At 49.9% G+C, this 65548-nt stretch overlaps 1 protein-coding gene and 1 long non-coding RNA gene across 2 annotated transcripts; one reads left to right on the top strand and one right to left on the bottom strand.

The window, feature by feature from the left end:
- Nucleotides 1-15611: 15611 nt before the first annotated feature.
- Nucleotides 15612-16347, bottom strand: LOC122372362. Its single transcript, XR_006254860.1, has 2 exons — nucleotides 16096-16347; nucleotides 15612-15841 (listed from the first exon to the last, which is right to left on the bottom strand). It is a non-coding gene; the product is annotated as an uncharacterized LOC122372362 (long non-coding RNA).
- A 39302-nt stretch (nucleotides 16348-55649) lies between these two features.
- Nucleotides 55650-57419, top strand: LOC122372368. Its single transcript, XM_043349488.1, has one exon. It carries the CDS (start codon nucleotides 55650-55652, stop codon nucleotides 57417-57419), a length of 1770 nt encoding a protein of 589 aa, XP_043205423.1.
- The last annotated feature ends 8129 nt before the right edge of the window (nucleotides 57420-65548 follow it).

The following is a 65548-nucleotide window of genomic DNA, read 5'->3' as shown; positions in this document are numbered from 1 at the left end:
GGGAGGGGGCATTTAGGGCCATGCCCCCTTCCCAGAGGCCTAAAGTGGCCCGTTTGCCTCCTCCCCCAAACGATAATGAAACATAGTTCAATCAGTGCGTGGCCCAGGAGCCGAGTTAGACAGGGGGTGTTTTACCACCTCCCGGCCCGCAAAGGGACCCAAGCACTGACTCGAAGCGGGTTAATAACTCGTCGACAAAAGCAATGGTAAGTGTTTACAAAGTTATATAAAGGTTATATAAAGGCATGGGTCGGGTGGGCTACCATTTAAATATTTTTCTTTTTAGTTACAAAAAAATATTCATAGTGTCAGGGCTGTGACGAAAAATAAGTGGCCTAAATCCGACGAGAAAACAGGATTTGGGGGTACCCTAGGTTTGGCTCCTGCATGAGTTGGCCCCCCCCCCAAACGCAAGCCTGGATCCGCCAGTGGAGGGGGGGCGGATGACCGCCCCCCCCCCCTGAGATCTCGAGAACGAAGCAAGATAGCGACAAGCGGTAAACGGCATCGGATACGCACGGACAAGGTCTACAATTTTTACAAAGGTCATTTTCAGGTCAGGTCAAAGATGACGTCACAGGGGTCAAAAAGTCAAAATGGCGGCGCTAGATAAGGAGAGTTTTTCTCGAATAACTTTCGAATTAGTCATGATAGGAACAAACTAAGGGCATCATCGTGATCCTCTCGTCAATCCGCATCGAATGATATATATGTTGACCTCGAAAGGTCAAGGTTAAAGGTTGACCTCAGGTCACGTGACCTCGAGGTCATCATGTATATCATTCGATGCGTCTTGACGAGCTGAACACAATGAGACCATCCGCGCGGCTGCATCTTGTTTCTGTACGGAGTTATTGGCAAAAAACCTTTGGTGACCTTTGATGACGTCACATGACCTTACAGCTGCCCAACAGCAAAACAGACCTCAAGGTAGTGAAGGTTGATCGTATATGAAGTCATGTATGGTATATGGGGCCATTCCGACCTGTTTTAGTGGCAAAAACAGGGAGTTGATTTTTCCCCCATTGACTTATAATGGGGAGGTCGCGAAATTGACCTGACCTTAGGTCACCGACATCAAAATTCCGAGATATACAAATTGTAGCTACTAATGACCTAATAACATCCTGCGACTTTCAAAGGCCTCCGACATCTACTGTAGCTCTGGCACGGTGACAAAGTTGCAAAAAAAGTGACTTGAGGTTGGGTCATTCAAAGTGACCTGGTGACCTGACCTTCAAAGTTAGGAGGTTCAAACTTGCACACCATGTGTAAAATTGATGAGAGAATAGTCGTACCAAATTTCGCGGCGCTACGCGCCGCGGTTTTCCCGCTATCCGCGAAAAACCTCAGGGGGGGGGCGGATATCCGCCCCCCCCCGTCGGTGCGCGTGTTAATTACAGCGTGTATGTATTTTGAATGGGTAGATGGCTAGCTAGTCGGTGTCTCAATTCAGGAAACCAGAGCTTTTTACAGTTTCATATGGGTCGAATGTGTAAGCCATTTAGTTACCTGCTTTGTGCGGAATCTGTTGAGATTTTCCGATATTTCGCTATGTTGGCGGCGCGCAACCTTTATCGGTAGTGTGATTGTTTATCCCCGGGAGATGTTTGTGGACTGCGGCAACCAGTCCAGTGTCTATTCATTGCTCATTCGAGAGAGAACGCTGATCGGTGAAATGTGCGGTTAGGTGTATCATGGTTCAATAAAATATATCAGCAGACTCTGTCTTCTTTTATGGATTCGGTGCATGCCGGTTATTGGTTATTGATTGTCAAGGGTGAATAGATGTTTATTCTTCATATAACGGATTTGGAAACGTACCTAATATTCGCACCAGTTTCCAAATGGTTCATTGTGCTGAAGGCCCTATAGGATCATTCTACAGGGTGTCCCAGAATTACCCGGACATTTATTTTCTGGTTAAAAGTACGATTGCGCTCGATTCTAATGATATACAAGCATCATACTTTTATAAGATATCCCTTAGCTATCGAGCTTGGGGACTGTGTGCTTTTGGTGACCGGTAACAACTCGAGTCAAGTATTATCCAGAGTCAAGTAAGAGTAGTTCTTTTCCGTTTTCAGCTTAAGCCACTAATAGGCAACCATGGTGAATCAACTCCCGTTTTCAACTTTGTAAACGGACTTTCGACATGGTTTTTGCTGGAGAGCTTCAGCAGCTCATCTGCAAGCAGTTAGGATTGAGCAAAGCGCAATTATATCAGCTAACGAAGCCAGAGAGAGCAAGAGATAAACCTGATTGACAAGCTTGGGCTCGGCCATAAAGGGCCATGCACCAGTTGTCAAACGGGTGGTTGCTTGTCATGGACAACAAACGTCACTGATCTAGCTAAAAACTAGCTAAACGATAGATCCCCAGTAAACATGCCGACGTCGGCCCGACGTCGGGCCGAGGCTCGGCCCGACGTCGGCCCAACGTCGGTTCAACCTCGGCCCGACATCGGCTGGACGTCGGATATGCCCGCATGTTCCGACGTCCAGCCGAAGTCCAGCCGACGTCGGGCCGAGGTCGTTTGCCGAGGTTGACGAGATCGTTTGTCGTTGGACCGACGGGCCCGACGTCGGCATGTTTATTGGGACAACGCGCCAAAAAATATCAACCGGCGCCGGGATTCGAGCCCCCCAGTCGCCGACGTCGGCATGTTTACTGGGACAACACGCCAAAAGCATCAGCCGGCGATGGGATTCGAACCACGTGTCATTTGAACGCGAGGTTAGTGCTCTAACCACTACACCACGTAGCCAGTTAGCGAGTTCAGTTTGTTTTGTTGGGTTATGCCCTTTCGGTCTGACAAGACCATTTCAGAGCCGGAAGGATGATAGGATGGAGACATTGGTCTTCTTGGCGAGCACCCTGGGTCCAGTTCATATAGAGTCCCTGGTCCCATTCCTGTTACGTGACACTTATTGGAAAGGGCGACCCCACAATGGATTCATATAGCCGTTCTTACACACCTGCACCTGGCACCAACGTTTCCTAAAGTGTCCCTTTGATAAGTGGCACTTTGGCAAAGTGACACTTGCCGACTGGCCTTTCTATATGAACTGGGCCCGGCCCTGGTGAGTTGCCGGGGCTGAGCCTGACCAAAGGATAGGCCGAGCAGCCCCCAAGCACTCACCGCACCCGGCTACGGGCGAGCTCGGCTTACGGGCAATCCCAAATGAAATAAAGTTTCCCGTCCAGTCCGGATCAGGGGGTTGCGGCGTGGAGGAAGATTTGAGTTTCCTGAGGATATTTTGAATACAGAAGCTCTTTATGAAACATGAAACATGTATTTTATATTATTTTAACGGTCAAAACAGCGGCCGGTCGGTCCGACGTCGCCCCGACGTCGGCCCGACGTCGGCTGGACCTCAGCAATTGATCTCGGTCCGACGTCGGCCCGACGATTTAGATATTGCTAGGAAGTGGGATGGTAAAACTCGTTAGGTAAAGTCACGTGAACGTTACACTCAGAGATGGACATTGAGCCGTGTTGAACAGACAAAAGCTCACGTGTGTGCTTTGGAAAGTTCGCCGCATGGATGAGCGGCGATGAGAGGATTATCTAAAGAACATCAGTCTACTTTCCACCACTATCTTCGCAAGCTTTTGGAATTTGGGGTCCCTCGCCTGAAAAATATGCGAAAACTACGGGAAAAGCAGCGAAAATCACTACAATTCATCACAAAAATATAACATATACAACAAAAAATTATATTGAAGCACACTTTGTGGTCTAACGAAGGTATTCTGTCATTTGAACCGCCCGAAAAAGGCGTGTGTGAACGTCAGATGGCTGCAACGCCCCAACAGCAGAGACGGCCAGGCACCCGTCGAAAATCAAATTGTGAGACATTTTGAGCCACCGTGCACTCATTGGGCTTGATATGATGGCCCAACGACAGCCGTTAGCACAAAGTACTACTGCGGTAATATTCTACCAGTATAACGCCTTTTGGGGCGAATAACGGAGCGAGCGAGAGGGTGGGCCTTGCACGTGCGAAATTGCGAGGTGGTACCTCCAACTGACTTGTGCACGGCACCCTACTAGCCGGTCTCTAGCGACGTGCCAAATTTGGGCACAATCGGCCCAGCCGTTCTCGAGATCTGGAAGCGGCACCCTGCACGTGCGCACGTGCAAAATGGGTCCCAACTGACTTGTACACGGCACCCTACTAACCGGTCCCTAACTGTGTACCAAATTTGGGCGCAATCGGTCGAGCCGTTCTCGAGATCTGGAAACGACCCCTGCACGTGCGCACGTGCAGCAGCACCCCAACTCTGGTACATGGATATGCAGTGCCTAGTGGGTGTCCACCTACATGCCAACTTTCAGCGCAATCGGCCGAGTAGTTACCGAGATATTGCAACAATTACAAAAGTGACACCTCTTCGTTTTGCACGTGGCACGTGCATAAGGGGTCACCCACATGCAGCAGGAATAGTCCAATACTTGGTAGAAGGAATGAAGCTACCCTACAAAAATTACCGCATGTAAATCGGTCAAGTGGTTGCTGAGATATAAGCGTCGCAGAATCGTGACCACGGCCGGCCGGCCGCTCATACTCAGAAATTTCCGTTATTCTACGTAAGACTCCGCTCGCTTCGCTCGCTCCGTAACCAGTGCGAAAACTGGATGCCGTGAACCAAATGGCCATGAACGGGTTTGTTTTGGAAACCAAGTCTGTTGGAAGCCAAAGGTCCCGCCATGTTCAGACATGGAGCTTCTCCACTTCAGCTGTAAAAAACGCGGCAAAAGTGGTGTAGGCAGCAATTTTTGTTTTGGGGGATAATGCCTCATGACCTGGGAACACTTTGATGTTAAGTTTATCTTATATGATCGTATTATCCTCCGGCAACAGGTCAAAGAAAACAGGCCTTCACCGAGTTTCGGGAGAGCCGTAAAACAACTGAGACCAGCAATGGCTGGCATTTTCAATCATTGTCGGCTGATCTTGTAGCAAGCGTATCTATTGCATGCGCTATTTCACAGCCACCCTAGTTGACTATATAGGACGACAAAAAGAAAAAAGCGCAATCATGTTTGCCTTATTTTATACGCTAATTAACAATGTCCGGGTAATTCTGGGACACCCTGTACATAGAGCCCTATAGGATCCTTGGTTCGCCCAGAGGGTGAACGCTGGCAAAAGGTTGTCTGCAGAAAACGGGAATGAGAGAGAGAGAAAGAGAGAGAGAGAGAGAGAGAGAGAGAGAGAGAGAGGAGAGAGAGGGAGAGAGACAGAGAGAGAGAGAGAGAGAGAGAGAGAGAGAGAGAGAGAGAGAGAGAGAGAGAGAGAGAGAGAGAGAGAGAGAGAGAGAGAGAGAGAGAGAGAGAGAGAGAGAGAGAGAGAGAGAGAGAGAGAGAGAGAGAGAGAGAGGGAAAAAGAGCAATCTTTAGCAGGATTGGTACCTATTAACCCGCGCCCTGCTGGGGGGGGGGTGTTTGAACACCCCCTCCCTGTGGTTTTTCGCGGATATTTCAAAAACGGCGGCGCGGAGCGCCGCCGTTTTTGGTACACCTTATCATACATCAATTCTACACATGTTGTGAAAATTTCAGACCAAGGTCATTCAAGGTCAGGTCACCAGGTCACTTGAAGTGACCTCACCTCATAAAAAGTTTCCATGTCTGCCATAGCTACACCGAGTGACCGATCGCTTTGAAACTTTCAGCGATTACTAAGAACAATAGCATGTACAAAATGTATATCTCAGAATTTTGATATCGATGACCTAAGGTCAGGTCAATTTTGCGACCTCCCCATTATAAGTCAATGGGAGAAAATTGAAATGCGCCTCTTTTGGACGAAAAGCATTATAAACACTATCAAACACTGAATTACAAGTGGTTTAGACACACTGAACATGAAAATGGTGTCCGTGACCCCTGGTTATGCCCCTGAGGTCATCTTAGGTCACGAATGGTATCTAACAGTTTTTCGCAAATAAATTTTGATAGAGGCATGCTAGAGCGATGAAAACGCCTTAGATGTGTTCAGCTCGACGATACGGATCGACTGATATGCAACATGACCCTTTCCGGTCAGGTCATGACCTTGACCTGAGGTCAAATTTTCAAGTTGACCTTTCAAGGTCAAGTTATAGTTCATTCGATGCGTCTTGACGAGAGGAACACGATGCCGGTAAAAGTAAGCTCGTACAAGGTTTGGGTCAAAAGTTATTGCAGAAAAACTGTTTCCGAAAAAATCGGCTATTTTTGCAGTTTTTACCCCCTGCAGGCAAAACCGTTGACGCTAGGTCAAATCTGAGAGAATTACTCAGAAAGAGCGTTAATAGGGCTATCGAATGCGCTTTTCCGCAGCGCTGTAGCTCTATTGGTTCCCGAGTTATGCGTTGGCTTCTTGGAAATTGTCGACATTCGACCTGGAAATCGGCGAAATTTTGCCTTCAATGACCTCTGGTGACCTGACCTTTGACCTGACCAAAAAATTGACCAAAGTGATTTCGTCATTATTTTGTACGCTCTTTCGAACGCCGCCTTCCGCGTATCGCTACGTGGCCCAGGAGCCGAGTTAGAAGGGGGGGGGGGGTGTTTGAACACCCCCCCCCCCCAGCAGGGCGTGGAAATCCAGGACCCCCAGCAGGGCGCGGGTTAACTTTTTACACCCATATTTCATTCCCAATGTCATTTAATTTTTTCCATCTCAATGTTTATTTTTAGGGTCTTATCTGATCAGTTTGTAGAATCGATAGTTTCATAAGCAAGCGCAACCGACGTGGGCTCTTTTGATGCGGTTCAGGGGGACGACGAGGGCTCTTGTTTATGCAATTGTTGAGTAGCGTGCTGTGTGTACCTACATGTGACCGGTGGGGATGCGAACATCTGGTAGACATGTTGACCCAGGTAGGTCACAGAGGTGACCTGCATTTGACACGGGAGGAGCCCCCGTCGACCCCGGAGCGATAGTTGTCCCGGCCGACCGATAGCTGGGCCGCCGATTGCAGGAAGTTGCATTCCCCGCCGCTCTTCAGAGTGGCCCACGCCGAGCTCACCAATCCTGTTGAAAATCTCAGGATTAGGCACAGCCGAATTGGTCACGGTAACGCGGCGTTCAACAAATAAGGTGACCTCAACCGGTGCTCGACAGTGCTGCATTTCAGTACTATCAGTGGACGGATGTTGACAGTAACTTATGTACCGTGATGGGCTGTGCCGTCTGACTAATTCGAACAAGGTGTGGCTGTTGCTGTTCTTTGCCCCGTGCACTTTGTCCCCGTACCAGAACTGCCATTTATACGCAGGGGCTCCACCACGGTCTCAGGATTGGGGCGGGGTCGGTCCAATCGTAAAATGCACACCCTAAAAAAACTTCTTAAAAGTATAGGTACCCTATTTGCTCATGCCATGATCGTCACGCTTATAACGGTCATTTTCATATCATTCGAAAATAGAATGTGAGTTTTTGTGAGCATTCCTGCACGTCAAACTTAATAATTCAGTTATCTTTCAACTTGCATCACAGCTTCGTTGCACGAACAAGTCGCCTGTCGTCCGAGTTCTGAGCCGATACCGAGTGACGCCGTCTCCCTATCTGTCCATCCGTTATCAGCCGCGGCAGCCATTGGTAGAGTGTGATAGGATAACACCGGCAGTCGTATTAAGGTGAGACGGAGCCGGCTGAGCCGCAGTGGTGTCAGCAGGTCCATCAAGAGTCGACGGGTTCTAGTTCTGACAGGTGACGGAAGGTAGTGACGGGACTGGAGGTACTCACTGGAGACTGGAAGTTCTTACTGGAGACTTGAGGAACGTGCTAGAGACTTGAACTACTTACTGAAGACTGGAAGTCCTCAATAGATACTGTGAGGTAGGCTTACTGAAGACTGGAGGTACTTACTACGAGATTGGAGCTACTTACTGTCGACTGGACGTACTAACTGGAGACTGGAGGCACTTGCTTGAGACTGAACATTGTGGCCAGATAGATAATGGAATATAATTGAAGTTTGGAGGCGCCTAAGGAGACTTTAGGTAGTGATGGATTTCTAAAAAAAAAAATACTGACTGAGACTGGACATGAAGTGAGACAATGTCCTGATTGCAGCACGGAGGCCGACGGTTAGCACGGGTGTTGTTGAGGCACCAGTCCGGACGCCGCTATACAGACGGGTGCCTGAGTCAGCACCTATAGCTATACATTTATACAAACGGTCAACGAGGGGTCTGACTAGCCAATTACACTTCACAGAAATTCAGCAAGTATGTTTAATTTTGACTTTTGGCATCATTTTAGCATCATCGAGGTCCTGGCCATGACGAGGCGGCCGCGGACCTGTCAGACGGATTTGAGCGGAGAAATCCCGGCTGCCGCGGTGGACGCCGCCATGGCTGTCTCACCGGATAAGCGCAAGCAAGGCCAGCGCAAGAATCACAGGCCGGCCAGGGCGCTGGCTGCTGCCCTGCTGGGGGTACCACGGGCCGACATTCCTGACAGGAAAGACGTATATGACGTCACGAACGTTGACGAGGAGGATTATTCCCTGTGTCGTGAGGCGCTAATCGCCAGTCTCGATGAGCGTATAGCGACTCTGAAGCGGGTGTTGGATGCATCGGACGACAATCCTGCTGAGATGGCGGCCGCGCGGGCGGCGCTGGCACGCTCCAAGGCCTACCCGCAACTTGAGGAGTGGAGACCCTTTGAGGAGATAGGCACCAGAGAAAGACACAGGAGCGTGCTGGGCGGAGGTGTGCTGCCGAGTGAAGAGGCGTGTGTTCTGGCACTGTACCGGGACCTGCTGAACGGAGGTGAGCCGGGGGAGGCCGAGTGCAACACGTCCACTGGCGAGGACACCGTGGACAAGGAAGAACTGCGAGTCGAGCTAAATGCACAGAAAATACACAAAAAGTACATTGCTGAACATAACATGAAAAAAAGCTTATATCTGGACGAAGTTTCCCCAGAGAAAGCTGATTTCTATCCATCCGTCAATGCAGCCAGAACTACCGCCAAAAACATGGAGGTAGAGCGTGTTCGAATGGACTGCAATGAAAGTCCAACTGGACGGCCGGCTCAAACAGACGAACAAAATCAACCGGAGGATCAGCGGTCTAAGGGCAGCTGTTTCTGGCCACAATTTCTTAGATCGGCTGACATGGTTATGCGTAGCTATACAGACCCGTTTTCCACCAAGGCTGAGAGATTATATAGCCTTTTAACACTGATTCAAAGTAGAGTCTGTCTAAACTATTTCATCAAGACATACCCCGATCGTACAAGAGAAATCAGGCACCTATTAGGCTTAATGATGAGGGGTGTCACAAATATTAAAAAGCGTGTTGTGAAGCAGGTCAGGGTTTCCTCACCTAATGACAGCACCAAGGACGCCCAACCCCAGGACACCGGAGGGGAACCCGGAGAGAGCTGCACGAGTGCCTCTGAGTTGGAGGGAATCCGGAGAGCAATGGACACTCCGCGGTCACTGGCCAAAATGGCCTCAGCTCTAGGACGAGTCCTACGATGGAGGGAGCAGGTCCTCTCCGAGTCACACGGCAGACATCGGGCGCATGATTACGAGAAACAATTTAAAGATGTTTTACGTGACTTGAGATTCGTCCCACAATGTGAGGAAGAAGAAATCGAAAAAGAACACCTGCCAAACTGCGGCAAGGAGAACGGCGAGGCAAATGGTAGCAAACTCGAGATCCAGGATATATTTGTTTCGGGAAGCGTGAGTGAAGGTACTGAGGTGCATGTCACCAAGTATAACCCACGAGTCAATGAAACAATTGAAGCGTTTGAGTGGGTGAGTGAAGACGGCTTTGCTATGCTGCATTGGATTGAGAGGAGACAGAAGCGGATGGCGACAGGGGAAGGAGAATCAAGCGATAACGCACCATCTGCTCTTACATTCGAGAATGCATCTGACATTGACTTCATGCTTCTAGCCGGACCAGTAAAATGGGAGAGAGGACCGCTGAGGGACTCTGGCAGTTCTAACTCTTCAGAGAAGACGTCACGTTTCAGTGAGTCCTCCGACAGAGAGGCGGTTGGCTCCCAAACAAAACAGTACGGTTCCGCCACCGTGGAAAATAACTCCAATGGAACAGACAGCACAAGAGCAGACAGCTCCGACAACACTTTGACCCTCCATGTAGAGGAAGTCAGTGATAAGCCGGGCTTCGTGGACATCACTCAGGTTCTCCAGCGGGAGGGCGACACTTCTGTCAGACGTAAATTCTCATGTCTCAAATCAATTATAGCCGCAGCTATGAGAGGACGTATGAAACACTTCCAAACGAGTGGGGCGAGCATTGAAGCAACCCTCAATGATGACAGCATTGATCTCGTCCCCTGTCTCGAGTACCCCGAGAGGGTCAGTGATGAGTATGTGAACCGAGAGCGACCGTCGGGACAGCCGAGCAAGGCTTTGGTGAAGAAGCTGAGTGAGATGCCAATCTACCTGGTCGAAAAACGGGACCAATTTCGTAAATCATTTTCAAGTCTCGAGTCGGAGGTGATCCGCTCTATGACCAAGCCCCAGCGGATCTGTCTGGTCCTGCTCAAACATTGCGCTAAAGTGATAGGAGGCAAGCTGTGCAGCTACGACCTGAAGACGGCGGTGATGTGGGTCTGCGAGCGACGTGCGCCAGAGCTGTGGACCTGGGACGGGATGCTGGAGTCGATGATAGCCGTCATTGATTTTCTCCAAGAACGTGTCGAACAGGGTGCTCTGCCATGCTACTTCTCTCCAGAGATCAACCTGTGGGAAAAGTTGTGTGGAAGAAGGAGAGAAATGCCAGTGGTATTCCATAAAGGGTTAACAGTGTTAAGACTACGAGCGCTGCTGCCGCGCGCCATCCAGCTGCTGCTGGCTGGCCTGCTGAGCTCGAGCCAGGCGCCGCTGATGCGCCACCTGCTGAACCTCCCTCTGGACGCGCAGCAGATGCTCTGGTGCTGCTGGAAGCGCAGAGTCGACTACCCCTACCCGATGAGACCGACAAGTGGAGGGAAGATTGTCCCGCAGGACTTGTGCTGCCGGCTGTATCCGGCGGCGGTGGAGGGCCGCCTTTGGTCGGAGCGGTTCCTCGACACCTTCCGGTGGGAGTCGCTGCCGGCGCGCTGCAGGGAGCCCGACTGGTTCGCCGAGCATGGCTGGGACACGGACAGCGAGGGAGAGGAGGAAGACGAAAAGGTCAAGGAAGGCGAGGGAGAGGAGGAAGACAGAGAGGGAGGAAAGTGAGAGATAGTGGCCTGCTCGAAGATGAGCAGGGTCCGAAATGTGCCAGGAAGGAGGTTGCGGTGCCTAGAGAACTGTGGTCAATGCAGCAAAGGACATGCCGCAGACTCCACCAGTCTGGTCGGTCAGACTACCCCAGTCTCCTATAGGGGCGGCCAGACTAACCTGAACTTCATCAGTTTGGACGGCAATACTGCCTCAGACTTCATCAATATGGACTGGGTGACTACCACAGATGTCTAGCGAACACTGGACACATACGAGACCGGGAAAGGTGTACTCGACTCTCGGCCCGGAGACAGACAGCGTGTACATACAGTGTGTGGAGGGAGTGGGAGTAGACTTCTCACGTTCGCTGTGATGGCAGGGAAAGCTTCTCTCAGGTGTTTGTATGCCTCGTATATGCAATGTGTGGAGAGTTGGTTTTCATTGATGCGTGTTGTATGTATATACATGCTTAGGCTGTTTCGTGCTTTTCTGTTTTTAATATCTCTGCAATAGACGGTGCCAGGTGTACTTGACTCTGCCCGGAGACAATGTGTGCAGTGTATGTGAAGAGGGAGGGGGGGGGGGCTGGCCTTCTCACAGCATGTGGACATTCACTGTGACGGCAGGGAAAGCTTCACTGGTGTTTCGACCGGTATTGTGCATCTATCGCAATGTGTCGGATTTGTATGTGTTGTGTACATACATGCGTAGGCTATAGTTATTGCCGGTATTCGTGCTTTTGTTCATTTGTATTACCCTGTGCAATGTGCGGTAGTTGCTGCTGATCTGTAAATACTACTGTAAATATATAGGTCTGTAGACTGTACCTACCTATGTATATAGTTTGTGTACCTACATTTTGATTATCAGCACAAATCGAAATATATATTTATTATTTTGATGCTTATATTTGTTATTTTTATCTTTGATTCCAACAAATACATGCTTACCAAAATGTATATTTTGCTTCGAAGGTTTCATAATCTTAATCACCATTGACGCGTAGGATTTGATACATAACTTATCCATTGTCATTGTTCAGAATTAGAATATGACACAAATATAGGTAAAATGCTTGCGATATGCTAACAATTCTGAACACGATCATGCCGATCATACGCCCTCGAGACGCAGTACACACACCAGATTTTTTAACTCGTGGGGACTGCGTGTATTTCAATCCCCCGACAATAAATACTGGGATAGGATAAGAGCTGTGACTCTCCCATGAATCAACACAAGTCCATCAGTGGGGCTCCAGACCTAGACCGGGGATATTGGGAAGGGGGCGGGGTATACGGAGGGAGGTCCAGCAAGACTCCAAGAACAGCTGTGTGAACACCATCGCTGCCGCCGTCACATTTCAGCAGTGAAAATTCCGACATCTTACATGAAAGTACCTAGGTACATAAAAAGTATCTACAACATCGACCTTGCACTACCACACCGAATACCAATTATGAAATGAAGCGACGAGGCACAGCATATACAACTAGGGGTAGTTCTGGTGCGGGCAGCGGGGCAAATTGTACCACCAGCAACACCTTATTCGAATTAGTCAGACGGGACAGCTCATCACGATACATTAGCTATTGTCAATATCCGTCCACTGATTGCACTGCCTGCAGCGCTGTCAAGCACCGGTTGAGGTCACCTTATTTGCTGGACGCCGCGTTATCGGACCATCATGGCTGTGACTTTTCTGGCATTGACAACGGGATTTGCGTGCTCGGCGTGGGGCGGGGCCACGAAAAGTTGCACTTTGTGACACGGTGGTTAGATGATGATTATTTGGAGTTTTCGGATCATCGGCCTGCAGCGGTCAGCGGCGTCCATTCACAGCGCTATAAGAACGGACAGACACGGAGTATTTACAAATAATGGCGAAGGACGTAGACGCCATTTAAATCTCGCAATCCGATTTGAAACTGATATTTTCGCAATATTTTTGCTGGACTACATTTCGAGGTCTTCTCCAAGTGGCGTCCCACGGTCCCAGCCCCGTCCTCTATCGTAGCTCTGCGACTCACCACTACAGTTTCATGTTCAATGAATGTACAGTTTATTTTATTTTATTTTTTTCGTTTATTAGTGTGACGTATTGTAATTTGTAGTGTCCTGAGACGTGCTGTCATCTAACGGCAGAAAAGCGAACTCGTGGTTGACGGCAAGTGAGGGCGCGGCAGCCGGAGGGTTCACTGAGAAACACTCAAGCCTATCCATGGTTCTCGGAGACCATGCAGGGGTCGTTCTGGTCTTGTATGAGAGCCTCAATTGGGGAGAACTTTGTTTACAGTTGTTGGTCTCCAGTTTGGTAAAGTTCTCAGGTTTTTCATGTAATGTTCTCGAGTGAGAATGGTGTGCTATCTTGAACGAGAACTTTGCCCGGATAAGGTACTCTTATACTGCGGGATGATCTCCCATGAGAACCTTTACCAGGTCATGAGATCATAAACGAACACAATTCCCGCTCATAATATGATCCTGTATGGTCTCCGAGAACTTTACAACTTAAGAGCGCCGGCTTTCCTGGCACGGCATTCGCGCTCACGACCCATTCCCCCCCCCCCTCCCCTCCCTGTAGAGCGCCAGCTTTTCATGGCACAGCATCCGCGTTCTCGATCCTTCCCATTCCCTCCATGCACAAACAAGGTAAAGAACAGGCATGTATATTTATTGTGTCAGATGTCAAAAAACTCACTCTGGAACAGAACATGCGATGCAGTCATTCGATGCGAACATTTTGTTTCAAAAGCTGCCCAAACCCTTTCGCTTGCCGCCCCAGTCAGTACCGACCGGCGTGCTGAGTTTCAACTGAGTCGTTTAGCAAGAGACCATAATATCTCCCGGTGCACGACAGCTCAGTCCCTTTACTTTACTTTTAACACGGAATGCAGGTAAGTGCAAAAATGCATGTCAAGCGGCGCTCCCCACGGTCCACAGACTGTGCGTTAACGATGTACAATTCAAACACTGTTAACCCTATTCCTGGCGGGCTCCGCCGGGACAAGAAACTGGCGGGGGGGGGGCCGATTCGGCCCCCCCCTGAGATCTCGAGAACGAAGCAAGATAGCGACAAACGGTAAACGGCATCGGATACGCACGGTCAAGATCTACAATTTTTACTAAGGTCATTTTCAGGTCAGGTCAAAGATGACGTCACAGGGGTCGAAAAAGTCAAAATGGCGGCACTAGATATGGAGAGGGTTTTTCTCGAATAACTTTCGAATTAGTCAAGATAGGAACAAACTAAGGGCATCATCGTGATCCTCTCGTCAATCCGCATCGAATGATATATATATGTTGACCTCGCAAGGTCAAGGTCAAAGGTTGACCTCAGGTCACGTGACCTCGAGGTCATCATGTATATCATTCGATGCGTCTTGACGAGCTGAACACAATGAGACCATCCACGCGTCTGTAGCTTGTTCCTGTACGGAGTTATTGGCCAAAAACCTTTGGTGACCTTTGATGACGTCACATGACCTCACAGCTGCCCAACAGCAAAACAGACCTCAAGGTAGTGAAGATTGATCGTATATGAAGTCATGTATGGTATATGGGGCCATTCCGACCCGTTTTAGTGGTAAAAACGGGGAGTTGATTTTTCCCCCATTGACTTATAATGGGGAGGTCACGAAACTGACCTGACCTTAGGTCACCGATATCAAAATTCCGAGATATACAAATTGCACATACTGGTGCCCTAACTAAAGCCTGAAGAGAAGAAATTGATCGGTCAAAAACTCTAGCTCTGGCGTGATTGCAAACTTTTCTGAGGTAGGGTCACCAAACCGCCTCTGGTGACCTGACCTGAGGTCAGATCAACTCAAAATTTTCAGACATGTTGCGTAGAAGCCTTTTAGGAAAAGTCAGAAAATTTGAGCTTCCTAGCTCAACGCGTTTGGGAGAAATAACCAAAAAACCTCAGGGGGGGGGCTCCTGAGGCCCCCCCCCCGCCAGGAATAGGGTTAAGTACAGGCACGTACAATAGTTACACAGGCACAGACATTAACAAGTTAATACAGGTAAAATGTATGGGCTGGCATGTGAACACTACCGACGGGAGTCCATGCGAGACCGAAGTCTAGCCATAGGAGCGGCGGAGGCGACGACAGCCGGTTGGCCGCTCTAGACAGTTTGCGCAGCTGGTAGCTGCATCTGGCTGGGGAGGAGCTACTCCAGCATGGCAGCCTGCTGACTGCTGAACCATGAGCGCCATCAGACGCTCCAGCTGCTCGTCTCTCATCACTGCACCGGTACGAGCGATCCGACACGACGGTGTTAACTTATGTGCGTCTCTGAATCGGTGTCGCGCACAGGGTCAATCTCACTCGCGTACTGGCCACGCATATTATCGATTACACCACTATTTCACTATTTCACTGTGGCCGGACCGTCTCGGCGAACACGCCTCGCCTCACCTCGCGGCACTCAGCTGTGTTGACACCAGCGCCGCTCGGACGATACTGACCCTCGGCCGCTCGGCCCGGCCCGGCCGGTCAAGGTCGTTCAAGGTCACGGCTATCAAGGCGCGACACGCGTGACCCAGGAGCAGGACACAACAGGGACATTTTGGCGTTGTGCCCGATGAGTTGCCTCACTTCGGTGTCCAACATTGAGAGCATCGTCTCTACGGCTTCTTGCTCTGAAAGGGAGAGTAAGACAAATATTAGAGAAACGGCAGAAACGCTTAATTTCTGAGCCATATTCTCAAAGCACACGAATTGGTATTTAAGCAGATTTTGCTAACACTGGCAAACAGATGGCAATCGCAACCTATATCCCAAAAATGGGCAATGGCACACAGATTTTGCCACCTCCCAGAGTAGGTAATTACCTTTGCTGTGGTTACTTTCAAGCTGTTAAGTGCGCACAAAGACATACAGAAAACAAACTCACCATGAGACGTTCGCGCTGTGCGCCAGACACCAACTCGCCAAAGGAACAACCACGCTGCCGGCAGCCGTCTGCAGCCGTCGCAGTGCTTTCGAGAAAGGAAGGACCGGAAGCACTGAGGCATTATAGAGATGCTCCTTAGGGGTATCCATTTAAAGTGCTTTGAACTGTTAAAATCGATAAACATCGTGTCATATAGTAAGGCTCTTTTTCATTAAAAATTATTTCTTCTACTGAAAAATACATGTTTCATTTTTATCAATAATTCTATTTTCCTAAGCGAAAATGGTATCGCAGCACTTCAAACTGCTCTACTCTTAACACAGCGCCACCTACGCCTTTAGTTTCCTTCTGTGCTGACATCTGTCGTCAAAACACGTCAGCTGCGAGAACTATAAGGAAAAAAGTGAGAAGTTTACCATCCTTTCTGACCGAATGACTGCTGGTTCGAATCTCACCGCAGACCGACTGTTTGCGTTACACGGGTAGCTAGACAACTTCCAGTACTAAACTATCTCGGTCAAGACCAAATCCACTCCTGAAACCGAAGTGGAGACCATGTACAGTTCTCGGGAAAGACCAATTCCTCAAAGCGGCAAAATGGAAACCATCGAAGGTACTCAGGTGAGTACTATCAGTATAAGTTCTAAAATGTGTTTCTCAGTGTTGTAGAGTGAGACACCCGAGCTGGGGTTGGTCAGTGCTGTATAATATCTGACATTACTGAATACATATCATCGTCTTACGTTATCTGATATCTTAAGAACGTTACATGGTGTCAGAAGTTAACGTAACACAAAGGTGCCGACGATGCTGTCGAATCTTCGCCCACCGGCAGAGCTCGAGATTTCATCACCGCAATTAGCATCAAGATGGCGGACCTGGCGGCGTGAATGGGAGAATTACGCTGTGGCTGTCGAACTCGCTGGCAAGCCCCAGGCCGTCCAAGTGGCCGTTTTTCTCAACTGTGCAGGTGGTGAAGCACAAGAAGTCGCCTCTCATTTCTCTGGGTGGTCTGCAGAACAAGGGTTGGATGAGCTAGTGTCACGCTTCGAGGCGTTCTGTGTGCCCCGCCAGAATGTTGTCCGTGAACGGTACAATTTCTACACTCGCGGTCAGAAGCCAGACGAGTCGGTCAGCCAATATCTATCGGCCCTTCGATCTCTGGCAGCAACGTGTGATTTCCCAGACGGGGACAACATGCTAAGAGACAGAATATGCATCGGCCTCCGTGACCAGAAAATACAAGCAGCGCTGCTGAAGCGAGCTGATTTGACCCTTCAGATGGCAATCGACATAGCGCTATCCGAAGAAGCCGCCAATCGTGATCTCAAGGTGTTTGGAACTGAGTCCCACAGTGAGCCAACAGACAACTTGGCCGCCGTCTCTGGACACAACCGGTCCCAACCGACCCGCAAGTGCAAGTTCTGCGGCCGTGATCACCCAATGGTTCGGTCTCGCTGCCCTGCATGGGGCAAAGCCTGCCTCGCCTGCGGGCAGGCCAACCATTTCGCATGCAGTACTATCTGCGGCTCCCGGCGTCCCCCGCCCGGCTCTGGCGAGCGCGGACCAGTTCGCCAGCCAGCGGCCCGGCCGCTGTCTCTCGCCGCCACCGTGGGCGCCGCCGGCGCCGCCGCCGCCGGCCGCGATCAGCTGACTGCGACTCCGCCAGCCGGCCAGCGCCGCGACCCGCCTCCCGGCGCGTCAGGTGCACATCACCATGAGCACTGGGACGTTTTGTCGACAGCTGCCCATTCCGGTGAGACACCCACAAAAGCACACAAAACTTTGACCGCCTCGGGAAAATCGGTAACGTTTCTGATAGATTCCGGCTCCGAGTGTGACGTGTTGACATGGACAGACTACGTGCGTATCACCGACGATCCACAGGGCGCATGTTTGAGACCGTGCCATACCGTTCTGCGCATGTATGACGGCGCTCTCGTGTCATGTGAGGGGAAAAGGTCCCTGTGCTTTACTAACCCCGTGTCTCGGAGTAGGCACATCCTTCAGTGTAAAGTTGTGAACAGTGCTATCTCTTCCATACTGAGCCTGAACACGTCAGTCCAGCTGGGCCTGATTGACGTCCGCGACTGTGACCCACTGGACTATGTCCCTGCCCCGCCCCCGCCGGCCGTGACCCCAGGGGGTGACCTCGCTACTGAACCGGGTCACGGCCCTCCCAGAGCTCGTCCCTCACCCGGGCCACCGCGGTCGGGGTGTGTGACTGACGGTCAGTCGCGCATCAAAGCTGAGTATCATGACGTGTTTGACAAAAGTAGCGTGGGACTAGTGGCGGACAACTATGAAATTGTGACAGATCCGTCCGCTATCCCGGTAGTGGAAGCTCCCCGCAGAGTGAGAGTGCACGTGCGTGAGAAACTTAAGAAAAAACTGGACGATCTCGAGACGCTAGGCGTCATTTCTCACATCACTGAGCCAACTGACTGGGTCTCAAATCCTGTGATAGTGGATAAACCGAACGGGGATATTCGCCTATGCATAGACCCCCGTTTCCTAAATCGAGCTGTGAGGAGAGAACACTATCCCACACCCACTGTGGACGAGGTAACCGCCCGGCTCACGGGAGCCAAAGTATTCAGTCTCGTGGATGCATCCTGTGCATTCTGGCAGATTGGGCTATCAGCTAGGTCGGCGCGCCTGTGCTGCTTCTGTAGCGCGGGGGACTGAACAGGGGTGCGGTGGAGTGGGGGTGGAATTGTTTTCCGGGGGGGACTTTCTTGGTGGGGTCTGTTACAGTGGGTTTGTTCGGTGCCAATGTGAAGCGCTGGAATTGTGCTGTTGGAGACTGGAAGTGTGTGCGTAAGTAAAGTTGATTTCTGGAAGCCCACCCGGCATACAAATGCATCTGATGGGAGATGCTTTCATTTTGAGGCTTGATCATCATCACATTGTATAGACGTCGACTCAGTAACTTCACTGCTCGGGCAGGAAGGACAGGCTCCAACCCGTGGGTAATCGACACAGTGAGAGAAGGGCCGGATAAGGCAGTTGGGGTCTTAATGATCACTGCCAAGCCATTCGTTGGCATTTAACTTTATTTGCTGGATGGTCATTTGTCCAGTCACCAATTCATCATCACTGGTCTACTCTACCCTTTTCAAATTTGCCCACTTATATCGTATTAGCGTAGCTGAATTTAAGTGCCCTCGAGGATCATTGGCGTGACTGTCCTAACCGAGCTGCACTTAACTCCTATCGGCCTTAATCTAAGATTCATGCTTTTACCATACGCACTCACATTCTTACATACAAGCGCTCTTCATTTATTCACCAAAATTTTATTTAGTGCCCCTCGAAATCCCTCCGATAGTGTTAGGTGTCTGGCAACAATAACCTCCCCGGCGAGATGAATGTCTCTCTTATGAATCCATGTGTGCTCCCGCTAACCGGTGGCCAAGCCACAGGGCCGTCCAGTATTGCATGCAGATAATTATTCACCTTTGTAATTTAGTCGGATCCACAACACGTCCAATAGACTTCTGATGCGAATTCGCGAATTACACCCGGCTGGTTTCCCTTTTGAGAGAGCGCTAGGCCTCGCGCTCCCTCCGGTCCACGTCCTGGAACTTACCGTTCACGTCCTGGGACCATAGTTCACGTATCCACGTCCTGGAACTATCTGCCTGGAACTCATCTGGTTCCGTGGGTCTTACGTTACCAGGACTCACGAACTCCGAGGGGGGACTATCCCGGTCCCCCAGAGGCTGTCCATCACCGGATGTGACCAGAAACTCCTGGCTCATGCCGATGATCAAGATGCAGATAAGTATGATGACTTCCTGGGACGTACGGCTCCCTGCACCACCTGTGGATGACTTACCAGTGACCCAGCACTCCACCATTCCTGATGGATCCTTGACTTCCGCTGGGATCCGCCGTTTCATGCCTCTGAGCCTGCCTACCTTTGCCCACTAAATAATCCTGCGGGAAACCAACAACAACCGCGGTATCACCACGGTGGGTAACGTGAATAGCTCTGCTAAAGACGATGTGCTCCTTACCTTACATTACCGGTCTGGACGAATTTCTCAGGAAGTTCTGTGTCTAAGTCATGCTAGTCAACATTCCGACATAAGAGCCGGGCAAACAAACCCTCTCCTCATTTATACTCCGGCTTATTGATCTGAGATAGTCCGCTTGCAATATACTTTGTAGCCACTCGATTATGACAGATAGAAAGATCAAATGTATCATCTTGAGCCAGTAAATTTTCGTCAATCTTTGTCGGGTGAAAGGCTTGCCACCAGCAACCACAAAACCACGAGTATTCAGGTTCGCTAAAAAATATAAGCCCTAACAATTTCACTGATATTGTTTACCTGGTCTGAAATAATCTGCGTCAATAAATCTCCCATAAATTACGACCGAGAGCCGACGGACCGTCCTGTCCGCCGCCAGCTCTGTCCCGCGACTAGTGATGCAAACAGTACGCCCGGACTGCCCATGATAAACGTCATTTGATGGCTATGCTCGATAATACCACGACAATACGACGACCTAGTGACATTATGATGACCCAACATCTTTGAACAATTTACCACGTTCGTTTCCACAATGGCATGCCTCGAGTAATTGAATTCCTTAACAGCTGAATTCTGACCTGAATTTGCAGCCCAGCTCATAAACCTGGGTGGCCCACCGTCGCGCCGCTTCACCCGTCGGAATTAACAGCTGGACCAAGGTCGTCGATCAGACACCGTGTGCTTCTTCTATATGTGCCCTTCTTATTCGGTGTGTGTGTGTGTATCTAATGTAAACCTCTATACTGTAGTGCGAACTCCACGAAACACCAGAGTGGAAAAGCGTTGATGACGTCTCGACGGATGATCTTATTGACCTTGTGGCCAATCACCCGTTTCCAAATTTGTAAGAGCTCGATCCTCCCCACTATGCCCACAACAGAACGTTTCATAGCTTTAGTGTGTATTCTAAATTAAACACGTTGAATTTAAATACAGTCTAATTCATGTTCCCAGTCAAGACGTTAATTCAACAGAATACCAATAATATATGACTTACGCCTAACCGGTTAATTTGTTAACTTTCTCTTTGACAGACCTTCGTACAGAAACTAACAGCTACATTATTAACCCGCTATGTGGCGTAGCAATACCAGCTCACATCACTGTAAAAGAGACTGAAACCACGCCCTGAACTCCTCTCACGAACCCAACTGAACGTCACTGTTGAACATAGACACACTGAGAATCCCATTGTAATCCTAGTCTGCAAATGGTAAGCTGGAGATCCTAACAATGACATATACGCACTCGTGAATTTTTAGCTAAACCTCGATCACCTATAACGCAGCTTATCCGGTAGTAAGACCCCAAGAACAAAACCGCAATACAGCTTTGCACCAATAATTTCTGACGATCGCGGAGAGTGGCCGCCACAACTAGAATTGTCTGGACCGACCGTATAAATCAAAGCAATTTGCTATTAGCTTGGCAACGACCATTGGAGAGATCGGGCAAGGCGTAAACCAGGAGGGAGGGGGGGAGATAGGATCAGGGAGAGCAGACTTTCGAACATTCAGATTGAACACTCACATTAGCAGCTGGAGTGTGACGTCACCTCGGCAGTTGCACTTGCGTCCTTTCTCGTCGACGGCTGCTGTCCTGCGTCTCCATCACTCGAAGCACTAGCAGAGAACTGGAGCAGGACGATTGCAGCGATGCGGCTGAACTGGCCCGTCTCCCGGCGGCATGGCTTCTCGGGCGCGGTGATCCCGACGCGACTGCGGCGGTCCCACTGACTCGGTCCTCCCGTCCCGGTCTCACTGTCTCGGTCTGACTGCCCCGGTCTAACTGATCCCGAAGTAAAGCGGTCCCTTTTTTATAGTTGGGTCGGGGTGGCGTCGCCCTCTCCTGACCTGGTTCCGAGTGCTGGCTCCGATTCAGGTGCACTTCTTTTCTTCTTACTGCGGTGGCTTGAGGGCGTGCTCGGTTTTGCATTTGCAACGGCCTCTCCAAAATACGGTTGCACTGAATGTGAAAGCATTTGAATAGGCATTAGATGGCACAATTCTTCGGTTCCAGTCTTCATCGGCGAACGATGCCCGTTATTGTTGATCTGCGCTTGTTTCTGATAAAGCGGCTTGAAATCGAAACGCTTGTTTATAGTAGGCAGCCCGCAACGATTTATCCTTTGTAATGTTGTCTCTAGTTTCCGTTACACTTGCTCACTCACTCGTACTCTAGGTGCTGTACCTCTTGTTCAGATGCTCCTCCGCCACAAGGACTTGCTTTCCGAGCTCATGAGCTGCTAGCGCAATGACTTCCTCTGGATATCATTTAGACAGTCTATATTCCAAAAACGTCCTTGTTGCACTGGTCGTTGCTGGAATGCTATATGGTGGGGTCAGGCGATAAAACCATTGCGACTTTCGGATTGCTTGGTGATCAAGTTGATCTGAATTGCAGCTTTGTGCAACGTCCAGTATTGAGTCGATTTTTTTTTTGCATAACTGCATTCTTGTATGGCTTTATCATATTCCCTTCCGGTTGGTGCTGCCCTCAAGTGACGACGTCCGTAACGAACGGTGACCCGCTAGGTCACCGCGTCTCTTTCTTCCGCGTTACCTCGCTCTGTGCTGCTGTCCTTTCTAAGTTATGGGCGGCCGGTGTCGATAGGGACGTGGGACACGGGAAAACAAAGGAAAGGGTCTCTAAGGAACGCGGCCAGCGTGTCCGGATCGGGCAGTAGTCGGTCGTGCCAGGATTTAAAGTTTACAGCTAATAGTAAACTAATAGAAAAGATGTAGCCCGCTACATCTTCAGTCCAAACAACCCTAGTTGCGTCCTCGCAACTCGGAACGGTGAACAATGAACAGCTCGATGGTTCCGCCACTCCATCCTAGACTCTACCTAAATTTCCTTCCACACAATCAACACATCTGATACATTACGCATTACCCACATGCACATAAGATTTCTCTTACCATGGCTATTCGTGTACTGCATTAAACTCAGCTGTCGGCTTCCATGGCAGCCGGACCAGTCTCCTCCAGTCAGCTCCAGGCTGGCAGCCAGACCAGTTGTTCTCCAGTCAGCTCCAGACTAGCAGCATCCACGGCAGCCGGATCAGTCGTTCTCCAGTCAGCTCCAGGCTGGCAGCCGGACCCGTCTCCTCCAGTCCGCTCCAGGCTGGCGGCCTCCACGGCAGCCGGATCAGTCGTTCTCCAGTCAGCTCCAGGCTGGCAGCCAGACCAGTCGTTCTCCAGTCAGCTCCAGACTAGCAGCATCCATGGCAGCCGGATCAGTCGTTCTCCAGTCAGCCTCAGGCTGGCAGCCGGACCAGTCGTTCTTCAGTCAGCTCCATACTAGCAGCATCCACGGCAGCTGGCTGGATCAGTCGTCCTTCCGTCAGCTCCGAGCTGGTGATCTTCACGGCAGCTGAATCAGTCGCTCACCTTTGTATTTCTTCATCTTCCTGACTACTGTTACCAGCATCAATATCCTCTACTTCCGCGCCTCAACGTCTTCTTCACCTCGTCAGTCGACAACTTTCAGCTTCATCTTCGTTTCCATTTCTTCATGAACTGCTTCCTACCTCTCATCCTCTTCGGGTTCGGAGGCTTGCGCCAGTTGACTAGCTTCGCAATGTTCTGATTGATCAAGAGCCCCAATGTTCGGGCGCCAATTTGTAGCGCGGGGGACTGAACAGGGGTGCGGTGGAGTGGGGGTGGAGTTGTTTTCCGGGGGGGGGGGGACTTTCTTGGTGGGGTCTGTTACAGTGGGTTTGTTCGGTGCCAATGTGAAGCGCTGGAATTGTGCTGTTGGAGACTGGAAGTGTGTGCGTAAGTAAAGTTGATTTCTGGAAGCCCACCCGGCATACAAATGCATCTGATGGGAGATGCTTTCATTTTGAGGCTTGATCATCATCACATTGTATAGACGTCGACTCAGTAACTTCACTGCTCGGGCAGGAAGGACAGGCTCCAACCCGTGGGTAATCGACACAGTGAGAGAAGGGCCGGATAAGGCAGTTGGGGTCTTAATGATCACTGCCAAGCCATTCGTTGGCATTTAACTTTATTTGCTGGATGGTCATTTGTCCAGTCACCAATTCATCATCACTGGTCTACTCTACCCTTTTCAAATTTGCCCACTTATATCGTATTAGCGTAGCTGAATTTAAGTGCCCTCGAGGATCATTGGCGTGACTGTCCTAACCGAGCTGCACTTAACTCCTATCGGCCTTAATCTAAGATTCATGCTTTTACCATACGCACTCACATTCTTACATACAAGCGCTCTTCATTTATTCACCAAAATTTTATTTAGTGCCCCTCGAAATCCCTCCGATAGTGTTAGGTGTCTGGCAACAATAACCTCCCCGGCGAGATGAATGTCTCTCTTATGAATCCATGTGTGCTCCCGCTAACCGGTGGCCAAGCCACAGGGCCGTCCAGTATTGCATGCAGATAATTATTCACCTTTGTAATTTAGTCGGATCCACAACACGTCCAATAGACTTCTGATGCGAATTCGCGAATTACACCCGGCTGGTTTCCCTTTTGAGAGAGCGCTAGGCCTCGCGCTCCCTCCGGTCCACGTCCTGGAACTTACCGTTCACGTCCTGGGACCATAGTTCACGTATCCACGTCCTGGAACTATCTGCCTGGAACTCATCTGGTTCCGTGGGTCTTACGTTACCAGGACTCACGAACTCCGAGGGGGGACTATCCCGGTCCCCCAGAGGCTGTCCATCACCGGATGTGACCAGAAACTCCTGGCTCATGCCGATGATCAAGATGCAGATAAGTATGATGACTTCCTGGGACGTACGGCTCCCTGCACCACCTGTGGATGACTTACCAGTGACCCAGCACTCCACCATTCCTGATGGATCCTTGACTTCCGCTGGGATCCGCCGTTTCATGCCTCTGAGCCTGCCTACCTTTGCCCACTAAATAATCCTGCGGGAAACCAACAACAACCGCGGTATCACCACGGTGGGTAACGTGAATAGCTCTGCTAAAGACGATGTGCTCCTTACCTTACATTACCGGTCTGGACGAATTTCTCAGGAAGTTCTGTGTCTAAGTCATGCTAGTCAACATTCCGACATAAGAGCCGGGCAAACAAACCCTCTCCTCATTTATACTCCGGCTTATTGATCTGAGATAGTCCGCTTGCAATATACTTTGTAGCCACTCGAATATGACAGATAGAAAGATCAAATGTATCATCTTGAGCCAGTAAATTTTCGTCAATCTTTGTCGGGTGAAAGGCTTGCCACCAGCAACCACAAAACCACGAGTATTCAGGTTCGCTAAAAAATATAAGCCCTAACAATTTCACTGATATTGTTTACCTGGTCTGAAATAATCTGCGTCAATAAATCTCCCATAAATTACGACCGAGAGCCGACGGACCGTCCTGTCCGCCGCCAGCTCTGTCCCGCGACTAGTGATGCAAACAGTACGCCCGGACTGCCCATGATAAACGTCATTTGATGGCTATGCTCGATAATACCACGACAATACGACGACCTAGTGACATTATGATGACCCAACATCTTTGAACAATTTACCACGTTCGTTTCCACAATGGCATGCCTCGAGTAATTGAATTCCTTAACAGCTGAATTCTGACCTGAATTTGCAGCCCAGCTCATAAACCTGGGTGGCCCACCGTCGCGCCGCTTCACCCGTCGGAATTAACAGCTGGACCAAGGTCGTCGATCAGACACCGTGTGCTTCTTCTATATGTGCCCTTCTTATTCGGTGTGTGTGTGTGTATCTAATGTAAACCTCTATACTGTAGTGCGAACTCCACGAAACACCAGAGTGGAAAAGCGTTGATGACGTCTCGACGGATGATCTTATTGACCTTGTGGCCAATCACCCGTTTCCAAATTTGTAAGAGCTCGATCCTCCCCACTATGCCCACAACAGAACGTTTCATAGCTTTAGTGTGTATTCTAAATTAAACACGTTGAATTTAAATACAGTCTAATTCATGTTCCCAGTCAAGACGTTAATTCAACAGAATACCAATAATATATGACTTACGCCTAACCGGTTAATTTGTTAACTTTCTCTTTGACAGACCTTCGTACAGAAACTAACAGCTACATTATTAACCCGCTATGTGGCGTAGCAATACCAGCTCACATCACTGTAAAAGAGACTGAAACCACGCCCTGAACTCCTCTCACGAACCCAACTGAACGTCACTGTTGAACATAGACACACTGAGAATCCCATTGTAATCCTAGTCTGCAAATGGTAAGCTGGAGATCCTAACAATGACATATACGCACTCGTGAATTTTTAGCTAAACCTCGATCACCTATAACGCAGCTTATCCGGTAGTAAGACCCCAAGAACAAAACCGCAATACAGCTTTGCACCAATAATTTCTGACGATCGCGGAGAGTGGCCGCCACAACTAGAATTGTCTGGACCGACCGTATAAATCAAAGCAATTTGCTATTAGCTTGGCAACGACCATTGGAGAGATCGGGCAAGGCGTAAACCAGGAGGGAGGGGGGGGGGAGATAGGATCAGGGAGAGCAGACTTTCGAACATTCAGATTGAACACTCACATTAGCAGCTGGAGTGTGACGTCACCTCGGCAGTTGCACTTGCGTCCTTTCTCGTCGACGGCTGCTGTCCTGCGTCTCCATCACTCGAAGCACTAGCAGAGAACTGGAGCAGGACGATTGCAGCTGTAACACGGCGGTTTCTCGTGCCCAGGGCGGGGCGCGCCGGTGTTGTTGTCAGCCCTTGCTAGAAGAGATGCTCTGCCGGTCCAGGTGTATTGTTTCACGAGCACAACACAGCGAGATGGTCAGCTACGGTGTCGGTCGAGACCGATGCAGAAACACGTCCGGCGTGGGTGACGGCCGGGGTCTTCTCTACACAAGCACGCGGAGCAGATGGTATGAGTCCAGCGGCTGTGGAGCTCGGAGGTCTCCTCGAGCGAGAGAGAGCACGTCCGACGCCGATGATGGCTCTAGGTCTTCTGCCAGTCCCCCCGATCGGGTGACTTCAGCAGAACTATCCTACTCTAAGGGCGGTGGCCCTCTAACCCTGCGTGGCGGCTCGCTATTGGCTTAAGATTCTTTAAACACAAATCGAACGCTCGTGATTGGTCGTCTACGTCACAGTCTCTCGATCGTACTGGAGACATCTAGAAGTGAGGTATGACGTAGTGTCACGCGCCGATCTCGTGGTCCTAAGTGCATCCGGCTACGCAACGTTGCAAAGACATCAGACGGCACTTAGCAGGCAGCGGCTGACTTCTAGGTATAGAGTCTCTAGAGCGCGTTTGACAGAAGACAGACTAAAAGCTGACGTTTGTAGATAACACACCGGCGGCGCGGCGCAGAGTGCTGGAGACGATGAGTCACGATCATGAATAAACTATGACGCGTCGTCGGCCGGCCGCGGGGTCAGCTGCAGTGGGCTGAGCGCGAGCGGAGAGCGGAAATTGAATGATAGCCACCACGCAGGTATAACTAGACTACGAACTAATTGCGAATAACTAACGCACACTTTACACACCTCCCCCACCCATGCCAAGAGCTTTGGCCACGACAAAGCAGAGGCCGACGCCTGAAGGGCAAAGGACACAGCGGGGGAGTCACACGCAGAACACAAACACATCCGCGACAAGAACACAATACAGGGGCGGGAGGGCGGGAATTGGCCGGATGAACGCATTGAACGTCACTAGCGCACTCGCTGCGGTCCACGAAAACGGTTATCGTAGTCCATGACGTCAGTCATTTCGGCGGTGACCCGGATCGTGGGCCGTCGAGTCAACTGGTGACCCGGATTGCTGGTGCGCGGGGGCACTTCGTCTGGTAGCGCACGTCTGCGCTCGGTGCGGAACACTGAATCATACGGTGATTCGGATAGTTCCTCGGTCCATTGTGATGCAGGCTCGGCGCCGTGCATACACAAACACTTGCACGCACACTGGGGAAAGAGGAACAAAGAGACCTCACGCCTGGCCATACGTGGCCCGTCACGGCATATCCGTTGTGGCACTAGACTGAGCGCTGAGTGATGCCGGTGCATCGTTTACAGTTACCACGTGCCGGCTCTGCTAGCGAGCCGAGCACAATGTGACACTCGTCAAGTTATGGTTGGCTCGTGATAGTCTCGAGAAATGGGAGCTGGGAGGACAAAGGGAGGAACGGTTTGTAGTCAGGCAGCGAGAGCAGTAGTGGTTAGCGCAAAAGCATAGTAACAGTCAAGGATATGGCCTTTAGTAATCATAGGCGTGTTTGTTATAGCAGCATTCATTCTCAAAAACATCCATCCGCAATGCATCCGTTGTGACACCTATGGTCCCAATCACAACGACCAATGCATCGTTGTGGCTCCTACGGTCTCTACCACAACGGCCGTTTATTACATCGGGCTAGGGAAAGCCAAATCAATGCAAAAAACTGAGTATTCGGAAGCTTCCGGTAACAATCCGATGAGTCACCTCAATCATGGTGCTACATCACGGCAAATGGCTGTTGAACGTCAACGTCATTTGGATTGGTAGCTAAACTGCCAGACAATCAGTTCCAGATTGTACCTTCGTCTCTCGATTGCAGGGCACTCATAAAAAAATAGACATTTGTCTCTTCTATTACGCAGCTCTGGTGTACGTTCCGTCGTACACAACCCTTCGAGAGGCTCGAGACCTCAGACCTAATCGTGCAGCCTCTGTGGCAGCGGTAACGTCCATGCTCTCCACTGTCCGGTAACTGTGGCGAGATTACAGTGGGGTCACCTATTGCTGCTGAAGGGTTCTGAAAATTTGCAATGCACCTGTCTAGTACGTTTGTTGGCGTTACTCAGAAAAGCAGACCAACATCAGTCACCGTGCGTGACTTGACCGCACTCGGTCACCAATTAATATACAAGTTTCATTCCTTTCTTCGGTAAATGCCTCCCTAAAAAGATTCTTGCAACATCATAAGGGCTTATCTCAACATCGTAGTCCTATTTCAGGCGTAGTCATTAATTGCACTAATTCTGTTCGGCCCGTTTACATTTTTATTTCGTTTTGTAGGATTATTCAAGGGGCCTAAATTAGTGCTTTTCGGAGCGATTACACGAATCTGAGTTTATCAAGGTCTGGGTATTTAGGTTCCGGCTGAATGGGCGCTTGATTGACTCGTCGCTGTTGGGTTTCGTGATCCTTCCGTCCAAGATAAGTGTCTCTTTCGTTAATGATTGATAATAGCTCTAGGCGTTCGGCTCGCTCACTAGAACTTAGATCGAACAGGTCAGCTTTGTTCATTTCGGCACGCCATAAGTCTAGTTTTTCGCCAAATGGATTTATTCTTAATAACTCTCGGTCCTTTGCAGGCTGGCGTTGGGAAGCACTGGGGTTTTTCTTTGTTACCTTCACCGAGGATTTGGAGGATCCGGAACCAGGAGCATGCAGGCGGGACGAGTTGGATTGAGCCATGATTGATACAACTGAGAGCCAAAAATACAAAATCATAAAGTGAACCCTTTACGTTACGCTGAGCTTTTCAGATTGCAAAAGTAAAATTAAAATCCAGTGCCACTCGGGAGATGTCGAGACGTACCTTTGATGGCGTCGCCGAAGATGGGTTGTTCACTCGTTAACTATCACTCCACTATCACTTTCACTATACGCGCCGGCCGGACTGTTCGATTACGCGCGAGAGAGTCTGGTTGTAGCGCTGGGTGTGGAACGCCTTTGAAGTCACTCGATGGAGATGCCTCGCAGAAGAGCGTCAGTTGACCTCTCTGATGACGTCAGTTGACCTCGTTGGAGAGCGCGAGTTGAACTCTCTTTCCTGTTAGACTTTGTCTCGATGACGAGAGACGGTCGGTTGGAGTTATCAGCGGCTTAGATCGAGCGCTGGTTGAGATGGCTGCCGTATAACTCGGGCAGATCGGGCCTGACTGGTACAGTTCGATTTCAGAGCCCTTTATGACTGGTACTTGTACGGGTACTTGTACCTTGAGCTGGCACTGATTAAGATAAACGGTGCTGAGCTTTGGCGTACTCACTTTTGGAGCGCTATTGTTCAGCGGCTCACAGTGAAGTATCGGCAGATGTAGTAGCCGTGAGAGCTGGCTGGTAGCAGCTGGAGCGCAGCAGCGTTGTATAGGTGCTCGTCAGCGGCAGAGTTCGTCTGAAGAGTCGGCGCACGAAGAAGAAGATGGACGTGAGAAGACGGCTTCTTCGGCAGGTTCGATCCGGGTCACGGCACCAATGTAACACGGCGGTTTCTCGTGCCCAGGGCGGGGCGCGCCGGTGTTGTTGTCAGCCCTTGCTAGAAGAGATGCTCTGCCGGTCCAGGTGTATTGTTTCACGAGCACAACACAGCGAGATGGTCAGCTACGGTGTCGGTCGAGACCGATGCAGAAACACGTCCGGCGTGGGTGACGGCCGGGGTCTTCTCTACACAAGCACGCGGAGCAGATGGTATGAGTCCAGCGGCTGTGGAGCTCGGAGGTCTCCTCGAGCGAGAGAGAGCACGTCCGACGCCGATGATGGCTCTAGGTCTTCTGCCAGTCCCCCCGATCGGGTGACTTCAGCAGAACTATCCTACTCTAAGGGCGGTGGCCCTCTAACCCTGCGTGGCGGCTCGCTATTGGCTTAAGATTCTTTAAACACAAATCGAACGCTCGTGATTGGTCGTCTACGTCACAGTCTCTCGATCGTACTGGAGACATCTAGAAGTGAGGTATGACGTAGTGTCACGCGCCGATCTCGTGGTCCTAAGTGCATCCGGCTACGCAACGTTGCAAAGACATCAGACGGCACTTAGCAGGCAGCGGCTGACTTCTAGGTATAGAGTCTCTAGAGCGCGTTTGACAGAAGACAGACTAAAAGCTGACGTTTGTAGATAACACACCGGCGGCGCGGCGCAGAGTGCTGGAGACGATGAGTCACGATCATGAATAAACTATGACGCGTCGTCGGCCGGCCGCGGGGTCAGCTGCAGTGGGCTGAGCGCGAGCGGAGAGCGGAAATTGAATGATAGCCACCACGCAGGTATAACTAGACTACGAACTAATTGCGAATAACTAACGCACACTTTACACAGCGATGCGGCTGAACTGGCCCGTCTCCCGGCGGCATGGCTTCTCGGGCGCGGTGATCCCGACGCGACTGCGGCGGTCCCACTGACTCGGTCCTCCCGTCCCGGTCTCACTGTCTCGGTCTGACTGCCCCGGTCTAACTGATCCCGAAGTAAAGCGGTCCCTTTTTTATAGTTGGGTCGGGGTGGCGTCGCCCTCTCCTGACCTGGTTCCGAGTGCTGGCTCCGATTCAGGTGCACTTCTTTTCTTCTTACTGCGGTGGCTTGAGGGCGTGCTCGGTTTTGCATTTGCAACGGCCTCTCCAAAATACGGTTGCACTGAATGTGAAAGCATTTGAATAGGCATTAGATGGCACAATTCTTCGGTTCCAGTCTTCATCGGCGAACGATGCCCGTTATTGTTGATCTGCGCTTGTTTCTGATAAAGCGGCTTGAAATCGAAACGCTTGTTTATAGTAGGCAGCCCGCAACGATTTATCCTTTGTAATGTTGTCTCTAGTTTCCGTTACACTTGCTCACTCACTCGTACTCTAGGTGCTGTACCTCTTGTTCAGATGCTCCTCCGCCACAAGGACTTGCTTTCCGAGCTCATGAGCTGCTAGCGCAATGACTTCCTCTGGATATCATTTAGACAGTCTATATTCCAAAAACGTCCTTGTTGCACTGGTCGTTGCTGGAATGCTATATGGTGGGGTCAGGCGATAAAACCATTGCGACTTTCGGATTGCTTGGTGATCAAGTTGATCTGAATTGCAGCTTTGTGCAACGTCCAGTATTGAGTCGATTTTTTTTTTTGCATAACTGCATTCTTGTATGGCTTTATCATATTCCCTTCCGGTTGGTGCTGCCCTCAAGTGACGACGTCCGTAACGAACGGTGACCCGCTAGGTCACCGCGTCTCTTTCTTCCGCGTTACCTCGCTCTGTGCTGCTGTCCTTTCTAAGTTATGGGCGGCCGGTGTCGATAGGGACGTGGGACACGGGAAAACAAAGGAAAGGGTCTCTAAGGAACGCGGCCAGCGTGTCCGGATCGGGCAGTAGTCGGTCGTGCCAGGATTTAAAGTTTACAGCTAATAGTAAACTAATAGAAAAGATGTAGCCCGCTACACTTCCACGTTAGGCGGCACGGGCGGACATCGATAGCAGCGCCTCTATCGGTCACTAGGGAAAGCTGGGCTGTAGGCGACGAAATACCGGCTGAGTTGTCACACGTTGAATAGGTTTATAGACATCCGTCTTGTGAAAAAGTTGAACTTTTGCCTTCAATATTTCTACAGGCAATTTTAGAAGTGTCTTCACATGGATAACAACACCGTTAAGATTATTGTATTCACTTCAAGCCTTCCCTATTGTTCTTGATGATGCGGGAACTATTTCTAATTAGTGTTTCTAGCTTAAAAAAGAACATATTGTGCAAACGATGAAAAAAACATAGATGGAAGATTTTAAATGCAATTTTCTCTAGCAATTAATGGTAAATTCTCTACAGATCAAGGAAAAGATGCATGCTAACTGATAATTTAAAGTTCTTGGGGCCAGTTGTTTTCTTCTTTTCTTACGTCGCCCCAATGGCCGCGAATACACTTGTGATAACGCCTATCGACACGCCATTTGGACGCTATATCTGGAACAGGCTGCCATATGGCGTGAAGTGCAGCTCCGAAATTTGGCAGAGAATGATGCATGAGCTCATCAGGGGTCTTGAGGGTGTGGAGGTCATAGCTGATGATTTTGTAGTTTTTGGTCGCGGCAACACGCGTGCGCAGGCCGAACAGGATCACGACCGCAATCTAGCGGCATTTCTAGCCAGGGCACGTGAGAGGAACCTTCGTCTGAACCCTGATAAATTCAGGTACAAAGTGACAGAACTGAAATGGATGGGTCACGTCTTGTCGGCTAACGGCTTGAAACCAGACCCAGCTAAAGTGTCTGCGGTGCGTGACTATCCGCCCCCCACGGATGTGCCCAGTCTCAAACGCTTCCTGGGGATGGTCAGTTTTTTGGCCCGCTACATCCCCAACCTGTCACAGACTGTATCACCTCTCCGTCAGCTCACACAGGCCAGCTTCGACTGGTACTGGAGCCCCCAGTGTGAGACAGCATTCAAAACCATTCAGCAGCTGCTTACAACAGCGCCAGTGCTCAAATACTATGACCCACATGACGAGGCTACAGTGCAGTGCGATGCATCGAGCCATGGCCTCGGCGCTGTCCTTCTGCAGCGGGGAAACCCAGTCATGTACTGCTCGCGCTCCCTTACGGTAGCGGAGCGAGCCTACTCGCAAATTGAGAAGGAGCTATTGGCCATTACTTTTGCGCTCACTCGCCTGGACCAATATCTGTACGGTAGGCCAGTGACAGTCGAGACTGACCATAAGCCATTGGTCGCGATACACAACAAACCACTCAGTGACGCACCACTTCGCTTGCAGAGAATGCTTCTCACACTGCAGAGGTACAACTTTCACATTGTGTACCGACCAGGATCAGAGATTCCTGTCGCTGATGCGCTTAGTCGTGCTCCAACTCAGCAACCATCCTCACTGTTCGCAATGGAGACCGAATCCCTAGAGTTGTCCAGTGGGATCGCGGTGTCTCCAGAGCGTCTAGAAGCCATACGGGCCGCGTATCAGTCTGATCCGGTCCTCCCACGGGTTGTCAAACAGGTACTGGCAGGGTGGCCGAAGCATCGGCGCCAGTTGCCAGACGCACTCCGGCCGTATCATGGCTTTCATGACGAACTTTTCACACAGGACGGACTGCTGTACAAAGGCAGGTGTGTGGTCATTCCCAGCGCTCTTCAGCAGGACCTTATCTCGCGCCTGCACCGTACTCATATTGGTTTGTCATCGATACTGCGACTTGCTCGGCAGAACGTGTTTTGGATCGGAATGACCAGCCAGCTAAAAGAAGCGATTCTGAAGTGCCCGACCTGCCTAGCCCATCGCCCGGCTCAGACGGCCGAGCCGCTATTGTCGCATGAGGTCCCCTCCCGGCCATGGGCGAAACTGGGAACGGACATTTTTGAACTTAATGGGTCAATGTACCTCGTGCTGGTAGATTATTACTCCAACTTCATGGAGATTGACCGCCTGACTCGGACTACTGTGACACATGTGACCTCAGCTCTAGCGGCCCAGTTCGCTCGCTATGGCATTCCAGAAACGCTGGTTAGTGACAATGGACCACCGTTCAGCAGCTGTGAGTTCAAAGCATTTCTGCGTTCCCTGGATATTGATCATGTTACCTCCAGCCCAGGCTATCCGCAATCGAATGGCAAGGCTGAGAACGCCGTGAAAACGGCGAAGAGTCTAATGCGTAAGGCTATCGCCTCCGGTGAAAACTTCCTTTGGGCGCTGATGACGTGGCGTAATTCGCCCAGTGAAGGGTCAGACATGTCGCCGGCACAGAAAATGTTTGGACGTGCCTGTCGGACGTTTTTGCCTACTCCCAGGTCAAACTTGCTTCCCGCGTACCCGACTCCTCTCCCGCGTGTTCTCGCTGACAATAAACTGCGCCAGGCGAAATATTACAATCGTCGGACGCAGCCCCTGGCCCCTCTGGTCGTGGGTCAGCCCATTCGGATGCGCCTCCCTGGACAGCGCACATGGACCCCTGGCGTCTGTACAGGAATAGCTGGGCCGCGATCTTACTGGGTGCGCGTGAATGAAGTGACCTATCGTCGCAACCGCCGCCAGCTGTTAGCCACCAATGACCCTCTGCCTGTACAGAGTGATCACTCGGACCCAGACGTGCTCGGTCCGCCACGGGAACCCACCGCGTTACCAGAGCCGCCTCAGACTCCTCCCGTCGCCACCGGCACGGGCGTGCGCCCGCTCGTCGTCCCGCCCGTGCCTCCTGGCGAACCGTGGATGGATGTGCCGTCATCTCCTCCGCTCCCGCCGTCCCCCGTCCATGCGCCTTACGCACCACTGACCGGGGCAGGCTCACCGCCGGTCATAAATCGCCGTCCCCAGCGCGAAAGGCGCCCGCCCGCCTATCTGTCCGATTACGTTAGATGAATCACTGTTCGTGTCAGTTCAGTTCGTGTTCACTGTTCTTGTCAGTTCGTGTCATTGTATGCTGAATGTGGCTGCGTACTTATCAGCAGACGGTAGAATGACCAAGCGTCATGAGAGGTATGCAATGTAAATATTTTGTCGTGTTTTATACTGTTTTGCGATTACCAGTACCTAGTGTTACAGTGCTCAGTCCTTCAGTGCCGCGGTATAGCTTCGTCGCACAGTAGCTTTGCGTAGCATTTGATGTGGTGCATTGCACATGTGTGTTCGTGTACGGACACCAGCATGTCCGTGATCTCGATATCTCATTGTCGCAGGAGAAGGGATGTGACGTATTGTAATTTGTAGTGTCCTGAGACGTGCTGTCATCTAACGGCAGAAAAGCGAACTCGTGGTTGACGGCAAGTGAGGGCGCGGCAGCCGGAGGGTTGTAGAGTGAGACACCCGAGCTAGGGTTGGTCAGTGCTGTATAATATCTGACATTACTGAATACATATCATCGTCTTACGTTATCTGATATCTTAAGAACGTTACAATTAGTATTTACATTTTGTGGGAAAGGCGCTTTGATTTAAGCATTTTGTTTTTGCGCCGATCCGCGATTATTTTCTCCGATGTTTTTTGTTCTTGGTTAACAAAATATACTGAACTGAACTGAACTGAACAGTTTGCTCCTATATTGTGGGTCCTCTGACATTTGGAAACACCGCAGTCCAGTGAATCTCATGTCTGCTAGCAGTGCTAGGGGTTTTTCCGAACTGCAAAACATAGCATAACTAGAATAACATGTAACATGGATAATCGCTGTTTTAGTCGCGTTAGAGTGTTTTTTTTTCTGTAATATGAGCGATTGATGTCCGACGTGCAGCCCGTTTCGAGTTCTCAAAGTGGCGTCCCAGTCCCGTCCTCTATCATATAGCTATGACTCACCACTGCAGTTTCATGTCCAATGAATGCCAAGTGTTTCTCCTATTGTGAGTTCCTCTGACATTTGAAAACACCGCAGACTAGAGAATCTCATGTCTGCTATAGGTATAGGTTATTTCCGAACTGTGTAGAATATCATAGAATAACATGACATGCCTCCAGTAAATAGTAATAACAAGAATGACCATAAACACACCGCAGAACCGACAGAGGTCTAATGGACGTCTCTGTCGGGTGATGTTTCTCGACAGCGGACTGAAGAGCCGACCCACCCATGCCGCTCTCCTGGTTTCGGTGACTCAGTATATGCCGCCGACGGCGACCGCTGCAGCGTGCAGCACCCATCAGGTCGGACCCTATACCAGCCCGAGCCCCACCGACGCTGAGGCCGGAACTAGAGATGTCAATCGGATACCAACTTTTTGGTATAGCGATACCAAACCGATACCAACTTGGTATTTGGTATTTCAATGCCAACGCATTTGGTATTTTGTTGGTTTTATGAATTCTCTCTAATGTAAAAGAGGCTGACAATTTGGTAAAAAGTTGGTATTTCCCGCATATTACCAAGTCGGTTCGGTTTCGGTATTTTCCATGGGTATTGTTGGTATTTGGTTTGGTATCGGTTTCACGATTTTCCGTGATTGACATCACTAGCCGGAACCCTGGTCCTTGGCACGCTGCCAACCGCCACTTACCGCGTGACCATCGGCCGACGCCCGACAACCATCGGCCCGGGCCGGGACTGGCCGGTGCACAGGCGCGGTGGACCCTGGACAGGCTGGTGAGACTGTGTACCAGACATGTGCAGGCTGTGCATAGATCCGAGAAATTGTATCTGGGATCTGATCCCACGGATCCTGATCTCGGATCCGACGGCCGACGGGATCATAGATCCAGCAGTGTTTAATTTATCGAGATACCCGTGCGGAGCATAGATCTGAGTCTAATTTTTTGCTTGAGAACCAGTGAGATCATAGATCCTCATTTATTTTTGTCAACACACAAATCCCCCCAAAATCACTTGTTCCAACTCACAAACGTTCTGTTTCAGTGATTTTATGAGATTGCACGTCGTAATTTATAGTTTTGTGGCACTTATTGACGTATACCTAAACACTTGGAAATCTGGCTGCAAATGTTTTGCATAGCAGGATCCACTCAGATCATAAATTTATGTTCTTGGTTTATCGTCAGATCCTATGAGATCATAGATCCAAGATAATAGTTGTATATGTTGTTATTCAGCTGGGACATAATTAATGTGTAAAAACGTTGTTTTGACACCAGCTATATAGTTTTATTGGGATAATTTTTATCCAAGATAATTTTTCACGCCGGATCTGGTGGAATCATAGATCCTAACCTGCTGAGTTTGCTTCGAGATCCGCTGAGATCATAGATCCATCACTCGGATCCATGCACATGTCTGCTGTGTGCTATACTATCCACTGTCCAGTGCCGAGACGATTCACCACTCTGAATATATATCTGTATCTGTATTTCTGAAACCACATTCAGTTTACACTGGTTTGTGACGCCTTGACACTGAATGGGAGCGTCGTCAGGAGGTATTCGGACTCCGTGACTCAGGGACTCCGTGGCTCTCGGACTCCGTGACTCCACGTCTGACGACACCCCGCCAACGAGCTGCCTGCGCCGTGAGCGGGGAGCGACGCCTCCCCGAGGGACAGTCACGACAGCCTCTGAAGCAAACAAGTACCGGGTTTCGGCGGGGAGTCCCCGCGCGGGCAGCCGCCCGCAGACGTCTGCCATGTCAGCTCCTCCCCCTCCCCCAAAACACACCGGCCTGAGGGTGCAGAGGCGTCGGCCGGCGAGGCTCAGCAGTGAGCAGACTTCGTCCGAGCAGACTAAAACCAACTTAGTCCGAGGAGCGACTGACACGTTGCAAAATCCCTGCGCTGCCATTGGCCAGTGCAAAGCGTGTGGTCGTTTGAAAGTCATCAACTGCAGCGTTGGCTCGTGGAACGTCACGGCGGACACCGCCGCCGTGCATGTCACTAGTTAGCAGCCGCGGGGCAGTCACAAACAACGCCGTGCACCTGCAACGGAGGGAGCCAGCGGCTATCGTATCGCTCTGCAGGGCAAATTCACATACCTACCGTAAGGTATATGTTATTTGATGCGGGATATACTGATTTTGGCCTCTGTCTTAACCCGCGCGGGGCTGGGGTCTCCAGCCGAACGCGCGGGGCTGGGGGGGGGTGTAAATTTTACCCCCCCCCCCTGTTATCTCCCGAACTAATGGTCCGATTTGGAAAATTCAAACGCCAATCAAAAGATCTCATCACGAACAACTAAAAACGTGTACTTAATTAAAAGTTTGAGGTCAAGGTCAAGGTCAGGTCGAGGGTACAAATTGAAAGTTTCTACAGTATCGGCCTTGCACCGTAGTTGCCGAAGAATGGAGTCATGGACTGAGACTGATTGCCCAAAACGTGTTCTTAGGCTACCAAGACAATATTCCTTGCATAGAATATCATTCAGAGGTCAAGGTAAAGGTCAGGTCAGGTCAGGTCAGGTCACCAAAAACAAAATATAGAAAAGGGCATGTTCGACACATGTTTTATGGGTCATTTTATTCATAGAATTCAATAGTCACACTCAATTAGTGATATGGACCACCTCTGGATGAATTTCAGATCGAGGTCAGGTCAAGGTCAGGTCAAGTGATGTCAAATTTTGAAGTTGGTTTTTAAGGCCTAAACAGGTGCTGATGCAGTTTTTCACGGCGAATCGAATGGTGCTGTTTTTGTTTCCGTACGAGGTCTACAACTTCCAAAAAATCATTTTTCAAAAAATTTGTTTGTCGTGACGTCATAAAATTTTGAATAACCTCCACATTTTTGAACCGATTCTTCTAAAAATTGGTATGTAGGTGCACATATACCACTTCTCTGACATATATTCCGGTTTTTTTCGATACACGCAAAATTTTGGATTTTATAATTATTTTCCAAAAAACGTAAGTTTTTTTTTGAAAAAAATGGGTTAAAATAAAAAATTTTCAAAAAACCGAGATAGCAATTTGATAGACAAAGTAGAATCAAGTATAACCTTTTTTGTTACGTCTTGATTCCCTTAAAAATGAGGATGTTAGCGGCGTTTGAAATTTTGCCGTTTTTGAGGCGAAAATGGCGAACATGACGTCACTAAAACGTCATTTTCTCATAAAATTTCCGAGGAATTTCGCTCAAATGTTTAGGGAACGTGTCATATAGATGTAAGAAAAGGTACTGAAAGTTTGGCGGCGCTGCGCGCCGCCGTTTTCGAGATATTGCAAAAATTCGCGAGGGGGTAAAATTTACCCCCCCAGCCCCGCGCGGGTTAAATGTGGTTCATATTTCTTACAGCATATCAATTGCAAAAATGTACAGCAGCTACCTTTGTTTTCCTTCGTGCTGATGGCCACATTGAGCTCATGGGGCCAGGACGCATGTTTTTTTGCTATTGAGAAAAATGTTTTTTTGCTAAACTGTTCTAAAGTACCGTAAACGGGGGTGACTTTGCCATGTATTCAACTTTAGACTCTTGTATTCTTTAACCTTATTAACTTATTTGAATGACTCTTGCTTAAAACACAGATGAAGATTAGCGCTTTGGGTTTTGCTACTATCGTAGGCCTATTTATATCTTGCCGAAAAATATAAATTTTTAAAGAACATGAGTTGTGGCAAAGTTTAACTGAAAAGGGGTGACTTTGCTACTATGCCAAATACTGTTTTTTAACACTTGCAAATATTTTTCAAGCATTTTTGTTACATTGTATGGGGAAGGGCAACAATCCTTAATTGTTTAATATGAAAAAATAAACCAATTCGAGGTTTTTTGCTCCTAAATGATGTACAAAAAAAAGGAGAGATACATTACCTTTAATAATACATTATATTTGTTGAAAATAATTGACATTTAGAAAGTGAAAAATGGTTCAGAATAGATACAGTTTATTTTCGGAATTACAGCAAAAAATAATAGTATCCGTTTTTCTGGACACCCTGTAAATAAGCAAAAATGTGATTGTATCGGTACTCTAGGACCTTGCCGCTTTCTTCCCGCGGCATTGAGAGGAACAGAAAGAGGCCGTTCTTGCGGCAACTTACCGGCACCCTTATTATCAGCATTCAGCATTTTTATCTATAGCTATGTCTATATCTTTGATCTATAGCTATCTATAGCTATAAAACAGCTATTTTTGGAGTTTTTGCTTTTTGAGGCTAAACCGCGTCCTACATCAAATCTGAGAGCACATTCCAGAAAGAAGGTTAAAATGGCTATCGAACACTGATGTGAATTTATATACTTTTGGGGTGGCCCTCGCCCCTCCCCCACCCACCCCAATGCCGGGTTCGGCCCCCTCAATGCTGCTCTCGCCCCCCAATGTTTTTCAGATTTGCGCACTTCAGCAATACCTATACCTATATCCATGCAACGTTAGATTCTTGCTTTCAGTGGCTTCGTGCTCCGACATACGTTAAATTTCCATGTTCGTCAATTTTTCCTCGATTTGGTATACATTATTTTACTACGGATCAGATCTTACAGATACCTATTACTCAGTGAGCATCTATTTAGTTCGCCTGTGCAGAGGCTTTCTCCGCTAATGTTTATTTTATTTTATTTTTTTCCTGTACCTCAAAATAAAGTAGCCGAAATCTGAGGAGAAAAAAAAATGGGGTAGGTAGGTTGGCGAGATCTGTAAGTCTCGGCCCCCCCCCCCCACCATTTTCATAAATTGTTACCGTCGCTATCGAATGCGCTTTTCTGCGGCGCTGTAGCACCATTGGTTCCCGAGTTATGCGCTGGTGTTTCGAAAAAATGTTGAAATAGGCAACATTTTACCATTGATGACATCTGGTGACCTCACTTTGGACCTGACATAAAAATTGACTGAAGTATAATTTGTGGTCCTGGTTTTGGACGCCCCGTCGCCTGCCGCTTACCGCGTGTCGCTATGTGGCCCATGTAGTCTAGTACGCCCCCCCCCCCCACGACACAGAAAACTCAGACCACGAGCACGGCGGGGGTTAAAGGGACCCTCCCACCTTCAAAAAAGTTAATGAATTGGCATGAAAGTGATGTTCCTTGGTTCAGAAAGAGCGAAAACGAATATCTACCAAATTTCACCGAAAAATATTCACTGGTTTTCAAGATATTAGGCTTTTGTTTTTGTTTACTTTTTGGGATCTCCCCTGTTACTAGCGACTTTATTTGGAAGCAATAATTTGGCAGCCTTGAAGTGCGGCAGACGTTGCGCGCAAAGCAGCGTATACCACCACGTGTTAACGATGGTTTTAGTCTAAGATTTAAAAATCGTTAGATCTCCGCTGACGTCACAAATTCTAAGGGGGCATTCCAATGCATTAGCCCCTTAGAATCCGAAAACTGCAAGTTTGAAATTACATATCTTCGAATTAAAGCATTTTTCGATGTTGTGAGTGCCCAAACCGGTATTTGCAGGCCATGGCCACCAATTTGGCTATCTCAACTCAAAACTAATGTTAAGGTGGGAGTGTCCCTTTAAAGTTGGCAAAATTTGACCTTTGATGGCCTTGAATGGCATGAATGGCTTTTGACCTGAACTAAACATTGACTAAAGTGTTTTTCTCGTGATTTTTTTAACCCGCGCCCTGGTGGGGGGGGGGGGTGTTTGAACACCCCCTTGTGGTTTTTCGCGAATATCTCAAAAACGGCGGCGCTCCGCGCCGCCGTTTTTGGTACACCTTATCGTACATCAATTCTACACATGTTGTGAATATTTCAGACCAAGGTCATTCAAGGTCAGGTCACCAGGTCACTTGATATGACCTCACCTCATAAAAAGTTTCAATGTCTATCATAGCTACACCGAATGGCCGATCGCTTTGAAACTTTCAGCGATTGCTAAGAGCAATAGCATGTGCAAAATGTATATCTCATAATTTTGATATCGATGACCTAAGGTCAGGTCAATTTTGCGACCTCCCCATTATAAGTCAATGGGAGAAAATTGAAATGCGCCTCTTTTGGACGAATGACATTATAAACACTCCCAAACACCGAATTACAAGTGGTTTAGACACACTGAACATGAAAATGGTGTCCGTGACCCTTGTTTATGCCCTAAGGTCATCTTAGGTCACGAATGGTATCTAACAGTTTTTCGCAAATAACTTTTGATAGAGGCATGCTAGAGCGATGAAAATGCCTTAGATGTGTTCAGCTCGACGATACTGATCGACTGATATGCAACATGACCCTTTCCGGTCAGGTCATGACCTTGACCTGAGGTCAAATTTTCAAGTTGACCTTTCAAGGTCAAGTTATAGTTCATTCGATGCGTCTTGACGAGAGGAACATGATGCCGGTAAAAGTAAGCTCGTACAGGGCTTGGGTCAAAAGTTATTGCACAAAAACTGTTTCCGAAAAAAATAGGCTATTTTTGCAGTTTTTGCCCCCTGCAGGCAAAACCGTTGACGTTAGGTCAAATCTGAGGGAATTGCTCAGAAAGGGCGTTAATAGGGCTATCGAATGCGCTTTTCCGCGGCGCTGTAGCTCTATTGGTTCCCGAGTTATGCGTTGGCTTCTTGGAAATTTTCGACATTCGACCTGGAAATCGGCGAAATTTTGCCTTCAATGACCTCTGGCGACCTGACCTTTGACCTGACCAAAAAATTGACTGAAGTGATTTCGTCATTATTTTTGACGCTCTTTCGAACGCCGCCTTCCGCGTATCGCTACGTGGCCCAGGAGCCGAGTTACAAGGGGGGGCGGTGTTCAACCCCCCCCCCCCCCCAGCAGGGCGTGGAAATCCAGGAACCCCAGCCGGGCGCGGGTTAACGTTCACTCGAACGCTGCTGACCCCGACCGCGAGTCGCTGCGGCTCAGGGGCTGACTTGTAATCGGCCCAGCGTGGGTTAATAGTGATTTCAGTCATTCAGTCAAAAGTCAACAGCCATTTTCTGCAGCTAAGCCCAGTCCATTGCTGTCAAGTCTTGTCTGCGACATCTATAAGGTTGGACTGAACCGATTCAAATGGGCGGAATGGACGTAAAAACTAGAGGTGGCAGAAGATGAAAATTTTGGGAACCAGACTCGAACCAGACCCGGCTGGACATTTCTGGAACCAGTCGGACCCGGTCTTAGTTGGAATCGGAACCAGTTGGACCCGTTCCCCAAAAGTCAATTAATACAAACTACTTGTAAGTATCATTAGTTGCATCATGTAAAACAGCCCATTTCCCACTGAAAATACTCATGAGGTACTGTGCGCAAAGAAACACTCACTTCCTTCAGTTCATATTTTGCAATAATGTGTAGTGTGCAAGATGTATAGTTTATGGAAGGACCCGGTTGGACCCGTCAGAAAATTTCCCGGAACCGGTCTGGACCCATATGGGTCCAGACTGGTTCTTTGGACCGGGTCCTCGGGTCCACATTTTGCCACCTCTAGTAAAAACCGCATCAATGTGTTACGAACGGGCCACCATCCTGGCGCAGTTCAGAATGCTGGTGCTACAATTCGAGAATTCCAGCTAGATCGGCCCGGGTATGCAAAACAACGTATCGCTCCGCCAGGCGACACCGGCGCTGTCATGCAAAATAGCGCTGCCATGCAAAATAGCCAGCGGAGGGTGCAAGACGGCTGGATGGCTTCAGTGGTGTGTGCAGGTCCGTGAAGAGAGGACGTGTTCCGCGTCTAGCGAGGAGACTGAAAAGTGAAAGCAGTGACGAGACTGGAGCTAGTTACTGAAGTCTGGAGGCGCTTACCAGACACTGGAGGAACTTGCTGGAGACTGGAGGTTGGAGGTACTGACTGGAGGCTGGAAGTTGTGGCCAAGGAGTGAAGGTGTACTTCAAGTTTGGAGGCGCCGACGGAGAGTTCAGGTAGTGATGGTCCAAAAATACTGACTGAAGACTGGACATGAAATGAGACAATGTCCTGATTGCAGTACGTAGGCCGACAGATACCACAGCTGTTGTTGCACCAGTCTGGACACCGCTCTACAGACGGGTGTCTGTTCTGTCAGGGGACGTATCTGTGCAGACGGGCAGCGAGGGGACTGAAAATGTCTGACGACATCATCAAGGTTCTGGCCATGACGAGGCGGCCGCGGACCTGTCAGACGGATTTGAGCGGAGAAATACCGGCTGCCGCGGTGGACGCCGCCATGGCTGTCTCGCCGGATGGCGACCAGAAACCCAGGCCGGCTGCGGCGCTGGTTGCTGCACTGCGGGCGGTACCACAGATAGTCAGACCCAGGGGCGATGAGTCCATATTGGAGGTTGATTCCCTGTCTCTTGTGGTGCTAAACGCCAGTGCCGATGAGCGTATCGCAGCTCTGAGGGGGGTGTTGGAAGCAACAGACGACGATCCTGCTGAGATGGCGGCCGCGCGGGCGGCGCTGGCGCGCTCCAAGGCCTACCCGAAACTTGAAGAGTGGAGACCTTTTGAGGAGGTTAGCACCAGAGAAACACACAGGAGCGTACTGGGCGGAGGTGTGCTGCCGAGTGAAGAGGCGTGTGTTCTGGCACTGTACCGGGACCTGCTGAACGGAGGTGAGCCGGGGGAGGCCGAGTGCAACATGTCCACTGGCGAAGACACCGTGGACAAGGAAGAACTGCGGATCGAGCTAAAGATGCAGGAAATGTACAAACGGTGCCTTGCTGCACAACGTCTATCAATGTTGGAATTCTACGAAATTTGCTCAGAGAAAGCTGCATTCTATCAATCCGTCAATGCAGCCAGAACTACTGCCCAAAGAATGGAGGTAGAGGGTATTCGTATGGACTGCAACGAAAGTCCAACTGGACGGCCGGCTCAAACAGATGAACAAGATCAACCAGAGGATCAGTTGCCTGAACGTACCAGGGAAAAGCTACTAGATCTCAAAACAGAGATTGACAGTGGTATGTGTGCCTACACATGCCCGTTCGTCACCAAGGCTGAGAAATTGGTCGTCCTGTTGAAGCTGATTCAATGGAGAGTCGATATAAACAATATCATCAAGGCATACCCCGATTGTGCAAGTCACCTCTTAGGGCTCACGATGGGAGGTGTCACAGAGGTTAGGCAGCATGTTGTGAAGCAGGTCACGGTTTGCTCACCTGACGACAACAAAAAAGACACCCAGCCCCAAACCACCGGAGAGGAACCCGGTAAGAGCTGCACGAGTGCCCCTGAGATTGAGGGAATCCGGAGAGCAATGGATCCTCCTCTGTCACTGGCCGAAATGGCCTCAGCTGCAGGAAGAGTCCTACGATGGAGGGAGCAACTGCTCTCCAAGTCACACAGCACACATCGGGCGCATGATTACGAGCAGGAATTTAAAGACGCTTTACGTGACTTTAGATGTTCCCCAGCTGACACTTTACCGGGTTGCATCGATCCGCAGGACTGGGTCGAAACTGTAAGCAAACTCGTGATCCAGGATATATTTGCGTCGGGAAGCGCAAGTGAAGGAACTGAAGTTCACATCATCAAGTGTGATCGAGGCTCAACAGTTCAGGCGTTTGAGTGGGTGAGTGAAGACGGCTTTGCTACGCCGCATTGGATTGTGGAGGGACGTGAACGGATGGCGACAGAGGAAGGAAAATCAAGCGATGACGCATCATCTGCCGATACGTTCGAAAATAAATCTAACATTGACTTCATGCTTCTAGTCGGACCAATAAAATGGGATCCAGAACCGCTTTGGGGCTCTGGCAGCTCTAACTCTTCAGAGAGTACTGAGTTCTCCGGTAGCGAGGACGGACCGCTGAGGGACTCTGGCAGCTCTAACTCTTCAGAGAGTGGCAGCTCTAACTCTTCAGAGAGTTGTGAGTCCTCCGATAGCGAGCAGGTTGGCTTCGGAACAAAACAGCATGGTTCCGACACTGTGCAAAAATATGATTCAAATAGAACAAACAGCACAAGAACAGACAGCTCCGACAACATTGTGATCCTTCATGTAGAGGAAGTCACAGATGAGCCGGGTTTCGTGGACATCACTCAGATTCTCCAGCGGGAGGGCGACACCTCTGTCAGACGTGAATTCACATTCAACTCTCTCAAATCAGATATAGTCGAAGCTATGAAAGAACGTGTGGATGACATCTATGACAACAAAGGGCCGAACATTGAAGTAACCCTAAATGGTGACAGCATTGACCTCGTCCCGTGTCTCCAGTACCCCGGGAGGGTCAGTGACGAGTTTGTGAACCGAGAGCGACCGTCGGGACAGCCGAACAAGGATTTGGTGAAGAAGCTCAGTGAGATGCCAATCTACCTGGTCGAAAAAGAGTTCTACCAATTTCGTAAATCGTTTTCAAGTCTCGAGTCGGAGGTGATCCGTTCTATGACCAAGCCCCAGCGGATCTGTCTGGTCCTGCTCAAACACTGCGCTGCAGTAGTGGGATATATCTGGGAGGATACACCTCTGTGCAGCTACGAACTGAAGACGGCGATGATGTGGGTCTGCGAGGGACGTGCGCCAGAGCTCTGGACCTGGGACGGGATGCTGGAGTCGATGATGGCCGTTCTCGACTTTCTTCAGGAGTGTGCGGAGCAGGGTGCTCTGCGGTGCTATTTCTATCGTGAGATCAACCTGTGGACTGGCAAAACTTTCGACAAAGGATTAGCAGTGTTAAGGCTACGAGTGCTGCTGCCGCGCGCCATCCAGCTGCTGCTAGCTGGCCTGCTGAGCTCGAGCCAGGCGCCGCTGATGCGCCACCTGCTGAACCTCCCTCTGGACGCGCAGCAGATGCTCTGGTGCTGCTGGAAGCGCAGGATCGACGACCCCTACCCGACGGATCCGAAAGATCAAGGGAAGATTAACCCGAATGACTTGTGTTCTGGGCTCTACCCGGCGGCGGTGGAGAGCCGCCTCTGGTCGGAGCGGTTCCTCGACACCTTCCGGTGGGAGTCGCTGCCGGCGCGCTGCAGGGAGCCCGACTGGTTCGCCGAACATGGCTGGGACACGGACAGTGAGGGGGAGGAGGAAGACAGAAAGGACACGGACGGCGAGGACGAGGAGGAGAACAGGAAGCCTCCGTCAGTCTGGACAGCCGGGCTGCCACAGACTTCACCAGTCTGGGCGTACAGACTGCCTCAGACTCCGTCTCCATCAGTCTGGACGGGCAGACTTCCCCAGGATCAACCAGTCTGGACAGCCGGGCTGCCTCAGACCTCACCAGTCTGGACGGACAGACTTGCTCAGCCTCCGTCTCCATCAGTCTGGACGGGCAGACTTCCTCAGGATCAACCAGTCTGGTCAGTCGGACTGCCTCAGCCTCCGTCTCCATTAGTCTGGACGGGCAGACCTCAGCATCAACCAGTCTGGACGGTCGGGCTGCCACAGACTTCACCAGTCTGGACGGACAGACTTCCTCAGACTCCGTCCCCATCAGTCTGGACGGGCAGACTTCCTCAGGATCAACCAGTCTGGTCAGTCGGACTGCCTCAGCCTCCGTCTCCATCAGTCTGGACGGGCAGACTTCCTCAGGATCAACCAGTCTGGACAGCCGGGCTGCCACAGACTTCACCAGTCTGGGCGTACAGACTGCCTCAGACTCCGTCCCCATCAGTCTGGACGGACAGACCTCCTCAGGATCAACCAGTCTGGACAGCCGGGCTGCCACAGACTTCACCAGTCTGGGCGTACAGACTGCCTCAGACTCCGTCTCCATCAGTCTGGACGGGCAGACCTCCTCAGGATCAACCAGCCTGGACAGCCGGACTGCCTCAGACTTCACCAGTCTGGACGGACAAACTTGCTCAGCCTCCGTCTCCATCAGTCTGGACGGGCTCCTCAGACTCCGTATCCACCAGTCTGGACGGGCAGACCTCCTCAGGATCAACCAGTCTGGACAGCCGGGCTGCCACAGACTTCACCAGTCTGGGCGTACAGACTGCCTCAGACTCCGTCCCCATCAGTTTGGACGGACAGACTTCCGCAGACTTCATCAGTATGAACGATCATACTACCACAGATTCTAGTGTCTGACGAAAAATGGACACACACGTGACCGGGCCAGGTATACTCGACTCTCCGCCCGGAGACAGCGTGTGCAGTGTGTGGATGGGATGGGAGTAGACTTGTCACACTCGCTGTGATGGCTGAGAAAGGTTCTCTGATGTGTTTGTATGCCTCGTATGTGCAATGTGTGGAGAGTTGGTTTTCAATGATGTGTATTGTGTATGAGGCATGCGTATAGTTAGGCTGTATTCGTGCTTTTCTGCTTTTAATATCTCTGTAATAGACGGTGCCAGGTGTACTTGACTCTGCCCGGAGACAATGTGTGCAGTGTATGTGAAGAGGGAGGGGGGGGGGGTGGCCTTCTCACAGCACGTGGACATTCGCTGTGATGGCAGGGAAAGCTTCTCTGATGGCACGACAGGTATTTGTGTATCTATCGCAATGTGTCGCATTTGTATTGATGTGTATTGTGGACATAAACATATACATATGTGTAAGCTGTATTCGTCCGTGGAGGAGAGGGGTCAACGGACTTCTCTTAGCAATATGGACATTCGCTGTGATGGCAGGGAAAGCTTCTCTGATGGTTCCATCTGTGTTTGCGTATCTATCGCAGTGTGTCGGAGTTGTATTGATGTGTACCTACTGTGTGCACAAGATTCCTTTTCTGTGTACATGCATGCGCAGGCTATAGATATTGCTATTCGTACTCTTGTGCATTTTATTACCCCGTATGGTAGTTGCTGCTGTGATCTGTAAATACTACTGTAAATACGTGTGTATATAGACTGTACATACCTATATGGTTTGTGTACCTACAATCTACATTTTGATCATCAGCACAAATCATAATGTATATTTATTGTGTTAATACCTATATTTGTTATTTTTATCTTTGATTCAAACAAATACATGCATACCAAAATGTCTATTTTGTTCGTAGATTTAATAGATTTAATTATCACCTTTGACGCATAGTAGACCTAGACCGGGGATGTTGGGAAGGGGGCGCGGTATACGGAGGGAGGCCCAGCAAGACTCCAAGAACAGCTGTGTCAACACCAGCATTACACTCAATAAGCATTACACTCCGTCACATTACAATAGAGAAAATTCATACATCTTACTTATACCTATCAAGCATATATAGTATGTCCAATATCAATCCTCGACCACACCAAATGCAAGTTAGAGAATAAAGCCATCATGTACACCGGACCCATGCAGTTCTGGTGCGGGCTGCGGGGCAAATTGCACCAATAGTCACACCTTATTCGAATTAGTCAGACGGGACAGTCAATCACGATGCATAAGCTATTGTCAATATCTGTCCACTGATAGTGAAATGCAGCGCTGTTAAGCACCGGTCGAGGTCACTTTATTTGCTAAACGCCGCGTTATCGGATCTACCTCGGCTGTGAGTTTTCTGGCATTGATAACGGGATTTGTGTGCTCGATATGGGGCGGGGCCACGAAAAGTTGCACTTTGTGACACGGTGGTTAGATGATGATTATTTGGAGTTTTCGGATCATCGGCCTGCAGCGGTCAGCGGCGTCCATTCACAGTGCTATGAGAACGGACAGACACGGCGTTGTTACAAATAATGGCGAAGGACGTAGACGCTATTCGAATCTTGCTGTCCGATTTGGAACTGATATTTTCGCAATATTTTTGCTGGACTACATTTCGAGGTCTTCTCCAAGTGGCGTCCCACGGTCCCAGCCCCGTCCTCTATCGTAGCTCTGCGACTCACCACTACATGGTTTCATGTCCAATGAATGTACAGTTTATTTTATTTTTTTTTTCGTTTATTAGTGTTTACATTTTGTGGGAAAGGCGCTTTGATTTAAGCATTTTGCTTTTGCGCCGATCCGCGATTATTTTCTCCGATGTTTTTTGTTCTTGGTTAACAAAATATACTGAAATGAACTGAACTGAACAGTGTTGCTCCTATATTGTGGGTCCTCTGACATTTGGAAACACCGCAGTCCAGTGAATCTCATGTCTGCTAGCAGTGCTAGGGGTTATTCCCGAACTGCAAAACATAGAATAACTAGAATAACATGTAACATGGATAATCGCTGTTTTGGTCGCGTTAGAGTGTTTTTTTTCTGTACTATGAGCGATTGATGTCCGACGTGCAGCCCGTTTCGAGTTCGCAAATTGGCGTCCCATCCCAGCCCCGTCCTCTATCATATAGCTATGACTCACCACTGCAGTTTCATGTCCAATGAATGCCAAGTGTTTCTCCTATTGTGAGTTTCTCCGACATTTGAAAACACCGCAGACTAGAGAATCTCACGTCTGCTATAGGTATAGGTTATTTCCGAACTGTGTAGAATATCATAGAATAACATGACATACAGTAATAACAAGAATGACCATACAACACACCACAGAACCGACAGATGTCTAATGGACGTCTCTGTCGGGTGATGTATCTCGACAGAGGACTGAAGAGCCGACCCACCCATGCCGCTCTCCTGTACTCGGCGGCTCAGATATGCCGCCGACGGCGACCGCTGCAGCGTGCAGCACCCCCCCCCCCTCGTCCCCCCATCAGGTCGGACCCGATACCAGCCCGAGCCCCACCGACGCTGAGGCCGGGACCCTGGTCCTTGGCACGCTGCCAGCCGCCACTACCGCGTGTTACGAGCTGACATCATACGCATGGTCGTCGCCACAACCACCGCGGACACGTCGGACCGTAGGCCTGAGGGGCTGGCACGACAACCATCGGCCCGGGCCGGGACTGGCCGGTGCACAGGCGCGGTGGACCCTGGACAGGCTGCTGAGACTGTGTACCAGACATGTGCACTGTGCATAGATCCGAGAAAATGGATCTGGGATCTGACCCCACGGATCCTGATCTCGGATCCGACGGCCGACGGGATCATAGATCCAGCTGTTTAATTTGTCGAGATATCCGTGCGGATCATATATCCGAGTCTTATTTTTTGCTTGAGAACCAGTGAGATCATAGATCCTCATTTATTTTTGTCAACACACAAATCCCCCCCCCCCCCAAATCACATGTTCCAACTCACAAACGTTCTGTTTTAGTGATTTTATGAGATTGCACTTCATAATTTATAGTTTTGTGGCACTTATTGACATATAAACTCTTGGAAACCTGGTTTCAAATGTTTTGCATAGCATGGGATCCACTCAGATCATAAATTCATGTTCTTGGTTAATTGGTTTATCGTCAGATCCTATGAGATCATAGATCCAAGATAATTTTTCACGCCGGATCTGGTGGAATCATAGATCCTAACCTGCTGAGTTTGCTTCGAGATCCGCTGAGATCATAGATCCATCACTCGGATCCATGCACATGTCTGCTGTGTACTATACTATCCACTGTCCAGTGCCGAGACGATTCACCACTCTGAATATTTATCTATATCTGTATTTCTGAAACCACATTCAGTTTACACTGGTTTGAACATGAGTGGATCTGGCTCGAATATATCTGTATCTATCTGTATCTGTATCTGTTTGTGACGCCCTGACGCTGAAGGGTAGCGTCGTCAGGAGGCGCTCGGACTCCGTGACTCAGGGACTCCGTGACTCAGGGACTCCGTGACTCTCGGACTCCGTGACTCCACGTCTGACGACACCCCGCCAGCGAGCTGCTGTGCCGTGAGCGGGGAGCGACACCTCCCCGAGGGACAGTCACGCCGGCCTCTGACGCTAAAAAGTACCGGGTTTCGGCGGGGAGTCCCCGCGCGGGCAGCCGCCCGCAGACGTCTGCCACGTCAGCTCCTCCCCCTCCCCCCCCCCCCCCCCCCAAACACACCGGCCTGAGGGTGCAGAGGCGTCGGCCGGCTCAGCAGTGAGCAGACTTTGTCCGAGCAGGCTAAAACCAACTTAGTCCGAGGAGCGACTGACACGTCGCAAAATCGCTGCGCTGCCATTGGCCAGTGCAAGGCATGTGGTCGTTTGAAAGTCAGCAACTGCAGCGTTGGCTCATGGAACGTCACGGCCGACACAGCCGCAGTGCATGTCACTAGCAGCAGCTGCGGGGCAGTCACAAACAACGCCGTGCATCTGCAACGGAGGGAGCCAGCGGCTATCGTATCGCTCTGCAGGACAAATTCACATACCTACCGTAAGGTGGGGCTATTTGATACGGCATATACTGGTTTTGGCCTCTGTCTTAAAAATGGTTCATATTTCTATACAGCATATAAATTGCAAAAATGTACAGCAGCTACCTTTGTTTTCCTTCGTGCTGATGGCCACATTGAGCTCATGGGGCCAGGACGCATTTTTTTTTTGCTATTGAGAAAAAATGTTGTTTTTTGCTAAAATGTTCTAAAGTACCGTTAACGGGGGTGACTTTGCCATGTTTTCAACTTAAGACTCTTGTATTCTTTAACCTTAACTTATTGGGATGACTCTATGCTTAAAACACGGATGAAGATTAGCTCTTTGGGTTTTGCTAGTTATATCTTGCCGAAAAATATAAATTTTTAAAGAAAATGAGTTGTGGCAAAGTTTAACTGAAAAGGGGTGACTTTGCCACTATGTCAAATAATGTTTTTTAACCCTTGCAAATATTCTTCAAGCAGCAACCATTCTGAATTGTTTGATAGGAAAAAATAAAGCAATTCGAGGTTTTTTTCTCCTAAATGATGTACAACAAAGGAGAGATACATTACCTTTTATAATATATTATATTTGTTGAAAATAATTGACATTTGATAGTAAATAGAAAGTGAAAAATGGTTCAGAATAGATAAATAAGCACAAATGTGATTGTTACGATACTCTAGGACCTTGCCGCTTTCTTCCAGCGGCATTGAAAGGAACAGAAAGAGGCCGTTCTTGCGGCAACTTACCGGCACCCTTATTATCAGCGTTTTGAACTATAGCTAAGTCTATAGCTTTGATCTATAGCTATCTATAGCTACCAGTATAACGCCTTTTGGGGCGACTAACGGAGCGAGCGAGAGGGTGGGCCTTGCACATGCGAAATTTCGAGGGGGTACCTCCAACTGACTTGTGCACGGCACCTTACTAACCGGTCTCTAGCGATGTGCCAAATTTGAGCACAATTGGCCCAGCCGTTCTCGAGATCTGGAAGCGACACCCTGCACGTGCGCACGTGCAAAATGGGTCCCAACTGACTTGCGCACGGCACCCTACTAACTGGTCCCTAACCGTGTACCAAATTTGAGCGCCATCGCCGCTCATACTCAGAAATTTCCGTTAATCTAAGGAAAGACTACGCTCGCTTCGCTCGCTCCGTAATAAAACAGCTATTTTTAGAGTTTTTGCTTTTTGAGGCTAAACCGTTTATCCTATATCAAATCTGAGAGCACATTCCAGAAAGAGCGTTAAAATGGCTATCGAACACTGGTGTGAATTTATATACTTTTGGGGTGGCCCTCGCCCCCCTCCCACCCACCCCAATGCCGGGTTCGGCCTCCTCAATGCTGCTCTCGCCACCTAATGTTTTTCAGATTTACGCACTTCAGCAATACCTATACCTATATCCATGCAACGTTAGAGATTCTTGCTTTCAGTGGCTTCGTGCTCCGACATGCGTTAAATTTCCATGTTCGTCAATTTTTCCTCGATTTGGTATACATTATTTTACTACGGATCAGATCTTACAGATACCTATTACTCAGTGAGCATCTATTTACTGTTATCCCATGGCGAAAGGATGTGTTACACATTGGTTCACGTGTTATCTTGAAAAGTTTATCACTCGATGGATAACTGAGTTGTTAAACATGCGGGAGGGGTTTAACAAATTGGTAAACCCCTTGTTGTGACGTCACATTTCATACAGGGATGGGGTATTGAAATTAAATGTGTTAATTCATTTGAATAACCAAAACAAACATCGGTGATCCATCATATGACGATATGTATTTCAATCACATCGCATCACATTCAAAACATTCGAGTTGCAGGCTGAACAAGCATAACGTTTTAATGGTGACAGTTTTCAAAATCACTATTCAAATCACTCCACTCCTTGTTGTCTAGCGCCCTCGTAACTTATCAGTTACGACTGTACACATAGAATGTACAGCCATTGAAGTTCCCACTGAATCCGCTCGCACCAGTCGACATGCTCTGCGCGTGAACATCTTGCCCCCCATCCGCGCGAGACACAACTTCTGTCCTCTTGACTGGCCCAGCAGGATGGCTCTCTCCTGCGACCACAGCCGACATTCTCTTCTGCATTTTGTCATCGGCTTCGGCGTAGCTCGATAGAGAACTAACACTCTTATGTCCCGTAAGCTGCGCAATGAAATGCGGCGCCACTTGAGCGTCAAGAAGTCGTTTAACGCCGGTCTTGCGGCCGCTGTGGTTGGTAAACCTGTTTCCTTCTAAGCCCGCGTCAATCGCTGTCTCTTTCATCATCTTGCTGAGGCTGCCGTTGCCGAGCGGCTGGTTTTTATACCAGTCTTCTTTGCTCTGGTAGTTGATGGCTAGGTAGAACGCTGGGTGTTCTTTGTTGTGTCTCTTTTCTTCATATAGCTTGAAAAGAGCCACCGCACAGCTTTCGGAACACTGACCCTCACAAGTACAGTATATCTTGGGGGTGAATGGGCGTCCCGGGCATGCACCTTTTCTCGTCTTAGTAGCTCGCCCCTGAAACTCGATGAAGGTCCCTTCAGACGATTCACCGAGCTTCACATCGCCCCATTGCATGTCACGGTGTTCTTGAACACCACGAAGACCGAAGCCAGTGGTAAACTTCCACCAGAGTGCCCGCAAGAGACACTTAGGCGAGTGTTTCCCCATTGCTCCACTAGTCCAAAGTTTCTTCTCATCATCTTCGCTGAGGGGCATTGCACGATTCGGCCGATTTCCCTTTCCTGCTCCCTTCGCAATGGTCACCTTTGCCGACAGACAAGCCCGAAACTTATCATATTCTTTCCCACTCAGATCTGGTTGCGGGTGCTTCACGGCCTTCAGATGTCTCTCCAGCGAATACCTAACGCCGTTGTAAGTAGAAATTTCAAATGGATCGCCATTGTCCTTGTTAAGTTCCATGATAAATTTGCATAGAATTATGTTCAGCTCCCTTGCCGGAATAGTCTCTATCGGTCTAGTCTCATTCTTTCTTTGTAGAAAAGCGTCTAACTTCCGGATATCTGACTTGGTTTTCTTAGTCGTTGCCGCCGGCACCTGATTTTGAATAAACTTGTCAATTCTTTCTTCCACATTTTCATCTGGTTCATCATCATAGTCCAGGAACCCTTGAAACATGTCAAAATTAGGTAACTCCCTTTCATGGTTCATATCGACCCAGAAAGTAGTTAGACCAAGAAGAAGTAGAAATTAATTAGTACAATAAAGTAATCAGACCCCTACTATCAAAAAGTAACGAGAAAGTAATCCAAGGAAGTAATCATGGAAGCTGATAAATATTTTGCAGATGGCTTTGTGAGCTTGTATATTTATTGAAGAACGCGCAACCGCCACGGGATAAAACAATTAAACCACTCGCAGGAAAAAAAAATCATTTAAACGTCTCGCCTGCGGCTCGACCTTGTTTTTGTTATGGGCAGCACCACTCATCCGCTCTCTCAAGAACATCCCGGGTTGTTCGCCATTTATGTACGCGGACGACACGGCAGCACTGTGCTCAGGCGCGGACATCCAGACGGCCAAGCGGCGCGCCCAGCTGGCAGCCGACTCCCTCGTCGAGTGGGCAAGGTCGTCGAAGATGGTGGTCGCCGGACCAAAGACGCAGGTGATGGTCCTCTCGCAGTGGGCCAGGGACGCAGTGGACCTCTCCATCAAGGTGGCCGGAGTGACAGTGAAGGCGCGAGACACACTCAACCTGCTCGGTGTGACGCTAGATCGCCTCCTACACTTCGGTCAGCACTGCAAGAAACTGAAGCAACGAACCCGGCCGAGGCTCGCCCACCTGCGGCGCCTGACTGGACGGGACTGGGGCCTGGAGGAGAAGCAGCTCCGCACGGTAGCCAATGGCTACGTACGAGGAGCGTTGGAGCACGCGGCGGAAGCTTGGCTCCCTTCAACCCCACCGTCCCACGTCGAGGTGTTGGAACGCGAGATGAGGGCTGCAGCCCGGATCATTACGGGCTGCGTCGCGTCGACCCCGACACACGCGCTGATGGCGGAAGCGGGCCTCGCCCCGGTGGCCTCAAGAAGGACCACGCTAGCTGCTCGACTGCTGGCGAAGGCGCGAGCCCTCCCAGAAGAGGACCCCCTCCGGCGTGTCGCGGACAGCACGGCAGCGAAGCGGCTGACGACGGTGACAGGCTGGAGAGAAGTGGGACAGGTGGCGTGGACGGAGGCTGGAGTGGAGGCGAGGATGGAGCCCATCCTTCAGCCCCGTACCCCACCGTGGCTGCGACCCGCGCCGGTCACCTTTGACCTGGAGGCCGGGACGCGCCCACCACCTGGATCGCCCGCTGATCGCCGAAGACAAGAGGCTGCCCTCTGTCTGGCCTCCCTCCCCCAGTGTGCCACCTGGGTGTGGACGGACGGTTCAGCGGAGGAGGGCTTCAGGGACGGCGGCGCTGGAGCACTCATCGTGTGGCCGGACGACTCAACAGAAGAGCTCCGTGCCCCGGCCGGTAGTTTGTGTAGCAGCTACCGGGCCGAGATGGTAGCCCTCCGCACGGCCCTGAGACACCTCTTAGAACACCCGGCTCACGAAGATGTCCCCATCGTCATATGCACAGACTCCCAAGCTGCCCTGGCGGCCCTCAGAAGCGGCCCTTCTGAGCAACGGACCCAGCTCAACAGCGAAGTCTGGGATGCCCTCACCCTCCTGACAAGAGAGGGTGCTCGTCGGCTCCACCTTCAATGGGTCCCTTCCCACTGCGGTCTAGAAGGGAACGAGCGGGCCGACGTCCTGGCCAAGGAGGCGTCGGCGCTCCCGCAGGAAGAGGTCCCTCTCGATGTGAGGACCGTGTTGAGGGCGTCCGCCAGAGCAGCGAGGGCAAAAATCGGCAGACAACGCCCCAGCGGGTGGTACCGGGATCTGTGGGGCGAACGCCTGCCTCCACCTGCGGCTGATCTGGACCGCCACGCGGCTGTAGAGGTGCACCAGCTGCGGGCGGGCCACTGGTCGGGCTCCGCCCAGTATATGCACAGGATCGGCCGTAACCCAACGGTGGAGTGCCCTGGCTGTAATGACCATGGATGCCGGGCGGGACGGTGTCCGGTGTGTCGGGAGGAGGCGGACACGCCCGGACATGTTCTGCTGCGATGCCCTGCCCTGATGAACCTGAGGTTCCGCCTGCTGGGCACCATTCACCCGTCACACGAGGAGATTCGGAGCGCGGACGTCGTCGCGGCCCTGGCGGCCGCGACCAGACGACTTCAAAGCCGAGAGGCTTCGCGGCAGTGATCCTGCCGCCGAGGGGAATCAACAACAACAACAACAACGTTTAAATGATTTTTATTCCTGCTCGTGGTTTAATATATATTAACGCCAGACCCCTTGAGACCCTAATTTTTCGCGATTATTTTTAAATGCATGGAAGAATTTCAACCAAGCTCAGGACATGGCCGTTTCAAGACCTGCCGAAACTTTTACAATTCAGATATTTTGTCGCCATTTCAATATTTCAGGCACTTCTCATTGACTCGTAATGTTAAATTTCGAGCAAGATTTTCACCCGGCGTGTAGAGGGTATCACCAGTCAGTCTGTGATACGTTATAACGTCACAGCTAAGCCCCGCCTCTGTGGTCTTGGCCTGCGGCGGTTTCGGGCCGGCGCGCGGTCACTCGCGCTGTGGCGGGGAGCGGGGACGGTCGAGCGGTGCCGAAAGCCGGCGGAGTTGTGCGTAACGTTTTGTCTGACAGTGCCCAAAGAGCGACATGCTGACTGAGGAGCCAGAAATGCTCAATGCGCATTGCTTGAACAATGCTGATATGTTCGCTGGTATTTGTTTTATTTTTTTATAGGCTGCAAATGACGGGCAGATGGCATATATGTAACTGACATAAGGTTAGGAAATATTCACCTGTATTTAAAGCCTATGGCTTTGCAGATAATGCGATAATGGGATGTCGGATGTCATCAAGTAGCTCCTGATTTGTACATCGCTATGCACCCATCGACCAGCGCAATAATTAGCTAATTACCTTCGCTTCACATCATAAGGCTCGCTCGTATTTCACCAAACAGATATCCTACATCGAAAATCGTATTAGTTAGGAATCGTTAACGTTTGTACGAAACATGTGTGAGTAGTAGATTGAGGAGTGATGGTCCTCTTGGTCCCGTATACACAGAGGCGGATCCAGCTCAGAGTTTGGGGGGGGGGGGGGGGGCACACCATAACAATTTATCGATTCTTTCCATGCATCGTCCATAGGCGTAATGTTAAAATTATGCCGTTTGGGGGGGGCAAATGCCCATTTCCCCCCCCCCTGGATCCGCCACTGCGTATACAAGAGTCAACAAGAGCATGACATTTACTTGACCGTCTGCTGCGCTGCAATTGATTCATAGCACGTGAAACGTCAGCGAAATTCATAGTCCTTTACAGATGGCAGGGGTGTCGTTTGTACAGAGGTCGCTGATGGGCACGGGTCAATTTCGCAGTCGTGGGCGGAGCCTAATGTCATATGACGTATGAAAGCCTCTATCCAGGATGGAAAAACAGTTAACATTACGAGTCAATGACAAGTGCCACAAATATTTAAGTGACGACAAAATGTATTTGAAGAAAAAGTTTCGGCAGGTCTTGAAACGGCTATTTCCTAAATCTGGTTGAAATTACTCCACGCATTTAAAAATAATCGCGAAAAATTAGGGTCTCAAGGGGTCTGGCGTTAACAGTAGTTCGCCTGTGCAGAGGCTTTCTCCGCTAATGTTTATTTTATTTTATTTTATTTTTTTCCTGTACCTCAAAATAAAGTAGCCGAAATCTGAGGAGAAAAAAATGGGGTAGGTAGGTTGGCGAGATCTGCAAGTCTCGCCCCCCCCCCCCCCCCCCCCACCACCATTTTCATAAATTGACACCGTCGCTATCGAATGCGCTTTTCTGCGGCGCTGTAGCACTATTGGTTCCCGAGTTATGCGCTGGTGTTTCGAAAAATGTTGAAATAGGCAACATTTTACCATTGATGACATCTGGTGACCTCACTTTTGACCTGACATAAAAATTGACTGAAGTATAATTTGTGGTCCTGGTTTTGGACGCCCCGTCGCCTGCCGCTTACCGCGTGTCGCTATGTGGCCCATGTAGTCTAGTTTTTTTAGTTTTTTTTTTATAAATTTAGTCCGAATGGTTGAATGGATGGATTTGAGGAATCAGAGCCCGCACTAAGCATAGCTTGTTGTGCCGACCCTGACCCCACCACCCGATCGCGCAATTCCGGTTGTATGGCAGAATTTTGTCCGAACGTTTAACCCGGCAGGCGGTGGGCCTACCAGCCACCTTCCGCGCGGTGGGGGGGGGGGCACTTTTTTGCCCCCCCGTATCTCCGAAACTACTGGACGGATCCGGAAAATTCAAACGGCGTTCGATAGCCCTGTCAAATTTGTCGCAGGAAACCAAATTTCATTGACCTCGGGGTCACCGATGACGTCACAGGTCAGGTCAAAGATAAAATGTTTCACCGTTCACGGGGCTTCTAGGGAAAGCGCTATAACACCGAGTAAAACGCATTTTGTCGAAAATCAGCGATAAGGCGTCAGTTGTCTAGTACATATGTTGCTATTAGAGGTCACTGGTCATACCAGGTCAGGTCACAGGTCAGGTCACCAAAGGTCACCAATGGTCACCACATGAGCCCAACTTCACTAAGTTTATGCGATGCATGTTTTATGGCCAGTTTTTCATTTCCAACTCAATGGTGTTGGTTATAAGACCATCAGGTACGGTTTAGGTCACTTTCTGGTGGAGGTCAGGTCAAGGTCAGGTCAAAAAAGGTCAAATTTCAAAGTTGATATTTTTGCATCAAATGGGTATCGATTCGATGCAGCTCGTCACGGGGAGTCTAATGGTGGTCTTTGTTTTGCGCTACGAGGTCTAGAATTGCTAAAAATTGAGTTTGAAAATTTGACGTCATCAATTTTGAACAGTTTTTTCGCTATAACTTGGCCAAAAAAAGAGGTATCGATCTCAAATTTGGTATGTAGATAGAAGGTGGTAGGGGCTATCACATATATTCCGGTTTTTCGAAATTCAAAAAACCTTTTGGATTTTTAGGCTATTATATTCAAAAAATCTATTTTTTGATTTTTGGGGGTCAAAATCTAAAAAATTCGAAAAACCGAAATAACAGTTTTGTAGCCCTCTTAATTCCACACCTCTTATGTCTGAAACATTTTTCTGTATCTCTAAAGCTGTAGGCCTGACAGCTCTTCCCGCGAAACCTTTTTTTGGGTCAAAAATGGCAAAAATGACGTCACTCTGACGTCAATAGCGGCCAACCTATCATAGCCTTTGGAAAAATTTTTGGTCACCATGTGCGCTAGCTGTTCCCGGGAGGGTACTGAAAGTTTGGTGACGATCGGCGCAGCGGTTCTCGAGATATATCGAAAAAACTAAAGGGGGGGCAAAAAATGCCCCCCCCCACCGCCTGGAAGGTTAACGTGCCCTCACGACTGGACACGGCCCCCTCCGCTCACTCACGGAGTGAGCGGAGTTACGCCCCCCCCCCCCCAGCACGACACAGAAAACTCAGACCACGAGCACGGCGCGGGTTAAAGTTGGCAAAATTTGACCTTTGATGACCTTGAATGGCATGAATGGCCTTTGACCTAAACTAAACATTGACTAAAGTGTTTTTCTCGTGATTTTTTAACCCGCGCCCTGCTGGGGGGTGTTTGAACACCCCCCTTGTGGTTTTTCGCGAATATCTCAAAAACGGCGGCGCTCTGCGCCGCCGTTTTTGGTACACCTTATCATACATCAATTCTACACATGTGAATATTTCAGACCAAGGTCATTCAAGGTCAGGTCACCAGGTCACTTGAAGTGACCTCACCTGATAAAAAGTTCCAATGTCTGTCATAGCTACACCGAATGACCGATCGCTTTGAAACTTTCAGCGATTGCTAAGAGCAAGAGCATGTACAAAATGTATGTCTCATAATTTTGATATCGATGACCTAAGGTCAGGTCAATTTTGCGACCTCCCCATTATAAGTCAATGGGAGAAAATTGAAATGCGCCTCTTTTGGACGAAAGACATTATAAACACACCCAAACACCGAATTACAAGTGGTTTAGACACACTGAACATGAAAATGGTGTCCGTGACCCTTGTTTATGCCCTGAGGTCATCTTAGGTCACGAATAGTATCTAACAGTTTTTCGCAAATAACTTTTGATAGAGGCATGCTAGAGCGATGAAAACTCCTTAGATGTGTTCAGCTCGACGATACGGATCGACTGATATGCAAGATGACCCTTTCCGGTCAGGTCATGACCTTGACCTGAGGTCAAATTTTCAAGTTGACCTTTCAAGGTCAAGTTATAGTGCATTCGATGCGTCTTGACGAGAGGAACACGATGCCGGTAAAAGTAAGCTCGTACAGGGCTTGGGTCAAAAGTTATTGCACAAAAACTGTTTCCGAAAAAATCGGCTATTTTTGCAGTTTTTGCCCCCTGCAGGCAAAACCGTTGACGTTGGTCAAATCTGAGAGAATTACCCAGAAAGGGCGTTAATAGGGCTATCGAATGCGCTTTTCCGCGGCGCTGTAGCTCTATTGGTTCCCGAGTTATGCGTTGGCTTCTTGGAAATTTTCGACATTCGACCTGGAAATCGGCGAAATTTTGCCTTCAATGACATCTGGTGACCTGACCAAAAAATTGACAGAAGTGAGTTCGTCATTATTTTTGACGCTCTTTCGATTGCCGCCTTCCTCGTATCGCTACGTGGCCCAGGAGCCGAGTTACAAGGGGGGTGTTCAAACACCCCCCCCCCCAGCAGGGCGTGGAAATGCAGGACCCCCAGCCGGGCGCGGGTTAACGTTCACTCGAACGCTGCCGACCCCGACCGCGAGTCACTGCGGCTGAGGCGCTGACTTGTAATCGGCCCAGCGTGGGGTAATAGTGATTTCAGTCATTCAGTCAAAAGTCAACAGTCATTTTCTGCAGCTAAGCCCAGTCCATTGCTGTCAAGTCTTGTCTGCGACATCTATAAGATTGGACTGAACCGATTCGAAGGGGCGGAATGGACATAAAAACCGCATCAATGTGTTACGATCGGGCCACCACCCCGGCGCAGTTCGGAATGCCGGTGCTACAATCCGAAACCTCCAGCTAGATCGGCCCGAGTATGCAAAACAACGTATCGCTCCGCCAGGCGACACCGGCGCTGTCATGCAAAATAGCGCTGCCATGCAAAATAGCCAGCGGAGGGTGCAAGCCGGCTGGATGCCTTCAGTGGTGTGTGCAGGTCCGTGAAGAGAGGACGTGTTCCGCGTCTAGCGAGGAGACTGAAAAGTGAAAGCAGTGACGAGACTGGAGCTAGTTACTGGAGTCTGGAGGTGCAACCAGACACTGGAGGAACTTGCTGGAGATTGGAGGTTGGAGGTACTGACTGGAGGCTGGAAGTTGTGGCCGAAGAGTGAAGGTGTACTTCAAGTTTGAAGGCGCCGACGGAGAGTTCAGGTAGTGATGAAGTCAAAAAATACTGACTGAAGATTGGACATGAAGTGAGACAATGTCCTGATTGCAGCACGGAGGCCGACTGTTACTACAGCTCTTGTCGCACCAGTCTGGACATCGCTCTACAGACGGGTGTCTGTTCAGCCAGGGGACGTATCTGTACAGACGGGCAACGAGGGGACTGAAAATGTTTCATGACGACATCATGAAGGTTCTGGACTTGACGAGGCGGCCGCGGTCCTGTCAGACGGATTTGAGCGGAGAAGTGCCGACTGCCGCGGTGGACGCCGCCATGGCTGTCTCACCGGGTGGCGACCAGGAACCCATTCCGGCTGAGGCGCTGGCTGCCGCCCTGCAGGCGGTACCACAGACCGACACTCCAGAGGTGGCAGGCTCCAGGGACGATGAGTCCAGTGAGGTGAAGGAGGATTCCCTGTGTCGTGAGGCGGTAATCGCCAGTCTCGATGAGCGTATAGTGGCTCTGACACGAGTGTTGGAAGCACCAGACGATGATTATGCTGAGATGGCGGCTGCGCGGGCGGCGCTGGCGCGCTCCAAGGCATACCCGAAACTGGAGGAGTGGAGACCCTTTGAGGAGGTAAGCACCAGAGAAACATACAGGAGCGTGCTGGGTGGAGGTGTGCTGCCGAGTGAAGAGGCGTGTGTTCTGGCACTGTACCGGGACCTGCTGAACGAAGGTGAGCCGGGGGAGGCCGAGTGCAACACGTCCACTGGCGAGGACACCACGGCCACTGGCAAGGACAGCACGTCCACTGGCGAGGACACCACGGCCACTGGCAAGGACAGCACGTCCACTGGCGAGGACACCGTGGACAAGGAAGAACTGAGAATCGAGCTTGAGATACAGAAAATTTGCAGACAGTACATTGCTGAAAATTATAGAAATTACGTCTCCCCTCGCGATCTTGAACAAATTACCCAAAGAAAACATGAATTCTACACATCCGTCGACGCAGCCAGAACTACCGTCAAAACAATGGAGGTAGAGCGCGTTCGAATGGACTGCAATAAAAGTCCAACTGGACGGCAGGCTCAAACAGACGAACAAGATCAACCAGAGGATCAACTGCCTGAAGGTGCCAGGGAAGAGCTACTAGATCTCAAAGGAGAGATTTGCAGTGGTTTGTATGCCTACACATGCCCGTTGGTCACCAAGGCTGAGAAATTAAAGAGCCTTTTAGAGCTGATTCGATGTAGAATCTATGCAAACAACATAATCAAGTCAAACCTCGATCATGAAAGAGAAATCAGTCACCTCTTAGGGCTCACGATGGGAGCTGTCACAGACACTAGAAAGCGTGTTGTGAAGCAGGTCACGGTTTACTCACCTGATAACAACACAAAATGCGCCCAGTCCCAGAACACCGGACAGAAACCCGGGAAGAGCTGCGCGACTGCTCCTGAGTTGGAGGGAATCCGGAGAGCGATGGACACTCCGCGGTCACTGGCCGAAATGGCCCCAGCTCTAGGACGAGTCCTACGATGGAGAGAGCAAATCTCCAAGTCAAACAACATGCATCGGGCGCATGGTTACAAGCAACGATTTAAAGACGTGTTACGTGACTTTGAATTTGACCCAGAAGCAGACCTAGAACAACCCAACTATTTCGACACTTACGACGTTTTTAATTATGCTCCTATTTATAAATATCATCTTGGTGTTCCTAACTTGGCAATCGAGATCCAGAATATATTTGTTTCGGGAAGCGTGAGTGAAGGTACTGAGGTGCATGTTACCAAGTATAACTCATACTTAACTGAAACAATTGAAGCGTTTGAGTGGGTGAGTGAGGACGGCTTTTCTATGCCACATTGGATTGACGGGAGAAAGGAGCGGATGGTGACAGGGGAAGGAGAATCATCAGGCGATGACGACGCACCATCTGCTGATACGCTCAAAAATGCATCTGACATAGACTTCATGCTTCTAGCCGGACCAGTGAAATGGGAGGAAGGACCGCTGAGGGACTCTGACGCTTCAGAGAGTAGTGAGTCCTCCGGTAGCGAGCACGTTGGCTCCGGAACAAAACAGCACGGTTCCGACACTGTGCAAAAATATGATTTAAATAGAACAGGCAGCACAAGAACAGACAGCTCCGACAACAGTGTGACCCTTTGTGTAGAGGAAGACACAGACAATCCGGGTTTCGTGAACATCACTCAGGTTCTCCGGCGTGAGGGTGACACCCCTGTCACAGATAGATTTACATTCGCTTCTCTCAAATTACGTATAGCCGCAGCTACGGCAATGGTGATGTTCGGGGTTCGGGGGATGACGGTTGGCTTCCTTGACCGGCCGAACATTAATCTAACCCTCGATGGTGACAGCATTGACCTCGTCCCCTGTCTCCAGTACCCCGAGAGGGTCAGTGACGAGTTTGTGAACCGGAAGCGACCATCGGGACAGCCGAGCGAGGTCTTGGTGAAGAAGCTCAGTGAGATGCCAATCTACCTGGTCGAAAAAGACTATTATAAATTTCGTAAATCGTTTTCAAGTCTCGAGTCGGAGGTGATCCGCTCTATGACCAAACCCCAACGGATCTGTCTGGTCCTGCTCAAACACTGCGCTAAAGTGATGAAAGCTGCTCTGTGTAGCTACCACCTGAAGACGGCGATGATGTGGGTCTGCGAGGAACGTGCACCAGAGCTCTGGACGTTTGACGGGATGCTGGAGTCGATGAGGGCCGTTCTCGATTTTCTTCAGGAGTGTGCGGAACAGGGCGCTCTGCCATGCTACTTCTCCCCTGAAATCAACCTGTGGCATGACAAAGGTTTCGACAAAGGGTTTGCAGTGTTAAGTCTACAAGTGCTGCTGCCGCGCGCCATCCAGCTGCTGCTAGCTGGTCTGCTGAGCTCGAGCCAGGCGCCGCTGATGCGCCACCT

This window comes from Amphibalanus amphitrite, unplaced genomic scaffold, assembly GCF_019059575.1.
Source record: "Amphibalanus amphitrite isolate SeventyFive unplaced genomic scaffold, NRLGWU_Aamphi_draft 001351F_arrow, whole genome shotgun sequence".
Taxonomy (NCBI): domain Eukaryota; kingdom Metazoa; phylum Arthropoda; class Thecostraca; order Balanomorpha; family Balanidae; genus Amphibalanus; species Amphibalanus amphitrite.
The sequence above is the reverse complement of the archived record's forward strand: the minus strand, read 5'-3'. Positions and strand labels throughout refer to the sequence as shown.

Excerpts from the sequence above, each read along its gene's own strand:
- LOC122372368 (XM_043349488.1), top strand. The coding sequence starts at position 55,650 with ATGTACGCGGACGACACGGCAGCACTGTGCTCAGGCGCGGACATCCAG.